The following is a 72,089-nucleotide window of genomic DNA, read 5'->3' on the forward strand; positions in this document are numbered from 1 at the left end:
CTGAATGGAAACACTAATCATGAAGTACTATGCTTTTTGAAGAATTGGTTGGTCTTTGGCTCATTGCTTGTGACATCTAAATAATATTTTCGAACTAAAATTATTTCGATAAATCATATTTTTAGTGTTTGTGAAAACTTTCAGTTGAGTTATGGCTACTTATAATACGATTTGCTTGAAAAGTCAGTCAGTTGGAAAGTTAAAATTTATAATGACAAATAGATGCTAGTATTATAGTCCTAGTTTGCTCGAGGACTAGCAAACCTTAAGTGTGGGGGAGTTGATAAGTCACTATTTTATATATAATTTTAGCCCATTATATTACTCTTTGGTATAACAACTGAGACTTATAATAGGTTTTCTTCTTATATTTTAACGTTTTAAGAGTTAAGTTACTTATGTAATAAAGTTGATTTAAAATATAAAAAATCAGCTCAATAAATTACTTGCTTGATTCTACTTCTACTTTTACATGCTAATTTGGTTACTTTAATATTTATAATAGTAGTATATTTTTACTATGGAAATATTTTGCTTTAGAACCCATCTAGTATTACTATGTATTTGTTTTGTAGGAAAATTAGAAGAAGTAAGAAAGAAGAAAAAAAGAAAAAGAAAAGAAAGGAGTAAAGGAATCTGATTGGGCCAAAAAGAAAAAAAACAAAATCATGGGCTAAAGAGGAGGCGGCATTGATGGGAACAAGGTAGCACTAAAAAGCCATACCTAAGGAATAGATTAAGAGGGGATTGGAGGCAGCACAAGAGGACGCAGATAACAGACGAGACGAAAACCAGGACGAAGGAACACCGGCGCGCGACGTCAGCATGGCTGCGGTGGCCATTGACGGAAGTCAAAAGTTCATACGAATCTGGAGTTTATCTCTTTCTTCTCTTAGTTTATGTTATTGAATTCTGTTAATTATTATGTTTAATTTCAAATTATTACTCTCAATTAGTTGGGTTGATTTAGTTGTTATGTCTAGTTAAATTTTCATGTTCTAGGACAAGATGTAGTCTTTTAATTTTATGTCAATGAATTGAATTATTATTGGGTTAGTTTAATTTAAATTGCAATTTGATAATCTTGAGTTCAATTGCTTACTTTTGATAAGGGCCCTATCAATTGTATGTTTAAGGTATTGGATTATTAGCGGAAGTGAAAGTTCAATATTAGTTCGTGGGATTATTAAACGCTAAGTAGCATAATTTTAGGAATAGTTATACACTTAGGGTGGTCTTTTATATGAATTCTTATTCTTAATGATTTTGTTCTAAATTTTATGACCACGGAAGTAGGCATAAGTTTAGTATTCAAATATACGTTTTCCGCCTTGGAAGAGGGGTTATATACATTAGGAATTCAACCATTGCGATCTAATTATTTTACCCTGCAATTAGTTTAATTTCATTGTAGAAGTTAATTGGCGAAATCTAAGTCCTAGAACCATTTCTTATACTCGATTTATACCTATTGTCTGCCGTCTTTAGAGTTAGAATTAGTATAGTTCTTATTTTATTAGTCTAGTTTATCACCGCCAATCACAATTTTCGGATCGTCTAGATAATATTAGTATCTCTTAATTTGGTAGTTGATTATACCTCCTTGTGGGAAACGATATCTTGCTTACCCTATATTTATTTTAATTGACTCGTACACTTGCGGTATTTTAAGGTACATTTAGGACCGACCAATATTCCAAGAGCTTGTTTGATTTATTTGCAATTTAGAAATTTTAGAGTGTCTACGTGCATTCTTGAGTTAATGTCAAAGTGTATGTGTGATTTATTTAGTTCAATGATCGATTAATATTCCAATACCAATATGTATCTCTCGATCCCTATTTTAGTATATGATGCAGGAGCATCTAGCTCCATTATTCCTATTACTAATCGTCTTGCAAATAATGATAATAATACTTTAGAAATTCAGTTTTTGAGTTTAATTATCTCTAAGTGTCCTAGTCCTAGAGTGTTAGTTAAACGTTGTTGGATGTTTAGTCGGTTTTTAGCACATCTTTTGTAACGTTTTTGTTAATCTTTTCTTCTGAAGGTTTGTAAGGTGCTTAGTCACCTATGTGCTTAAGCTAGTTGCTTATCATAGCATGATGCAGCTGCTTGCATTAACCTCTCAAGGAAGAAAAGTCCACAAAGCCTGCTATGCAGCGTGTAGAAAGAAGAGAAAAAAGCTTGGAGAAGAAATTAGTGTACAACAACCATTTCTCCACATTTTGGGACGTGTGACCAATGGATGGAAAGCTCTTCAAGTGTAGGAAACCCTCCAACTGGTTTCCTGGCCGTTGGATAAGCTAATCGTGAGATATGGGCAGAAAGATGGAGAAAGAACCTAAAATCGGGTTCAGCAGCTCTTCCAACTTTTAGCTTATTTTAATAGTATTTTAATACGAAATTTTGACATGTTGTACTATAAATAGTCAGCAGCTTGCTTGTAAAATTTAAGCTTTGATTAATGAAAATCCAGAGAGTTCTCTCTAATTGAAAACAAGTGTGTTTTCTGTCCAAAACCGGGTTGGTTTTGTTTATCTAAAATCTTTGTTGTTTGCTTGTCATTCATTGAGGTGAGAGCTAAGCACGTAAAGTAGGTTGTAGGACAAGTTGTTACACCTTGTCTTAGCCTTGTTTTGTGGTTGTTGGGTTGTGAATGTGGTGGTTGTTTGTCTTAGAACAAACCGGGTCAGTTTTTTTAGCTCTTTTAAAACCGAATTTTAACTTCTTTCAACTAATGCTCTCATGTGCTTTATCAATATGTATCAGTATATTTGATTATCTCTTTCGGAATTCAGTTTTTTAGTAGATATTTTACCTTCATCTTTATAGTAGTTTATTTAGTTAATTGATACTATATCAAAAACAGGGGTTTTTAACTAACACAAGAAATAATAAAATAAATCCAATTCTCCGTGGAATCGACCCTTACTTACCCGGGTACATTGCTAGGAGGTCATAATTAGATTATTTTTAGTAGACACGCGACATTCATACCACTCTCCAAGTTCATACATGCCACGCCCAACCTAGCTGTAAATAAGAAAATTTTTTCCCTAATTCAAGCCTAGGATCCAAGTAGAACTTAAGGAATTAAACACAAGTTTAAGGAAAGACGTGTACATTTTCCTTAAATACAACAAACCACACGATACACAAAGACACATCTTGCACGCATCACACACCTCATGTTTTCAGGATGCTTTCCTAAAATAAAACTCATGACAACTAAGACTCACATGAACCTAAATAACTAAGAATTTCGTACCTCATTGCAACTAACATAACTAAAAATAACTCAACTACTTTAACTAACATAACCATAAAGACATCTTTTTGGTTACATGAACCTTCACTTTAAGAGTAAAGCACTAGTGGATAAAAACGCAAGGGCTGCGGTGCAAGGGCTGCGTTTTTTGAAAAATGCAATCCTTAAGAAGGGTTGCGATTAGCCAAAAACCGAAGCCCTATAAGTAATAAAGGATCGCAGTTTTTTAAAAACGCAGCCCTTTAAGTAATAAAGGGTTGCGGTTTTTAAAAACGCAACTCTTTATGGGAACTTTAATTTAAAAGGAATTGCTAGGGCATTAAGGGTTTCTCACAAAAAACTCAATCTCACGTTCTCCCTCTTCTCTCTCACCGTCCTCCCTTTTCTCTCACCATCCCTTGTCCACTACTGCAACACCACACCGCGCCCGTCACCTCCTGACCGTTTCACCAGCAGCCCAGCCCTTCACTTAGCTTCGCCGACTTTTTTCTAACCCTAAGATTGATTCTCGTCGCTTGTCGTTACATAATTCGTCGCAACCCTAAGAGTCTTTGGGAATTGTTGTCTGGATTGTGTTTCTGGTGGTTTGCCGGCTGATTCTCTCTCTTCTACTTCATCCGCTTCACAGAAACGTCTTCGAAATCGTCCGCCCTTCTTCTTCAGGTACTCTCTAACTTCTTCTTCTCTTTTTCATATTTATATGAATTTTTCACCATACATCACAATCTTAAATTGAATTTCATTTCAACAGTCAATCATATTGATTTTTAGGTTGCTGTTCATTGCATTTTGCCTAAAGAGTGGAAGGGCGTGAGTTTTGGAGGGCTTCAGAAATCGGTTATGTTTGTTGATTTGGATTATCGCTTTGATGATTTACGTCTTCGTCGCCTTCTTCAACTTCGGATTTTTAGTGTTCATTATATGCTTTTCGACTTCGTTTTTATCCACTTTCATAGTCCGTACTAAATAAAGGGAATGGTTGTTCAAGAAGTTTTCTCTCTCCTGTTCTGCTGGTGGTGCGTCGGTCTTACGGCTATTGCCTCAGCCTCTGCTTGGTGATATGGCAATCTTAAGTTGAATTTCATTTCAACAGTCAATCTCTTCCTCTTTGTTTATGCCAAATTCTGATCAGGCAGAACTTAGCTGAGGATCTACAACTAATGCAAATGCAGCTAGAAATGATAAAAGAAACTAGCTACGGAATTTAAAGAAGATGCAAAGAGGAGACAAAGACACCAAGAAATGGTGACGCGGAAAACCCCAGGAAAAGGGTAAAAACCGCGGGTGGAATTGAGTCCACCAATCCACTATGTGAGAAGATCACAACTTACAGCTAGCAGCTAGCAGCTTATAGCTTATACTAGATACACTTGTGAATATTGTAATTGTAGAAGAGAGAGAGAATGAAAGTAAGAGCAATGTAAAGACTTGTGTGTTTACAGAATGTTTTCCCTTCTATTTATACTAATACATTTGTATAACGTTATTCCCTATTTGAACGTTGCATAACAAACTTTCCTATGAAGGTGCCACAACTCCTAGAATCAAGGGAGATCTTCTCTTCTGTTGGCTAACCACTTCTTCCTATTTCTTTGGCCCAACGTCATTACTTGACTTGGTCTTAGTTAGCATCCAATGTTCTTCCAACCGGATTATTTTGCATTCTTCATCTCTGCTTGCTGTAGCTGCTACCTGATGCTCTCTAGCTGTGACAAACGCATTACCTGCAAGTTTCAGCTTAGGAAAATTTTACGACATAACAATTGCCCCTAACTTGTGATGCCAACTTAGGCGCAGCCGAGTTAAAATCGCAAGTTACCAATCAAAACAAATTGTTAGCAAAAGGACTTAAGATTAAGATAAACTTATATTTCTTAAAAGATTTTTATCTTTTTGCCCGAGGAGTTAAAACGTTTGAAGATAAAAATTTCTACTTAAGAAATAAACTCCTTTAACCGCTAAAAAGATAATTTTATTGGGAAAAGATAAACTCATCAGGTAATTGATTACTTATCAACAGCTAAAAGATAAATTTTACGCAACATTTAATACTTATCCGTTAGCTTAGGCTACCGTTGAGCTACCAGTATTTAAGGATCTTCCAACCCTTCCTGAAACTTCACTTTACTCTTTTGCGAACTCCTCTTCTTCTCAAGTAAAACTTCTTTCTTTCGTTTGCTTCCTCAGGAATTTTTTAGATCTTTTCTTCTTCTCTAATGGGTAGAGCTATAGATGATGTTGCTTCGTCTGTCACTGAGCGAGATATAGAGGTGCTCAAAGTTCTGGGGGTTTCCTTGAAAACACTCAGATTATCCTTCCCACTCCCACATGCAGGCCCGAAACCTGCCCGGAAGATTACATTTGCTACTATGAGCATCCTTTCTATCTAGGGTATAATTACGAATTTTTCCCCCTCACTAGGTCCTTTATGGAGGTTTTGCACCTATCCCCTAGCCAGCCGATGCCAGCTTTTTGGAAAACCTGCTTGACTTTAGAGACCTTAACTAAAACATGGCACAACCTTCTCTTTAAACGAACTTTTGACTGCCTACAGTGTTAGAAAATCAGGCAAGGGTTTCATAACTTTTAGGGCTAAGGCTCCCTTCCCCCTTTGATAGAAGGTACAATCGCATCTGATTCCATATGGAAGACTAGGTATTTCTTCGTAGTGAAAGATTCGCTGGGCGAAGCTGGGAGCCCTCTAGTTGGGGGTTGGTCTACTAAAGGTACCTATCTGTTCAATTTGCGTTTTGCTCCTAAAAATGAATTAACTAGGTTCTTACCTTGTTTTCCTTGCAGGTCTTGCCCCATTGTCTCCCAGATACCCGAACAAGCTGAGAGACTACCAGAGCTGCTTAATTTCCCCGTTGAGGAACGCACCTTCACAGCTCCCACTGAGGTTCCGCCCCTAGACTCTAAAGCTTCTTCTCGCACCAACTCGATGTCAACAGGTAATTCTAGTTTGCAAAGATTCTATTTAACTTATAATTCTTAGACGTTAGGCCAACTAGGTTTTCCTTAGTCATACAGCTCCAGCAAGATCTAGCAACTTGTCCGACGAGGACGCTATGGACAGGCTAAAGAATAGGAAGAGATCAACCGCTTCTTCTGGGCAATCTCAGGTTGAGAGGGTTCCTCGCAAGCACCTACGCTCATCTACCATCCCAACTACAATTGATATCACGACTGATTCTCCTAGAGACGAAGTCCTTATGAGCTTCCCTGCAGACTTCCTAGCTGAAGAAGGCCTAGAAGGTGGGATCTGGCCTGCAGCTGACAAGCTCGTGTTTCCAGCTGCACAAAAGAGGTTAAAAGGACAAGACCCTGAGGTTGTCTTGAACCATGCTGTTCAGCTATCACTACAGGTTAGAACTTTACGATTTATTATATACAGCAATATTATTGTTGCTGTTATACTTACTTTTCCTTGTACGCCAGCTTTCCAGAGTTGCATAGCTGCCAGGGACAGCTTGCGGACTGTCGCCACTCTTCAAGATAAGGTGGCTCGCCTGCAAAAGGACAACTTGAGCCACCAAGCTAAGCTGGAGAGGGAGAAACGGTCCCGGTGGATGCTGAGAGCAGTTAGCTGCTGAGCAAAATTAATTGAAAAGAGAGGCTGGAGAAAGATGAGAAGATAGCTGAGCGGAAAAGAAAATGCACGCCTAGTGCAGCTGTCAGAGATGCTGAGGAGAGGGTTTAGAATTCAAGCTGAAGCAAAATTATTGAAACTGCGAAGCTAGCATACCTGATAAAGTTCAAGAAGCTGGATGACAAGGGTGTCAATTTTTACATTGACAGATTCCTCAAGCTGGACTCTATGGCTGCACTGGAGGCTCTAGCTACAGGTGAACAAAGCAAAGACTCAGACAATCTACAGCTGAATCTCCTCCTTCCTCAACCAGCCAGAGGGTGCTCTCCGAGTGAAGGACAAATTGTGGCGATGATGCCAGCGTAGCTTCTTAATTTCTCCATCACTTTATCGGATTTCTTTCTGGAACAATTTAGTTTTAATCAGCTTTGGTACTTTTACCATTGTCCATGGGGGCAATGTGTTTTTGTAAGAACATATTTTCTTTTAGCTATTTAATCGTTTGGACTTATGCTTTTGCCTTTTGATCTTAGCTTTGATACTTTGATAAATACTTAGTTACATGCATGCTTTTTGTTCTTAGATATTAGAACAACATATTTACCTGGGTGTAAGGTTGTTCAACTTAGGTTGGGCCCGTTTCCTTGGTGCTACGACCATTCAGCTAATTCTGGGTGCTCTAACCCTTAGCTGCTAAGCTGGTGCTACGACCTTGCAGCTGGATCTGAAATTCCAGCTACCCACCTGGGTGCTGCGACCCTTGCGTTTACCTGCGTATGAAGTGGACTTAGATGGCTTGCTGTACAGCATAATCAAAAGTACTTAAGTCTTTGCAAAATTAATTGTTGTTTACCTGGTGGACCAATGCTTTGTGCAAAACAATGGTTGCCTTTAAAGATTCTGGCGTCTTTGGCCCGGTAGTAACCTGGTAATGCCCCAGGTTAGAAATGATATAGCTTAAGGTGAGAAGCGTTCCAGCTTCTAGGTACTGCTTTTCCATCTTTAGTAGTTAGCGATAAGCTCCTTTTCCAACTACTTGATCGATTAGATAGGGGCCTTCCCAGCTGATCCTAACTTACCGCATTGACTCTTGGGTATTCTGGAAAACTTTCCTTAGAAACCCAATCTCCTACCTTGAATACTTTGCTTTGACATTCTTGTTGAAGCTACGAGCCACTATTTTGCTTGTCAGCCATTCGTATTAATGCATTTTCTTAACTCTCGATGGAATCTAGGTCTAGCTAAGCTCTTTGTCGTTGGCTTCAGGAGTCATCAATCCATATCTAGCTGTAGGGACAGCTACTTCCGCAGGTAACCGCCTCGCACCCATACACAAGTGAGAAAAGGAGTTCTTCCTGTGGCGCCTCTTGGTGTTGTTCTGTTTGCCCAAGCACCTTAGGTCATTCTTCTACCCATTTTCCTTCTTAGCTTTTAGGCGCCTTTTAATGCCATTGATAATTACTTTTTGCTGGACTCAGCTTGTCCGTTAGCTTGCGGTATCTAGGTGTGGAAGTTATCAAGCTGATGTTCCATTCGTGACAGAATTGCCTTGTCTTGTCACTTATGAATTGTGATCCGTTATCACAAAATTTCGCTAGGTACCCCGAATCTGCAGATAATGTTAGTATGCAAAAAGGATATTCTTCTTTATCTCTCACCTGCTGGAATGCCCCAGCTTCGATCCATTTGGAGAAGTAGTCGTGAGTGCTAGCATGAAAACTTTTTGCCCTGGAGCTACAGGTAATTTCCCCACAATGTCCATGCCCCACCTCATGAAAGGCCAGGGTGTTAAGGTGGGGTGCAATATCTCAGCTGGCTGATGTGTCATGCCTGCGTGTTTCTGGCAGCTTTCGCATTTTTGCACATACTTCTTAGCATCAGCACGCATGGTTGGCCAATAATACCCGTATGCTAGGATTTTGTTTGATAAGCTTCTTCCAGCTGCATGAGACCCGCATTCACCTTCATGGAACTCCTTGAGTGTGGGCTCCCATGGTCTTTCTCCAAGCATCTTTGTAATAGATCTAGCTGGCGCAAGCTCTTTTGAATAGAGTGCCGAAATAACATGATATCTTGTGGCTTTCATTCGCAGCTTCCTAGCTTCCAGCTTATCTTCTGGCAAGATGCCCCTCTCCAGAAAATCGATGATTGGCTGGGTCCAGCTATGCTTTCCTGCCTGGCTGATCTGCTTGCACCATGTTTACCTCTTTGCTAATAGCTGGCTCAGCTAGGTGGGTATAGGTATTGATTTGAAATCGCATTTTCTGAGTGCTGATCCGAGGTTAGCTAGGGCGTCGGCCTTGGTATTCTGGTCCCTTGGGATCTGTTTTATGCTGAACTCTTCGAATAACTTGGCTTTGTCTTTGGCTAGCTCAGGTAAGAGGCCATTTTAGAATCTTTAGCTGCGTATCTCCATTTACCTGGCTTACTATTAGCAACGAATCACTGAAGACACGCAAACTGTTAGCTTTTAAATCATGTGCTAGTATCATACCTGCATTAAGGCCTCATATTCAGCTTCATTGTTGGTAGCTTTAAAATCGCAGCAGATAGCGCGTACTATCATGTCCCCTTGTGGCGACTTTAGCACTATACCTAGACCAGCCCCTCTGAAGTTTGAAGATCCATCCACTACAGCTGCCAGAGCCTGATTTACCTACTTTGTTAATGTGGCGCACTTCTTCCTCAGCGGTAGCTGCTAGTCAGGGCTAAAGTCGCCACAAAGTCAGCTAGGGCTTGCGATTTTATAGCTGTCCTGGGTAGATACCTAATGTCATGTGCACTCAGGGATATGGCCCATTTGGCCATTCTCCCTGAATGCTCAGGTTTTCGTAATACTGCTTTGATGGGGTAATTAGTCATAACATGAATGGGGTGAGACTCAAAATAGTGCTCAACTTACGAGATGCCATATATAAAGCTAAACTATTTTTCAAGTGATGTGTACCTGGTTTCAGCATCTAGCAAGGATTTGCTAACGTAATAAACTGGGAGTTGTTGATTTTCAGCTTCCCTGGCTAGTACCGCACTTACCGCTTTGCTGCTAACAGCTAGATACAGCTGGAGAGTCTCTCCTGTAGATGGCTTTGATAATAGGGGAGGTTGAGCCAGTAGGCCTTCAGATCCTGCAATGCAGCTTCATGCTCATCTGTCCAGTTGAATCCTTTATTCTTTTTTAGCACGTTGTAAAACAGTGGCACTTGTCGGATGATCTGGATATGAATCTGTTCAGCGCAGTACTCCTGTCAGCTTCTGGACCTCTTTCAGGTTTCGTGGTGACTGAATATTGATTAGTGCTTGCACTTGGCTGGGATTGGCTTCTATTCCTCGCTGGGTGACTATGTAGCCCAAAAACTTGCCTGCTGGGACACCGAAGGAACACTTGCTAGGATTAAGCTTCATCCCATACTTCTTTAAGACTTCAAAGGTTTCCTGCAGGTGGTCCACATGATCCTCTGCTTTCTTTGTTTTGACCAGCATGTCATCTATATAGACTTCCATCGTGTCCCCCAGCTGCTTCTCGAACATCTTGTTGACTAGCCGCTGGTAGGTGGCACCCGCATTTTTTAGCCCAAAGGGCATTACCTTGTAGCAATAGATGCTCTTTCAGTCATGAAGGCGGTCTTTTCTTGGTCTGCAGGATCCATTAGTATCTGATTGTAACCTGAGTATGCATCTAGGAACGTTAGCCTTTCATGGCCAGCTGTAGCTCCACCAATGCATCAATATGTGGCAGCGGGAATGGATCTTTGGGGCGCCTTATTGAGATCTGTAAAATCGATGCACACCGCCATTTGCCATTTTTTTTCCAACAACCACCACGTTAGCTAGCCAGTCGGGATATTTGACTTCTCGGATTTTGCCAGCTTTTAGCTTGTCCACCTCTCGTTGACTATCATATTTCTTTCTGGAGCAAACTTCCTTCTTTTCTGCTTCACGGGCTTTGAGTTAGGATCGACGTTTAGCTTTGGGTATGATGTCAGGCTCAATGCCTACCATATCTTCATGGCTCCACGCAAAACAGCTTACATTTTTCTTTAAGAATTCAATAATCCGCTGCTTCTCCTCAGCTGGCAGGGATGCCCCAATCTGCACGGTCTGCTCTGGCTTTGCTGGGTCCAACGCCACTTCATCTACATCTTGATCTGTTGGCTTGGCTGGCGCTGGACCTTGCTGTAATTGCTAGATAGATTCCTTTTTTGCTTTTAGAGATATGCTATAGCATTCCCTAGCCAGCTTGCGATCGCCCCTGATTTCTTGTACTCCCCACTTGGTAGGGAACTTAATAGTCTGGTGATAGGTTGAAGGTACAGCTCGCATTTTGTGGATCCATGGTGTCCCCATTATATGTTGTATGCTGAGGGACAATCTACCACATTGAACCTGGTTTGGAGGTTGACTCCTTTTGCATAGGTGGGCAACGATTTCCCGAGCGTTGTAGCTGGCTCGCCATTGAACCCGAACAGAACGGTTGCTTTCCTGAGGATATCAGCTTCCTGCAGCCCCATGCTTTCTAGAGCACTTTTGAAAATGATATTAGCTGAGCTGCCATTGTCTATCAAGACTCGCTTCATGAGGCAATTGCTGACGGTGAGAGATGACGAGGCCGTCATGATTATCAGCTTCCTCATCTCCATCTTCTTCGTCGAAGCTGATGGTCATGCTTCTGAGCTTTTTTCTTCAGCACTCCTCAGCGGGCTAGGTGAGTTTTGGAACCTTCTCGAGCAAATCTCTTGGCTGCAGAGTATGTTAGTCCACATATTTCTGAACCTCCAGAGATAGAATTGATTACCTTATCGTGTAGGGGCTCAGGTGGCGGATGAGGCTGTTGCTGGCTGGGGCCAGCTTTATCTTCTGCTGCCCCTTCTTCCCCATCAAGTGCTCGAGATAGCCCTTCTTGAGCAGCCATGCCACTCCTTTTTGAGAGCATTGCATTCTTCTGTTCGATGGCCATGGTCGCCATGTAGCTACACCACTTGGTGGTGTCCTTCTCGCTGTCTGGTCTGTCGCTTTTGCGAGGCCATACTAGCGGTTGTTCCCAGCTTTTCTAGTGCGTTTACTACGCCTCCTGCATCCACGTTAAAACAGTAGGAAGCAATGGAAGGGTAATCGTATTAGTGATTTACCTGTGGCCTTGCTGGCTACGTTTTACTTTCGCGCTTCTGATATGGCTGATGGCGCCAATCATCTTCTTCTGGTTCTGGGATTTCCGATCGTAGCTAGGCTCGCTCACGTACCTGGACGCCTCGTCCTCCTCGACACGTATCTCAGCCATAGCTCTGGCCCTGACCTCTTCGAATGTGCCACATGGGTACCTGGTCAATTCATAATACAATCTAGATTTATAGGTTAGTCCTCTCCTGAATGCTTCGATAGCTGTGGGAACATCCAGGTTCTTGACAGAGATCATTTCCTTGTTGAATCGATCCAGGTACTGCCTCACAGCTTCATTGGCTTTCTGGGTGATGCGGTACAGTCGCCGGTTGCTTCTCTAGGACCTCTGCTCTTGCAAACTGCATATAAAACTTGTTAATTAAAGCAGCAAAATTTTGGATGCTACCTGGCTTAAGACTTATCAGCCATCGAAAGAGGCCCGATAGGGTGGCCCGAAGGACTTGCACATGGTGGCCTCAGCAGATGCTCAGGAATGGACAGAGTCCACATCTTCTGTTTATATTGAGCCACATGGTCATAGGGATCCGCAGCTCCATCATACAGCTTGTGAGGCTGGGTACATTGATCTTTTTGGGAATCCTGGCTCTTGCGATTTCTTCCACGAAGGGGGATTGGCGTAGCCATCAGGAGATTCTTCAGCCACAGGGGTGGTGCTCCAGGTACTTCGTCAGCATGCGAAGTATCTTCCTGTTCTGAGATTCTAGGAGCGCCATTTTCTAGCTGCGGATCAGCTTCATCTGCTTCATCGTCGGACCTAGCTGCTCCATCTTCACCTTCATGGCTCGGAATCCTCGAGATCAGACTTAGGAATTACGTTCCGGATACGTTGTTTGGTGTTTTGTTACTTTTGACAGAATCCAATTCTTTTGAGGCTGTCAATGGTCTGCTGGGCTCAGATTGAGTGCGGTGAAGGTCTTTGAGCCTTCAGCAAGCGCTTTCATTGCTTCAGCAGAATCGTCAGCCATTTCAAAGTTGGGTTGAAGTGTTTCTTTTTGGGATTTTAATGAGAGTTTAGCTGTAGAGCCCCACGGTGGGCGCCAAACTGTTTATGCCAAATTCTGATCAGGCAGAACTTAGCTGAGGATCTACAACTAATGCAAATGCAGCTAGAAATGATAAAAGAATGCTACGGAATTAAAGAAGATGCAAAGAGAGACAAAGACACCAAGAAATGGTGACGCGGAAAACCCCAGGAAAAGGGTAAAAACCGTGGGTGAATTGAGTCCACCAATCCACTATGTGAGAAGATCACAACTTACAGCTAACAGCTAGCAGCTTATAGCTTATACTAGATACACTTGTGAATATTGTAATTGTAGAAGAGAGAGAGAATGAAAGTAAGAGCAATGTAAAGACTTGTGTTTTACAGAATGTTTTCCCTTCTATTTATACTAATACATTTGTATAACGTTATTCCCTATTTGAACGTTGTATAACAAACTTCCTATGAAGTGCCACAACTCCTAGAATCAAGGGAGATCTTCTCTTCTGTTGGCTAACCATTCTTCCTATTTTTTGGCCCAACGTCATTACTTGACTTGGTCTTAGTTAGCATCCAATGTTTCCAACCGGATTATTTTGCATTCTTCATCTCTGCTTGCTGTAGCTGCTACCTGATGCTCTCTAGCTGTGACAAACGCATTACCTGCAAGTTTCAGCTTAGGAAAATTTTAGGACATAACACTCTTCATGATAATTTTTCTTAGTGCTTTAAATTCTTTTTTTTTTTTACTGTAAACTGTAATTTGATGTTCTTGTTGATTGTTAATAAATAATTTCGTTTTGTTTGTTTGTTGATTCGTTTTTTGATTTTTTCTATTGTAAATTTCTTGATATATTTAGGAGTAAAAAATTGCCAATTTTTTTTGGGTCAAAAGGGCTGCGGTTATGGTCAAAACCGCGGCCCTTTGTACAAAGAAGGGAAAGGCCGCTACGGAAAGGGTTGCTGGCCAAAATCGCAGCCCTTAGGCCTGTTTTAACCGTATCCCTTCCGTTTTTTCCATTAGTGAAGTAAAACTTATACAACAATTCTAAGAAAGCAATTTAAAAATAGTAGAGCTTGAAATGATGCTACTCTAATACCGTTTGAGTATCTAAAGAAAAAAATACGAATAATTTCAAATAAATACGAAGACTATATTTTATATTTTTGACGTAGAAAAAAAAAGTATAAAAAATACGTTTAAAAATTCGGATATAATTAAAAATACGTACAGCTTGTAGTAAACTCATATGTAGTCGGTCGTGCAGATGCCAATAATAAGTTGAGAACGCGTGTATATCCTCACTCTTGTCATTATTTGACTCCGTATGGGTATTTAAAGAAAAAAAATACAAATAATTTCAAATAAATACGAGACTATATTTTATATTTTTGACGTAAAAAAAGAAACAATAAAAAATACGTTTAAAAATTCTGATACAATTAAAAAATACGGACAGCTGTAAACTCATCTAGTCATCTGTAGTCGGTCCTGCAGATGCTAATGATAAGTTGAGAACTCGTGTACATCCCCCTCTTGTCATTATTTGACTCCGTGATTTCCTTACCTTCTAAGCAAACGAACTTCCAATTGTCCATTAATATACGTGTTTTCGTCTGATTATCTTTCAGCATATCTCAATTATCTTCGCGCCGTGGGTCAATGTCAGCTGTCTCACCCCTATTTCTATGCTAATGCATCAACAAAACATTCAGCAGTCATTGCTTCCAGGTAAAATTGCAATTTGCAAACCCCCTTCCTTTCTAGAATTTTGATTGAAAATCAGATTCGGTTCTTCTAATGATTACTCTTATTTGATTAGAGGGAGATAAAAATGAAGCAGAAGAAACAGAGAGCCGAAGATGGAGTTCTGATCAATATTTGGGAAGTACAAGTTCTGTAATTCCTACTGCATCGTTAGCTGGAGCTCAACTCAGCCTGGAGAAAATTCGAACCCGATCCCTGTATTCGGACCAACACTACCCGCCTTCTCTCCATGCGCCGTTAATCACTTCGCCGGAACCCCAATTTTACCCTGCTAGTATGACATCTTTGCTTTTATATTTGGTGTTTAAATTTTTATTTTTTTATTTAAAGACCTTGTTTAGTATAATAAATTTATAAATTTGTAGTCCCTTTATGTCAAAATATAATACATCTTCCGTTTCATTTCAATTGTTATACGTAACTTTTCACGTATTTTAATGTAAAACTTTGATGATATATATCTCTAATTTTAATAAAAAAAATACAGATTAATAAAATATATTCTAAAACAAATCTAACAAGATCTCATATGACTATGTTTTTATTCACGTATAAATTACAAATAAGGGTCAAAATGTAATTTGTAAATACCGTAAAATGTCAAAGTCTAACCATTAAAATGAAACGGAGGGAGTATTTGTTTGTGTATTTCTTCATGGATAGTGGAATCTTTTATCACTAGGTAAAATTATACGCTTTTTGCGCCAAAAAATGAACAGATTATGAGTTTTAAAACAAGAGGAAAGAAAAGATGTGTAATGGTTAATGAAAGTCAAAGATTCCAAATTTTATTAATAAGGCTACATTTTTTCATGGAAAAATGTTATCAAGAATGTGAGACTTATAAAATAGAAAACAAGCATTATATTTTGGAACATGGAAGATAGAAAATGACTAAATGAGCATTATCTTTTGAAATGAAGGGAGTAAATATTTTGAGCGTAACCAAAAGATAAAAAGCAAAAATAAAAAGAAAAGAACCATTATGTACAATTTGTTGTTGTCAACATTTTATGGTTGTAACTTGTATATATGACAATTTATATGAGCAGCAGGTGATAGCATAGTGGTATTGACATCACTTTCGATTTCATATATCTTGGGATCGAGTCTCACCTTTTGTGAGGATGAACTAGTTTTTTACCCGCTCGCGTCAGTAACAATAGATAAATATGTTATTTTTTTTATTTCATAATTTATTTTGCTATTTTTCGTAATGAAAAATTCACGTCGCGACGTGATAAATAAATTTTTTTTTGAAAGCTTTGAGTTTTAAAACAATACTTTTAAAGGAATTGTGGTAAGAGAATATGACATCAATATTCTCTTGTAAGTTACCTAATAAGAGAGTTAAAAATATACTCCCTCCGTTTTTTATAATTGCAACATTTTTTTAAATGATTGTTTCTTTTTTAATTGCTACATTTTACTTATTTGAGGTACTTGGCCTACCATAAAGTAATACTTTAATATTTGTTCTTCTCTTTTTCCATCCAATAGTACTATTTTTTTCACATTTTCTCATTATTTTACATTAAATGGATCAAAAAGTACACTCCAAAAAGCTTGAAAGTGACATTGCATAAATTATTATGCATATAACAATGTAGCAACAAAAAAAAAAAACGGAGGGAGTATGTACTTGTTAAGTCTTTTTAGTTAACTACAATTATTACAAGACTATTATATTTTATTTGAAACATTAAACAACAAAGTCATAGTGTATTGATTACTTTTCATTTCAAATATATATATATATATACATATATATATATATATATATATATATATATATATATATATAAGGGCAAGATCACATGAGAATGCTCCTTATATGAGAAATGAGAATGAATGTCAACCAGGGAAAAAAAACGCGGTCGCGGTCGCGTTCGCGGGAACGGTCGCGTTGTCGCGGGAACGGCTTGTAACGGCGAAATAGAACGTTTCGCGGCCGACGCGGCATGAATTTTTTTTAAAAATTCACATTAATATGTTTTAACCTTATTTGCATTTTTTTAGTTTATGAAGCATTATTAGAACATAATATAATCAAATCTAATAGAATATCATGTTTCCAACTATATAATTAAATCATAAAAAAAATTTGGCTAATGTTTGAAAGGAACGGATGTAACGGGGATAAAATCGTTCTAACGCGGCGAGTTCGCGTTACGGAACGGACAACGCGGCGAGAAGTACGTGAATTTTATTATGGCGTTCCGTAACGGGATTTCGCGGAACGGCAAATCCGAAATCCGTTACAGAACGGCCGTTCTGTAACGGAACGGGAGAGTTTTAATTCCATGATGTCAACCACACGATTGGATTAGAGTTACAACACTTGTTCATTAGAGTTATACCTTCCTAAAAAAATTTGAGCCCGAATTTTTTTTTTTTGAATTTTTTTTTCTAATATTCTTTTTTTGGAGTTACATCACTTTTTCATTAGAGTTACATCACTTATTCATAAGAGTTATAACGAGTAAAATTCATTCTCATTTCTTATGTAAGTATTCATTCTCATATGAACTCAATTCTGTATATATATATATAACAATCTATGTACATTGAGTCATAAAGATTGTATATAAAATCATCAATTATGTGAAAATTAAGTATCAACATCATCTCTTAGCTATATAACATGCTGAAATTTTGATTTTAATACTATACAACAATATTCGATATGAAGTAGTATACAACATACTTCCTCCTTTCTTATTAATAACAATGTTTAGACTCTTACACTATTCTGGTCCTTCACACTCTTCTTTGACCTTGCACCCAAAAAAAAACTCTCCTTTGACCACATATTGTGATTTATATGGCAGGAATATAATCATGCGGGAACTTCTTAGATAATGTTAATATTTTATAATTTCTTCTTGTAGATAATTATAGATATTAATGGTCAAAATTGAAAGTTGGGAACTTTATACTCCCTCCGTTTCCTAAAGATGTTCCCTCTTTCTGGTTAAGTGCGTTTCCAAAAGATCTTCCCTCTTTTACTTTATTCCTTATTTAGAATTTTTTTTCCCTTTTTTTACTTCCTTTCTCTCTCCTACTTTAACCCCTTTTGATTTGTTTATTTATCTTAACCCCTTTCTCTCTCCTACTTTACCCACCTCACACCCCACACAAATGGATCCTCCTTGGTATTAGTAGGAACAGTAACAAGAAAGATCTTTAAAAACGGAGGGAGTATGTTGCAATTTATATAGAACGTGAGAAGTATGAAACACGCATCACTTTTTCTAGTATCTTAGAAGTTAGAAATTAATATATATAATTCATAATATAAAATTATTATTGACCACCTTGTCTACATAAGTACTTTAATGAAAATAATTTTATACTGTATTATATAAGATTAGCATATAATGTAAGAGATTTATGGTCAAAGCTCATTTCCGGAGACAATAAAAAAGCAAAGTTGGAAGTTGGAACCACAATAGAACAATGAGGAAGTAACATATAGAAAGCAGAAATATTTTTTCATAATAAAAACTCCATTCATTAGTAGTTGTTACAATCACAGCCCGTTTGGTTAGTGGTACTAAATGATAGTAGTGGTAATGATTTCTAGTGTAAATTTGTAAAGGCATTCTCATGTCAACATCCATGGTAATGCTAAAATATCCCAAAACACCTATTTTCTTCCTAAAGTTTCATTGCCATCCATTACTACTTAAGACGGTGGTATTGAGTGTTAATGAAAATTTATGAAGAAAAACTCATGTTTTGACATCTAGTTTCATTACCATGGATATTAACTTGAAATATCTTCAAAAATTTACTCTAAAAAACATTATTATTACCACCATTTAATACCGTTAACTAAATGCTCTTCTAATCTTAGAGAGAGGTAAACCACTTGTTTTTTCTGGTAAAAGTTTATTTTGTGAGATTATCATGAAAAATAAGCTTATAAAGCTCAAAGTTGGCTCACTAGAGGAAAATGTCATTGGTAGGCTTTTTGGCTCAATCTGGTGGTATAACTTAAAAGCAGCTCTTTGTATCAACAGAGGGAAGTGAAACAAATGGGCCATTAGAGAGCACTAGTGGCTGCGTTATTGCTGGAATAAAAGCGACATGCCTAGGGGGTTCTAGTATAGTGGAAGCTAATTTCATACTTCCTCCGTTTTTTTATAGATGCTACATTTCCCTTAAATGGAAATGTCAAAATAGATGCTACATACCATAAATGGATTCCTTTTCACCATAAAAATCTTAAAATACTATTAAAAAGTGGTGGTCCCCCACCTTCTCTTTTAAAATACTCATACTTTTTCCTTAACAAATGTTTTTTTATTCAAAAAGTGGTGGTCCCCTACTTTCTCTCTCTACCTTTCTTAAAAACCCCCCACTTTCTCTATGTAGCAAGAATAAAAACACGGAGGAAGTAGATTGTAAAGACGTTGCTAAATACTGAGTTAGAATTTTCAGAAGTGCACTGATCTTTTTGTTCACCTAATCCTTCAGATTTAGTACTAGAGCTTCGATTCTCTTAATATGTCGACAACATGTTCAGGGGATTCTGGATTTACAGAAGATAGTTTATTCCCAGCTTTTCAACTTAGAAATTTCGGAATTGACTGATCTTGATGTTCAAAATATACCTGTTATGTTCGTATGGTACTGATCAAGAACACTTTTGATTAAGGGGATTCCTCATATATTTTATTCTTAGCTATTGATCAACAAATGCTGAGTACTAGAAGTAATGGATTGCTGGGCCCAGAGCTGATAGGAGAGGAATCCGTATCTTTTTTTTCCGAGAGAACCAAAGTTACGAAAGAAGAGGTCTAATTAACTATAGGACAAAAGAAGAGTGATCAAAAGAATGATTTTGGATATTCTGTTCATGGTTCCTATCTGAATTCAGTTGCTCAGTTGACACTGACGGCCTGGTTGTTAGATGGTTATAAATGGTGATAATGGAAATGAATTTGTGGGTAAATTTGTGAAGACTATCATTGTCCATTTCCATGATAATGCTAATTTATCCTAAAGTGTCCACTTTCCTTCTTGAATTTTCATTCCCATCCATTACCACCTTGTAGGTTGGTAATGAGTAGTAATAAAAATTGCTTCCCCTTGGAGACAGAAACACAAGTTTAGGAGTGAGATTGTTTGCCCATGGAGAAAAAATGCCTCCCCATGGAGATATTTTAAGGGTGCTTCCTTAGATAAAATTACACTTAAAATTCATTCCCATTACTGCAATTTATTAACAACTACCAAACGAGCCATCAATATTCGCATATGCTGGCTTTTAAAATGCAAGTTTGTTACCACATAATTGTTTACATTAGATTTGCAAATGAAGTAGTTTAAATGTATAATGATTGTACAATTGAGAGTGGATAGAACGACAACACATCCTTCATGGAGGGTGAGATGGGCAAATTTTAGGGGAAAGATGTATCAATTTGGATATGCAAAGTCCTCAGTGTGTTGCTCATGCATGACTTATGAAATTCATAAGATTATAAGGGAGTTGGTTATCTCAGGGCTTTCCCCTTGTGCTCAGGGCTACAGCCTACAAATAAAAAATTTATATCAGAATTTAGACAATTCACAGCATACATTTTTCTATAGAGTGTGTAATTTGGTATTTGCTTTTCTTTCTTTTCTTACGATCTTTTGATTCTCTAAATTATACATGCTTATAATTCTCTAAATTATACGTGCTTATAATTCTCTAATACAAATGTTAACCTCTTAGTCCTTGGGCAAGCTATTGAGCAAAAGAGTGGATACGGAAGAGATTTAAGTAGTGATGTCAGTGCGTTTCAAAGGTATGTATGAAGGTGCACTGTAATATTATGTACCTGCTGTTGATACTACAATCTGCAGCATTCATTTTTCTTGTCATTCCTGGAGTTTTTGCATATTTATTTTCATTTTCTTTTTAAGTTTTCTCTATCAATTCTAGGATAAATATGTTGATCATGGCATTTTCACTTTAATCAAGACTTTTTAATGGATTGATCTTAAAATTCGTATTTTCGCCAAAATGATAATCTCTAAAAAGAAAATCTGAAGCGAATCCCCCAATTTTTTTAAATCTCTATTATATAAGCCAAAGGGGAGCTATGATGTCCCCCAATAAAATGTCTTTTTTGTCCTTAGCTAAATATATGTAGTTAATTGTATATTCAGATTTTGTATCATTATGTCCTTTCCTAATCTAAAAATGGGTCAAAAATTACAATAATAAACTAAATAAGCATTAATAAAGTAACTGGACATAATGAGAAAAATGATCACTCAATAAAAAATATTACAAATTTAATTTGACTACAAAACTTTACAACTAAATGTTTATCTCAATATCTAAAAACTTTATAGATTACAGTAGTTTGTATAACAATAATTATAAATCACACTTCTATAATTATATTTTGATGAGATTTATTTAAAAAAGACCTGAATAATCGACGCACGCATCGCGTGCATAGAAGACTAGTTGTCCTTTATTGTAAGAGACCCTCATTTCTCTTTGGAGGTTCGATCTTTAAGATTCCTATCTAAAGCATGAATTTGTGTATGAAAAATCTGTAGTTGTAAAATTTTGGAAAAACCTTCTGTTTTATGCCTCCTCAGAAGCTAGAATGAATCTTATAATTGATAATTATTTCTTCCATATTGGCCTAACTTTTCTGTGAAAGATAGAGGTTTGACGAGTCCTGCAATCATGCTATTTTTATCTCCACTAATAGGATGATCAGCTGCAAAGCACCTAGAAGATATATTGTGATCTTTCCTCTACAAGTATCTTCTATTTTATGCCTTGAGGGTTAAAAGTCGTGTTTGTTTCTCATGTGTTTATCAAGCTCCTTTTAGTGATTTGGTATAGTTGAATGGCAAACGATAAGGGGAAAGGAGTTAGAAATGATAAGTGTTGTATTGAGGGAAAGGGAAAAAGGTGAGAGACAGAAAAAAGAACGGATGAGATAACTAGAATTAGAAACATGTGGGCGGCGTGACCGCTTTCTTTAGAGATTTCTTTCAAAGCCATTCAAATCATGGTTATAATACATTATGCTGTATTGCTTATTGTATACTTATTTATAAGACATGACATTTTGTGGAAATAGCAAATTAGAGATGTTTGGAATAATTATTAATGATAGGCTTATTAGTAAAAAACTAACCCCCTTTATGTAAAGAAATTATATGAACTCCTCTTTAAGTTGCAATTTCCATTCTAATGTACACCATTTTGCAGTTTTGTAATAGTGATGCAAAGAGTCATGTGGTAGTTGGTTGTAGGCGCAGTTGATCTAGTTGCGAAAACCAAACCATAATGATGATGATGGTGGTGGCAGTTGAGCATGGACATAAGAAGTAGGGCCGAAGGGGACATAAGAAGTAGGTCCTTTTGTTATCTTATCCTTTAAGAAAATATAAGAAATATGCAGTTTAGCAAGGCCAAATCATGTCTTGTAATTTCATTCCACTCCGTGTGTTTTTATAAAGTCCTACTTTATAACTAGGGCATTTTGGTTGCTCTTTAACTCTAGCGGCCTGGTATGGAAGCCTCATTACTAGCTTCTTTTCATCAGTAAAAAGTTTATCCTTAGACTCTTACTACCTCATTCTTGATCATATTTCTTATTGTATGGTTGTGCATTGATTTTTTGGAGATAGTCATATACAAGCTTATACTTCACCTGGTGGCTACCACTAATCTTGTAACAAACTTTTCAGTTAGTTACTATTGCTGAAGAGTTAGTTACTCTTCTCAACTTATTCTGTTAGTTATAACTATAAATAGACCTGAGGGTCTTCTTAGTCATTGTAATAGTTCATTCTAGTCATTACAACTGTTAATAAAATTCTCTCTAACTTTTTTTCTCTCTGAGATCATTCTCTGAAATATTGCTGAATATTGAAACACTCTCAATCTCATAACGGTATCAGAGCTAGAATTCATGAATTCTTAGCTCATTTTCTTGCTGGGAACGTCAGATGCGTTTATATCTGATCTGGAATTGAAGTAGTTGATTCTTTTCTCTGGAATCTATCAATCTGTTGATGAAATTAGCTTGTCAAACTTCGTCAAACATCAAGGTGCTATTTTTCCTTGAAATCTGATCTTAATTTCATCTAATTTCATAGTTGTTAGTTGAAATATTGATTATTTGTTCAATCTGAATTGCGATCCTCTGATTGATTGAGTTTCTGCAAAGTTTTCTCTGAATTTCTCTGTGTTTCTCTGTTTTTCCTAATTGTTTCAGCTATAATCTCTGAATTTCCGCACATTCTATCTGAAATTTATTAGATTATTGTTGAATCCTTCTGGAATTTGTTAAATCTTCCTTGAACCTCTTTGAAACTCTTTTAAATCTGAGATCATTGCTTCATTTTTTCTTGAATCATTGCTGTTAATATGGCTGAATCTCTGAATTTACCTACACCTAATTCTTTGGATTCTTTACCTCCTAATCAAGATCCTTCGAGCATCTTTTACATACATCCTTCAGATACAAATGTTACTCAAATAGTGTCAGTAAAGTTCAATGGAACTGGCTATAATTACTGGACACGTTCTATGTTGATAATGTTGTCAACTAAGAACAAACTTAAGTTTGTAGATGGAAGTATTGAAGTTCCTGATATTGGAACATCTGACTATCTGAGTATAAGTCTTGGGAGCGCTGCAATAACCTTGTCATTTCTTGGTTACACACTACTCTTGACAGTACAATCAAGAAAAGTGTGTTATTCTTCACTGATGCTTCTGAAATATGGAAAGACTTCGAAGATAGGTTTGGTCAATCTTCTATGACTCAAGTTTATTCTCTTGAACAAAGGTTAGCAGATCGATTTCAAGGATCTATGAATGTTTCAGAGTTTTATACTTTGATTAAGACAATATGGGATGAATTACATGATGCAAATCCTATGCCTTATTGCACTTGTAATAAGTGCACCTCTGGCTTAACTCAGAAAATACACACTAGAGAACAAGAACACAGACTCATCCAGTTCATGATGAAGCTTAATGATACTCTTTCCACTGTTAGAGGCAACATATTGATGACACAACCTCTTCCTAAATTGTCACAAGCGAATAGAAGTTTTACTCAGGAAGAGAGGCATAAAGAATTGACTCAAACTTCTGTGAGCACTTGAGTCTTTAGCTTTCATGGCTGATAAAAATAGATATAAACCTCCTTATTCAGCACAACAGAAACCTTCTTATGGTAGTACCTTCCACTCCACATAACATCTCAGTTGAGCAGTACAATCATCTTCTTTCCTTGCTCAACAATCAGCCACATTCTCCTCAGACTCCACTCACAAATGATGACAATGCTGTTCAATCTGATACTGATGGCAGGCAAGCAATGTTTCATATCTTGCATGCACACTAATTGGCTGTTGGATAGCGGAGTATCTGACCACATATGTAATAACATATCATGGTTTCACTCTTATACTCCTGGACTCCTCAAGGTAGGCAAGTATCTATACAGCATGTTGGTTCAATTGTTCTAAATCAGGATATCACTTTACACAATGTATTACATGTGCCTGACTTTCAGTTCAATCTAATTTCAGTGCATAATTGTGTAGAGAATTGAATTGTCCCATATTCTTCACTCCTGACAAATGTTTCATTCAGGACCCTTCTGAGAAAGGAACTTAGTGAGGGTGATATGAAGATACTATATAAAAAAAGGGTATCATTCATCAAACAAGGTGCTTAAACACTCCACAATAAAATGGAGTGGTAGAATGCAAGCACAGGCATTTACTAGAGACAGTTAAAGTTTTGTTTCTACATTCACATGTTCCTGATAAGTTTTGGGGTGATAGTGTAGTGTGTGCAGCATACTTAATCAATAGAATGCCCCTTTTCAGTCCCAATAATATTACACCATATGCCAACTCTTCCAACACCCTCCTTTATTAACACATCTCAAAACTTCTAGATGTGTTTGCTACATTTCCACCACAAAAGTTCATAGAACAAAGTTTGATCCAAGAGCTATACCTAGAGTTTTTATTGGATATTCTGTTACACATAAGGGTTATAAGGTATACAACTTAGTCACTCAGAAAGTTGTTGTTTCAACAGATGTGTCTTTCCATGAAAGACATTTTCTTTTCCATCTTGCTAACCAAACAAATCCTGATCCTATATTCTAGATTGTTTTGATAAACCCTTTCCTACTGATATCATTCCTAACACTAATCAACCTGAATTCAACACTGAACAATCTCCATACTCAACTGATTCACCTTCTCCATCACAGATTTGATAATTTCATTCATATTTTGTTTAATGACAATCACCTATTAGCTCTTCTTCTTCCAGTCCCATTTCACAAATAACCTGGTAGACTTAACCCCTTCTATTACTGATTTCTTACCTACTTCTCCAAATTCTTCTTCTTCACTACCATTACAACCAGTAAGAAATTCTTCTAGACCACATAAACCACCTGCTTATCTGAGTCAATACTACTGTAATACCATTTCTTCTTCATCACCAGCACACTGGTGCAATCTTGTTTCATTTGATATCCACCATCACATCAAGCCTTCCTTTCAGCCCCTTCTTTTGATCTCACTGAACCTCTATCTTATGAAGCAGCAGCTGCAATACCTGAGTGTTCAGAGGTTATGAACAAAGAAATACAGACTCTAGTTGACAATCACACTTGGGATTTGGTGGATCTTCCACCTTGGGAGAAACCCATTGGAAATAAATGGGTTTATAAAGTAAAACTTAAACCAGATGGCTCCCTTGATAGATGCAAAACCAGATTAGTTGCTAAAGGCTTTAATCAAAAGTATGGTATAGATTATGAATGACACTTTTTCTCCTGTGGTGAAGATGCCTACAATTAGGTGTTTGCTCGGTCTTACTTCATTCAGAAAGTGGCCTGTTTTTCAGTTATATGTCAACGATGTTTTTTTGCATGGTGACTTGAAAGAAGATGTTTACATGAATGTTCCTCTTGGGTTTCTTAATCCCAAATAGCAATTTTGTAAGCTAAATAAATCACTCTATAGGCTTAAGCAAGCCGGAAGGTGGTGGTTTGCAAAGCTAGTTGAAGAACTCACTGGACAAGGGTTCCTACAGTGCAAGAATGACTAGTCTTTTTCGAAAAAGTGAAGTTTATGATATCACTATAGCAGCAGTTTATGTTGATGACATCCTATTGACATGCACTGATTTTGATGCTATCACTTCACTCAAGCAACATTTGCATAAAACATTTATCATCAAAGATCTTGGTATCCGTCATTATTTCTTGGGCATTGAAGTAGGATATCTATCTGAAGGTATACCGAGTCAAAAGAAGTTCACTACGGAACTTTTGACTGATTGTGGCTTAGATTTATCTAAAAAGGCGTCCACGCCTCTTCCTACAAATCTGAAACTACATGCAGATGAAGGCACACTGCTTCCCAATCCTGAATATTATAAGTCTCTAGTTGGTAAGCTCAACTTTCTTACCCACACTAGACCTGATCTTTCTTTTGTTGTTCAAAGCCTTAGCCAATTTATGCACAATCCTAGAGCTTCTCATCTCCATGGCCTACATCATACTCTCAGATATGTACAGCAACTATTGTCCAGGTATTCTCTTAAAAGGAAGTAATCAGTTGGTATTACAAGCTCTGTCCAGATTCTAGGAAGTCAGTCACTGGTTAAATCTTGCTCCTTGCTAATTCACCAGTTTCTTGGAAATCTAAAAAGCAAAGTACACTTAGCAAATCCTCATATGAAGCTGGGTATAGGGCCATGGCTTCAGCTGCATCTGAAGTTGCTTGGACTGTGAGGTTATTAGAGGAAATTGGTGGTTCACAATCTTCAACCTGTCACTCTTTATTGTGATATAAGAGTGCTTTGCACATAGCCAAGAATCTGGTCTTCCATGAGAGTACCAAACACATTAAAATCAATTGTCATTTCACCAGGAGAAGATTCTTGAAGGCTTACTACAATTGTCTTTTCTACCTACTCAATCTGAACTAGCTGATGTTTTTACCAACTGTATGCCTTCGCTTCAGTTTTACAAGTTATCCATGTTGGGATTGTATTATCCTGCTCATCCACCTCCCAACTTGAGAAGGGGGGGGGGGGGTTTATTGGAGATAGTCATATACAAGCTTATACTTCACCTGGTGGCTAAAACTAATCTTGTAACAAACTTTTCAGTTAGTTACTATTGCTGAAGAGTTAGTTACTCTTCTTAACTTATTCTGTTAGTTATAACTATAAATAGACCTGAGGGTCTTCTTAGTCATTGTAATTGTTCATTCTATTCATTAGAACTAGTAATAAAATTCTCTCTAACTTTCTTTCTCATCTGATATCATTCTCTGAAATATTGCTGAATATTGTAACTCTCTCAATCTCATCGTGATTAAACCATGCTTATCCTGCAACCATAATCGTAGAGCGTTGAGCTTACTTTATTAGCCAGTATTCTAATCCATTGAGGATAGCTGGTCTAATTGCTATCCTGGTTAGAAATTGTCACTTGATTTCTGGTATTCTCGTATTTTAAGAACTCCGAAGGAGCTCCTCTCATTATGTAATCCAAGGAGCAATTTTCCACCAATCCCATAAGTTGTAGTTATCATAAATAATTGATCCCAAAGCATTTAAAATGCCTAACTATATTGTGACAAATCTAAAATTAATCATAGACAATTAGACATGAATCTGATGAAGGGTACTTCACTTTAATTTTCTGTCTACATATTCCTAACAGTAAAGATTTTCCTTTTATATTCAATCCTTTAAGGTTTTCCTCAGAAAAATGGAATAGATAATGAAGCTAGTATATTGGTGCTGAAACATTTTTCACCTCAGCTAAGCTTTTGTACTACCGAAGTTAGCATGTTTGCGTTTTCAATTTAGGGTTTAAGCGTGCAGTTGCTCGATTGGGTAAGATTTGTAACTGCATCAAATAGCTATTCATATATTGAATTTCCAAGTGTTTAAGTTGATAGGAACATTGGTTACTCTGCTCGTCAGGCATTAAATTATGTACTGGAGATGAAAATCTGTTCAATAGCTTTGTATTTTGACTTTTGTTTAGTTGTCTTTGCAAGTAAGTACGTATTGCAGACTCTTATATTTTCAACTTAACTGCACAGACAAGTATTGGATGAAGTAGAGATAAGAGAGTTGCTTATTGATCATGTTGGTCATCATTGTTGCTGGGGAAGTCGTCCTGCCCGAACATGGAAGATAGAGATGTTGGAGGACTGTAATGTATACGTAGGGACTTTGGATACTTTTACAGAAGAGAGGGAAGTCATTAAGGAACATATCCCCTACCATGGCGGCAATGTCGACAGGAAGGGTAGTGTCCCTGAGCTTGGGGTCTGGGAATTGGATCTGAGGTCTCAGTTCCCTGTTCTGTTCACACCCGAAAAGGAAACAAGAATCAAAGTTCCACATTCAGAAGCCATTGAGAAGTGCCCAGGTATATATATGCACTATTTTAGAGATCTTGATTGGAATACAAATGACACAGCATTAATTTTGTTACAGGTTGTGATGGTCGAGGGGATACTCCATGTCCGACATGCAATGCAGATCAAGAACCTGGTTATTACAAAGAAAATCAGATGACTCCATGCACTTCCTGTTATGGAAGGGGTTTAATTGCTCATACAGATGGTTCTGACACAATGTAAGCTTTCAATCAATTGTTTTTCATAGAAGACAATTTCGATAACAAGGTAGCTGTCAGTATTTCCTTTCATTTACGTACTGGTTTCATTCACACATTGCATGTCTTTGTACAGTTGCATGCAGTGCAATGGTAAGGGGAAGATTCCTTGTGCTACTTGCAGCTCTTGTGGATTGATAAAATGCATTGCATGCCAAGGTAGCGGCTCTCTTCTTTCTCGAAGTATTGCAATCATCAAATGGTAAGTGTGGCATTTTGCTTAGTTGTAGGTTGGGGCTGTTAGGATCCATCTTTTATCAATCTTTGTTTGTTATTTGTTATCAATTTTTATTACCAATTTTATGGAGAATTTGTTTGAGTTGTTGTGGTGACATCTACATATCGTCTTGTAAGATTGGAGTACCCTAAGAATCGTAATGTTCACGTATTCAGTGATTCTGATTTCCTATGTATTTACCAAAGGTATTTGTCCTCTGAATTATAGATTACTGTCGGGTTCTTGCCTCTCTAATTTTCCTTTTCTGGCTTTTACTGTTCCTTTTTTTTTTAATTGTCTGAAATAGATCTCTTTCTGTTCCTCTTCATTATGGGAGCATCAAGCTCGAACCTATCCTGAAATAGAGCCACATAGGCTGCAGTTGGTTTTGGACATGTATTTCATATCTAACTTTCAGATCTAACAATAATGAAGTTTGATGCGGTAGCAAATGGAGTCGGTATATGTGTATATCAGAATGTATGGAAGTTTTATTGTGGGCTGGTATGGTTGTGCTTGTGTAACCTTTAGCCAATCTCAATTCAGGTTGTACATCTTTTTTTGCTTCTATGGATGCTAGTTCTTTTTTACTTCCAATGCCTATGATCTATACTTAACACAGCTAGTCTATGTGTCCTCTTCATGGCCCTCTGTAATTGGTTTGTTTTCATCGATCCTCTGCAATTGGTCTACCTATAAATTTTGACAGAACCAAACCACACATAAACTATTGCTTATCAAGCTAAGTGGCAAGGTATCTGCACCTTGCTTATTTTGGATTTTCAGTTCATGGAAAGTAACTATAAACATGTTAATGGACCCTGAGAAAAAAAAACCAATAATTTTGGGCTTGTTCATCTTTTGACGAATTAGATCCTTTTAAGTAAATTCATAACAAGCTTTTCGTCTCATCTTTGGGAAAAAACGGTATATGAACATGAATGTAGTAAAATAATGAACTGAATGACATGACCTTTTTTACAGGAAGACATTTTCAACTAGAAAAGTCAGTGCAACCAGAGCAGCCTTTGTTCCCGATGATGTCTTCCACAGAGCTCAAGGAGTGCAGCTATGCAATATGCAAGCTTATCAGTGTACTCCGGCCTTCTTTACCGATTCCTACTTTCTAAACAAATTCTCTTCTGAAGTTATTGCTGATAGAGCTCCTGTTCAGCCAACTGCAAGGGTCATCTGTGAGCGGCATACTATATCTGTTGTACCAGTGACACGGATCACCATGTCTCATTCTAGTCGCTCCTTCCATTTCTATATAATAGGTTTTAGCAGAGAGGTTTATATGAAGGATCCCTATCCTGCTCAATTTTGCTGGGGCCTATGCTCATGCTTGGAGTGGCTCAACTTATAGTTGGATTTATCACACTTGTGTGAATTTGAACTTAAATCTTATTACCTTTTGTCCGAAAGGTTGTTAGTGCGACTAGGAGGATGTTTCTGTGTCTCATTAATTCGTGCAAGTCATTATGATTTCCCTGCTGTACGTTCTATCTCGCACTAATTCTTTATTAGAGATGTGGTATTTTGTACCTGTAATAAAGTGAAATTTAGTTTTTGGACCCGTGCATATTGCACGGGAAGGTTTTTGTTTAATAAGAATGGTGGTATACAAACTTTATTGAATAATATGAATAGTTAATAGTTATCTATCAAACTCATTTTTTTCTATCCCAACCAAAAAACTCACACTTTTACACAAAAAAAGAAACAACTTGAAACTCATCAAAGCCTAGTTCATCCCGTTCTTTTCTTTAGCTCGGCACCCCTTTACTCTCTCTCTTTTGTAGGTGTGGTTATGAATATATGATCCAGTTAGCTATTCGGTCGATTCGATCAGGTTGATACACGATTAGACGATGCTCCATTGCTTTGAAAGTGCCTCACTTGGAGTTGGAAAGTATATATAGCTCGTTCTTAGGGGTTGTTACTACAAATGTGATGGTTTGCATGGTGACAACCTTGGACAACAAGCAGTCAAGCATAGTAAGTTGAGCGTGTGATTCATGCCTTACTTGAGTTCTAATAGTACTCTTCATACCCAGTTGTTTTAGGTTTTGGCTCACAAGTTTTTATATTCAACTTGAAGAAGGTTTTTCTTGTTTTAATCGGAAATCTGAAAATTTTCTGCGGGTATGGATTGAAAATTTTCATTTTCGGATATCCAAAAATATCAGAAACATGTGAATAATTATAGAAACATGCGAATATCATATCTCAATATATCCACTTTAGTAATCGAGTATAAAAAAATTTCAGGTTTCATGATTGGATATATGAAAATATCTATAATCGAACTGATTTTTTTTAGCTTTTCATAGAAAAGTTTAAATTTCATAGTTATCAGATATCAAGTACGATCCGAGATTTACGATTGGATTGGATCGGATCGGATAATTCGAAATGAATACCCCCTAGTCTTTTACCCCCCTAGTTTCTCTATACTCCGCAACTTTATCCAGCGATGACCACCTCACCTGACTCCTGACTGCAGCAGCACCAAAGTGAGCAGAGGATAGTAAGAGTTGTGAGAAAACAACTGCCAAGAGGATAGAGGAAAAAAAACCAAGAGCATAGAGATAAGAACTACAACAACATTGATGTGAGAGGAGGAGCACCATTCGCCGCCTCGGACGTCTTTAATTCAAACTGGTTCTTGGTGTGTCTTAAATTTGGAAATTTGTTCTTGATTCAGAATATGGAAATCTGGAAATTACTTTGATTCAAGTTTATTCGAAACTGTTCGAAATCTGATTGGAAATTTAGATATGTTCAAAATCTGAAAATTTGTTCATATCCATTTAGAATTTGATCGAGTGGATGGATATGGTTCTTTGATCCAAATGAGTTTGATTTCGTACAAGTAACTATTACACCATAAGTTATAGTGAAATAGTTGCACTCACGACTTTGTGATTATATTAATGTAAGTAAATCTGTTTTACATTTTCTAAAATATCTTCCTACAATAATATAAGTGGATCAATATTTTTTAATTGCAATACTTCGTATAGTACACAAAGATTTTAAAGCTTTCGGTTATAAAGTTTAAAAAAAGAGGTTAATTTGATATTACAAATTCCATCAGTATATAAGAAATAACTAGTTATAAGGCCCGGGCTATGCCCCGGGTAAGAAGAATTTCATTTATTAATATTGTATTTTGATATGATATCACTATATAAATACAACTTGGTCTAGTGGTTGAAACTTTAGTACATGAACTTGAGGTCACGGGATCAAAACCTATACTATGCAATTTCTAATTTTTTTCATTGTACATGGATTATATGAACTAAAACTCGCTAGGGAGAGCGCCACGTGGCACCGTTCCTAATTTACGCACGCCTTTTAATATATTAGTATAGATGTGTTTGGAGTAATCTTGTTTGATTAATCTAAATGTGTATTTAAAAAAAACTCAACTAGTGAATAATCTAATGTGCTGTTATGGAAAAGAAATATGTCACATGTTTAAGTTAAATAAAATATAATGTGAGTCGTGTAACAATAGACTTGCTATATGTGTATTAATATTTAGGAAAAATTGACGATAAAGGTCTCAACTTTGGGTGATAATTTTTAAAAGGTTTGAACTATAGATTAACCTGTGTATGTCCCAACTCTAGGGGTATTAACTTTTAGCGGGCTTTAGTGACTTGAAACTGACTTAATAGGTCATAACTTGTAAAACTTGGGTCACTCCAGAAGGGTTAATTGAGGGAGAGAAGTAGGAACTAGGTGAGATTTTAAAAAAAATCGTCAGTTTTAAGTCACCGAGGCCCGCTAGAAGTTAAGACCCCCTAAAGTTGGGACCTACGCAGGTTAATCAATAGTTCAAATCTTTTAAAAATTATAGCCCAAAGTTCAGATCTCTATTGTCAATTTTTCCTAATATTTACATATATTGCATATTATTTCTTTTTGGTAAACAGAATAAGATTGATTCATAGGTTACCAAAAATTGAAAAATTCATATTGGTCTTCCCACATATCCAGAGCATACTTCTTTGTTAATTTTGTGACCTCCTTCTCAAATAAAAAGATAGATGTATTACCCGTCTTGCGAATAGTGGCGTATTCAAGAATTACGGGATGGGGGTATGGATGAGAAAAAGTCAAATAAGACAAAATACAATACTTGAGTTGAATTACGGCTAAAAATTCAAATCAAATCAATATACAATGCCAATATCATCTAATGGTTCAAATTAAAACTAATTAGAAAAGTTGAAGACTTTTGTGATTTTCCTTCACCTCTCTTCCAAAAAGATTCTAAATTTTTGTTTTTCGTCTTTCAAATCTAGTATAAAGTAAACATATGATTAGGTATTAATCTCAAAGTCCTTTGTTTCAAATTATATTTCACAACATCTAATTCCAAATTTAACTAATTTCACAACACCGATCTCCGACAAAGTGGCGACTCCCGTTCTGGCCTCCGGTCTCCTTCTGAGTGGCAACTTTTTGGGGAATAAAGAAAAAAAGAGAGAAGAAAAAGTATGAGGGAGAGGGAGTAAAAAAAATAACTTTATACTAATTGAGAGGTGAGAGAAGATCTTGAACTCAACAGGGTTTCTTGATTATTAGAGTTCCCGCTCTGATACCAATTGTTGTATAATATGAGCACTATAAGAGGGGGTGAATTATAGTGAGAGAATAAGCTATACTTTTTGCGGAATTAAAAGTAAACTTGGGAACAAACAATGGGAACACGAGAGATTTAGCGAGGAAAAACTTCCTAGGCCTAGTAGGAAGAAACAACCTCGACCACAAGGGATTTTAAACAACTTTTCACTATAATAGGCCAAAACAACTCTTATTACAACCTATTACTTTTCTCTCGATTCTCAACTTAAGTCACTCAACTCAAGTTCCCAACGACAGTTCCCACAACTGACGTTTTCTCTCAAACTTCACTCGAAGTTCCTTTCTATTTCTCTTTCTCTTTCTCTTCTTTCACTCAAAGCTTTCTCACACTTACAAGAGTTCACTCAAACCCTTTTTCTCAAAAATACACTTTGTAAAATAATGGAAGAGTAATAAACTCGATTAATGTAAGTATGAATTCTCTTAAGAAAAAGGCACTGACACTTTAGATAACTTAAGACAAATTAACTAAGTCAGACACAATTTGCTCAAATGAATTAGGCGCCTATTTATAGACAATTAAGACATGACATGTTCTCCACTAATTACACCATTATCACATGATCTTCATGATGTTTAATTTAATTAAATTAATTATTCCATGTCATGTAAAGCATCCACTAATCCACTACTTCACTTCATAGAAGCAATAACACATTACGTGGTTTTTACAAAACTTGGACATTAATTAAACTCATTTAATTAAATAAATACTTGGAGGATAATTAACTAAGCCACTAAATCCACTAACTACATAAAACGTGTAGAAGTAGGTTTAGGCGTGCAATCTAGTTTTTAGGAAATAAATAAATTAAATCTTTTAGCTAGTTTTTAGGAAAAATATCTTTTTCAAAATATATTTTACAAAACCGGAAATAACAGTTTTATATTTAAAAAATCCGAAACATTTAAAAACCGGAAATATATTAATTTTTGAAAACTAAATCTTTTAAATAAAATATAAAAGATAAAAGATAAACTATAAAAAGATAATATTTGAAAATCAGTTAATTTAAAATAAGAAAATCTTTTTAAAATCTATTCCTAACAAACTTAAACTAAATTCCTAAAATAGTGGATCTTAGTCAAAATATCCCTAAATACTCTAACAACTATATTGGGCACAAATTTCACTTAGGCGCACAATAATAGAGTCTCTTAGGAGTTCCTAAATTAGTTTTAAGTCCTGTTCCCTAATCTTGAAGTCTTGTTCCTTAACCTTGTTCCTATAGTGCCAGGTCTGTTCCTTTCATGGAAACAGAACCAAGTTCTTTTGAGAATTCACCACGAACTTAATTAAGCTTTTACTCAACCTTAACAAGAAGATTAATAAATACCCTTATGTATTCTAATCTTCATTCCATGCTTGATTCTTCATCTCTCGAACATCTTTACTTCGATCTTGATTAATTCTCCGCTTTAATCTTCAATCAAGTATTCTCTTAGCTCGAGCATGAATTACCTTGCAACAACATAAATAAAATATACTATGTCTTTTGTGGTTAGGTCATCTTCAAAACTCAAGGGTCAACAAGATTCTTTACAATACTTAACACTCTCCCTCAGCTTAAGAATAGCCTCATGAATCTCTTTCAAGCCATCATGTACCACTAGATTCAAGATGTGAGCACAACATCTAACGTGGAAAAATTCCCCTCCATAAAACAAGTCAAGTTCACCCTTTAGATTTTCAGCAAAAACATCATTAGAAGAAGCATTATCTAAGGTAATAGAGAAAATTTTCTTTTGGATCCCCCAATCCTTCAACATACTACAAACTTGATCACACAAGTGAACCCCGGTATGAGGAGGCGACATGAAAGAAAAGTTCAAAATTCTCTTTTGAAGACACCATTGATTGTCTACAAAGTGGGCAGTTAAGGAGATATAACCATCAGTTGTTATAGAAGTCTAACAATCTGATGTTAGTGCAATCTTACCAGAAACCAACCTCAATTTATCCTTTAATTTATCTTTCTCCCTTTAAAACATTTTCATAACGTCAGTCTTAATTGTGAATCGTGAAACACATTTAGCATTAGGATGCAAGTAATTGAAACACCTCCTAATCGCTTTATTCAACAAATTGGAAAGGTAGGTCGTGCCTAACAATTGCAAGAGCTAACAACTCACGAAAAACACCAGCATTAAACTTAGGTAATACATTCTCTAAACCAGAAGATGTTTTCTCAAGAATCATTTAACCAACATCCCTAAACCTCATCATCCTACAAGTTTTCAAATGACGCTTTAAATTACCAGTCCCCATCTTACTATCAGCATTGAAAGATTGACCACATTTTTTACATTTGCATCTTAAGTTACCATTTTCATCAGCTTCATCAAGAAAGTCATAATGCACCCACACACCATAAGTTAATCTACGTTGGCGTTTAAAGTTCTTACCAACCAAAACAGGTTTATGGACGACATTTCTCTTTGTCTCCTGCTTCCCAGATTTCTTACTGTTTTGAACCTCTTCCTGAACTTCCTCTTCTCCAGAATCAACATCAATTGGTTCAGGAGACGTTTCATACTCCATAACTAAAAGTAAAAACAAAAAACAAAAAACAAAAACCGAAATAAATAGTCGAAATCTTCAGTAATATTAAGTTTTAACAGTATCAAAAAAAATATTTTAAGTTTTAAAATTATTTAACTTACATAAGTATAAAATTACTCAAAAGATTCGACAAAAAGAATATAAGAAAGTAAAGAAACAGCAAAATAAATTCAAAAAATATATAATTCGACATTAAAAATACCAAAAACAGCAAAAGAAAGATAAAGAAGAAGAAATACCTAATAACCTTGGAAGCTTTAATTGAAATTGGAGAAAAAAAAGGAAAAAAAACCATTAAAATAACATAATAACCAGGACAAAGAAGAAGAATGATAATAAAACTATGAGAGACAAAGAAGAAGATGAAAATCAAAATAAAGACAAAGAAGGTTACTACTTACTAGAGAAGTGAACAAATTAATGAAGAAATGAAGAATGGAGAAATGATAAATGCAGAAATAAGAAAGAAGAAATAACTGACCTACTGTGGTCTGTGAAGCGGCGGATGAATGATGAGTTAGGTTAGGGCAAATGCGAAATTAAATATCATCTTCTTTTAGGTTACTTAGGTTGGTTGGACGTTTGGGCTTGGCCCAATTCAAAAGAAAAACTGAACAAGTAAATAGAGCTGAATCTGAAATATCACCTTTATTTTATTAAACGAGTTTAGGTGGGTTATTTTCAGGTTTAAAAATTTGACCTGAACCTAACCCATTTAATTAAACGGTTTAATAAGGTCAACCTGTTTAACTAAATGGGTTAAAAATCTTAACCCAAACCCACTTATTTCAGGTCGGGTTCGGGTTCAGTAAATGGGTTGGGTCAGTTTTGCTCAGCCCTAGCTGCTGTTGGGTTTGATAAGGAGGAGGACATGTTGGAGGATGTAGTGGACGAAGGGTTTTGGCAAGGGACTCCATTCTTTGAAGCTGAAAATGCTCCCAAGAGTTTGATTTTACGTAAAGCTTTGATGGCTGCACCACACCAAATCCACGAGCATGAACAAAGGGAGAATTTGTTTCAAACTCAATGCCTTGTTAATGGTAAATTGTTTTCAGTTATTGTTTATAGTGGTTCATGTGCTAATGTGTATGCATTATCAATGGTGGAAGAGGTGCAATTAGCTACACAAGACCATCCTAGGACTTATAAATTGAGTTGGTTAGATGAGAAGAGTGGTGTGTAGGTGAAGAAACAAGTTCTCATTTCTTTTCGCATTGGTGGCCACGTGGATCAACTATGGTGTGACATGGTGCATATGATTACTTGTTGATTGTTGTTGGGATATCCATGGCAGTCAGATAGAAGTGTCATTCATCATGGGGGGAGACGACATATATTCGGTTCTGAAGGATGGGGAAAGGTTTGCCTTGAAATCTTTGCCTCCTACATGTGTGTAGGTGCCTACAAGTGACCCTAGGGTTGGTGCATCGAGTGAAAGTTCGAGTACAACTGTTGTAGCTACGCCTCATGTGTGTTTAAGTTCGTGTAGGGACGAGGTCTTGGACGTGGCTAGCAATAAGAAGGAGAGGTGTGCAAAGTTGTTGCATTTGCGCCGAGACTCGACATTGGATGAGGTATGGTGGCTGTCCTTGGATGCGCAAAAGTTACACAATAACCATAAGCATGGTGAGCCTATGGATGAAGGGCCATTCAAGGTAGTGAAGAAGATAGGCTATGATACGTTCAAGGTGTTGTTAGGGCATGGTATTTGCGCAACATTGCAATCAAGCGACTTGGTTCCATGCTTGGACGCAACTTGAGGTAAGTTGGATTCTAAGGGGGAGAGGATGATGCTTGTGAGGAGCATCTAAATTCACAATCCTAGTTCTATTAGGATTCGTTATGTAGTGTGCTAGTTCTGTTAGGAGACTATGTATTTTACTTTCTTTGTAATTCTTTATTTAGGTATTTGAACGATAAAGGAATCCTATTATGGTTAGGAGTCTAATTTCCTTTATCATAGAGTCTTTCTAGGAGTCTTAAGTTAGATAGGATTTGTTAATACTTATCCTAGGCGTGGATTCTTATCTTTGGCGTGTAATATGCTTAAGTTACCTGTAGCTAGGAGTCTTGTTATTTGTCTTCTTAGTTGTTATTTATCTTATTAGTTGTTAGTGTATGTTAGGACTTTAGAGTGTGCTAGGACTTGTGATGCTAGGCGTGTATTTATATTGCACGAGCAACATTAATAAAATTCAGTTGGTTTTTTTTGCTTAAATAACGTCAAGTGATATGCATTGATTTTGGTTGTCACACGAAGAACGCATAAATCGTGGTTTTTGTGCATCTCCTAATCGAGGTTAGGTAGAGATCCTCTAGTTCTCGAGGGAACATATAGAGTCTATCTTTATAAAGGTCCAATCTTTATAACATATTGGTTACCAAGTTCGAATCTTTATAGCATTTTGCTACAAATTTCTAATCTTTCAGTGTTCTTTATATCATATCAAGAAGGGAGAATACTTTCACAATTTACTAGTGGTAAATTGTGGTTTATGGCTATCTTGGAGAGCAAGGTTTCCTTGCTTCTTCTACTATAAATAATACAAGTCTAGCCTCATTAAGAGATAGACAATTAGAGTGAATTTACAAAAAAATTGTGTTAAGTTTATGATTGTTTCGTGAATCTTAATTTTGACCACTAATCAGATTTTCAGGAGTGTTGGTCTTATTATTGTTTAAACAACTTAATTCCAAGAGTGATTTCAGTGTGTTTAAGATTCTTTGTGAGTGTTTCAGGAGTGATCATTCATTAAGAAATATCCTTGTTACTATTTTTCGGATTCTTGTTGTTCTTATTCAAAGTTGGCGTTTCTCTTGAGTATTTAACTATCCTAGTTAAGCATTCATATCAAGAATGATACAGATGCAGCAAGGCAACTCAAGTTCATTATATTTGTTGATCTATTTAATTATTGATATTGGCAATTTTTCAATTTAAAGCTCTAAGTAGTGTTTTAGTGTTGGATTTGGTGATCGTTCAATTGATATGGCTAATTTCGTGGATTGGATTGAAGAAGATTAACATTTTAATTAAGTGTCATCATTAGTTAAAATATTAGTTATGTTGTAGGGACAACCATGTTTGCCATTGGTTTGAACCTTTTTAATGAAATGGTTGATATAATGCGTGAAGTACTTTGTTTATTTCATCCATTTAAGAGTCCATTTCTAATCTGGTTTAGTAAGCTTGTTCGTTAGTCCTTTAATGTCGAATTAGTAGAGTCCATGTTAATTATGAGTCTTTTAATTCGTGTGTTTTGAATTATGTCCTTAGTTGTTTTGAGTTGTATTTTTCATTCCCTAAAGTAGTACTCTAAGAGTCATTGATTCTAAGTAATTATAAGAGTCCTAGTGTGTTTAAGAGTTATGTTATTATTTTGAATGATTTTGTTGTTTGTTTGTTTTAGTTGCTTGAGTTATTAAAGAGGATCTTATAATAAAAAGTTAGTGATGTAGTTTAAAACCGTAGGATGTATCTAAGTACATGTGTTACACGTTCAAAGGAATATACATCAAGCAATGAGATGGTTGTAAGAGAATAGAAAGTTGTTCCTATTTTGTGGCATTTACAACAACATGTTGGTTGTCATGGTTGTATTTTAAGAAAAATGCCTTTAACTTGTGGGAAGAGTGGCGTGCAAGGTGTATCCTTGAGTGTCATGTGATTCAGTTGAAATTAAGTAAAGTATTGCATAGCTTTCCATAAGTTATTGTTTCCTTAAATTTAGCTAGATTCTAGGCTACAATTAAGGGAGAATACTTTCCTAATTTACTAGTGGTAAATCGTAGCTTATGGCTGTCTTGGAGAGCAAGGTTTTCTTGCTTCTTTTATTATAAATAATACAAGTCTAGCCTCATTAAGAGATAGACAAATAGAGTGAATTGACATAAAAGTATGTTAAGTTTATGATTGTTTCATGAATCTTAATTTCGATCATTAATCAGATTTTCAAGAGTATTGATCTTATTAGTGTTTAAACAACTTAATATCAGAAGTGGTTTGAGTGTCTGTTAAGATTCTTTGTGAGTGTTTCAGAAGTGATCATTCGTTAAGAAATTTCCTCGTTACTTGTTTCTATTTTTCGAGTTCTTATTGTTTTTGTTCAATGTTGGCGTTTCTCTTGAGAGTTGAATAATCAAGTATGAATGTAAATCTTGAAGCAAGAACTTCAAGAACTCTGAAATCAAGTACAAAAGTCGAACAAGGATATGAATTTATTTAAGATCACTCCTGAAACTTGAATAAAGACTCTAAACACTCTTAAAAACACTTCTGAATTTAAGATGTTAAACACTAAGTATTCAACACTCCTGAAGAATAATTAATGGTATCAATTGTTAAACAATCAAGAAGATGTATATAACTCAAAATTAAACTATATCTGTTATTATTAATGAAATAAATGCCCCTTATATAAGGTACAACCTATACTAATCCAACTAGGACTAGATAAAAGATCTATACTAATTCTACTAGGAAAACATAAACTTATCCTAATCTAATCAGTAAAACCACACGACTAAAGATAACATGTACAAACCACATGTTTATCCTATTATAAAATCTATCTACTACTAGAATTCTAACTTAACTATAATTCTAATCCAATTAGGAATCCTAATCCAATTAGGATTTGGATTTCTAACTTAACTAGAATTCATAAACTAATATATCCCTAACAAAACTAAGAGTTCTAATCCTACTAGGATTAGGATTTCAGAGTCCTATTCCTACTAGAATTAGGAAACAAACAAACTCTTAACAAACTAAAATTTAAAACTCCTAAATTACATAGAATTCTAACAGATTTAGAATACTACATAATTAACACTTCTAATACGCATCAAGAGTTTAACTGTTCTAGTTAAGCATTCATATAAAGAATGATATACATTCAGCAAGGCAACTCAAGTTCATTATATTTCTTGACCAATATAATTATTGAATTTGGACCATTTTGCAATTCAAAGCTTTAAGTGGTGTTTTAGTGTTGTATTTGGTGATCGTTCAATTAATATGGATAATTTCGTGGATTGGATTGAAGAAGATTATCATTTTAATTAAGTGTCATCATTAGTTAAAACCTTAGTTAGTTAGCTGAGTTGTTTTTAATTTACTAAAGTCCGAAAATTATAACTGATTTTGATTTATTAGGATTCTAAGTTGGCATAGTTGTATTTTAGGATAGTTACCTTAAACTTATAGGAAGAGTGGCGTGCAAGGTGCATCCTTGAGTGTCGTGTGATTGCGTTCTAATTAAGTAAAGTATTGCATAGCTTTCCATAAGTTATTGTTTCCTTAAATTTAGCTAGATTCTAGACTACAATTAAGGGAGAATACTTTCCTAATTTACTAGTGGTAAATCGTAGCTTATGGTTGTCTTGGATGGGAGAGTAAGGTTTTCTTGCGTCTTCTACTATAAATAATACAAGTCTAGCCTCATTAAGAGATAGACAATTAGAGTGAATTGACATAAAATTATGTTAAGTTTATGATTGTTTCATGAATCTTAATTTCGACCATTAATCAAATTTTCAAGAGTGTTAATCTTATTAGTGTTTTAACAACTTAATTCTAGGAGTGGTTTGAGTGTGTTTAAGATTCTTTGTGAGTGTTTTAGGAGTGATCATTCATTAAGAAATATCCTTGTTACTATTTTTTGAATTCTTATTGTTCTTGTTCAAAGTTGGCATTTCTCTTGAGTGTTTAAATATCCTAGTTGAGCATTCAAATCAAGAATGATACAGATGCAGCTAGGCAACTCAAGTTCATTATATTTTATTGATTTTATTAATTGAATTTTGACCATTTTGCAATTCAAAGCTGTAAGTAGTGTTTTAGTGTTAGATTTTGTGATCCTTCAATTAATATAGATGATTTCGTGGATTGGATTGAAGAAGATTAGCATTGTAATTAAGTGTCATCATTAGTTAAAATTTTAGTTAGTTAGCTAAGTTGTTTTTAGTTTTACTAAAGTCTGAAAATTATAACTGATTTCGGTTTATTAGGAGTCTAAGCTGTCATCGTTGTATTTAAGGAAAGTTACCTTAAACTTGTGGGAAAAGTGGCGTGTTGATGCTGGAGCATCTACTGTGAACCAAGGTCTTCTAGTTCAACAAGAAAATCAAGGGCAAATGGTGAAAGAAGTTCAGTTCATAAGCTTAACAAGCACGGTTTTTCCTAAAACACTTCTTAAGCATCTTGATTAGGTTAATATTTTCTTAATCTCCCTTAAACGAGGTTAACTAATGCAAATGATACTCTTAATTATCATTAAGTATTATTATTCAAGTTTAGTTGGTGATTAATGATGCAAGCCCAAGGTCCAGAAGAAAAGCTCATGCATTAGTGTTGATACTTATATTTCCAACAACCATAATTCGATCAATTTGGCTCATTTTGCGGACTTTAATAGGTTAATCAATAAGTTCACATTCTGAACTTACGGAAAAAGTGATCAAACACTTAATTTGGACACGTTTTAGGCGAAATTCAAGTGTTGCATTACATGGGATGTTGATTAAAGGCCCAAGGAGCTGCTTCTTGAAGTTGGACGGGTTGTGCTTCTTTTGTGGGTGTTTTACTTTCCTAACTTGGATGGCGGATTGAAAGTGACGTGCAACATTGAAGGGCCCAAATTCTGTCTGGGTTTCAAGTATGGTGGTAAAGAAAGCCCAAGTGATGAATGGGTTTTTATTTGCTTTTGTTTTTGGGTTTTAATAAACCATGAGATCACTCATAAAGTAATCCATGATTAGGCATGTGTGTTTGCTACTGATTAGGCTTGTGTTAGGCATGTAATTAGGAGTTATTTAGGCTCCTTAGTTGCTGATTGTAACCCTTGTAACAACCCCTTAAATGAGCTTCTCAAGAGGCTTGAATCAAGGAGTTTTGTAACTCCTAAAACCTCTCTAAAGGTGGATGGTTTTCAAGGGTTTTTAGGTTTTATTTTTCTGCTCCTATGTGTTATATAAGGAGTGCATATGATAGGAGAAGTTCAGATTTTGAGTGATATAAAAAAACCTTTGTGTTTATAGTTTTGTGCTTTGAGTTTGTCTCAAGTTTGAAACTAACCCTTATTTCTTTGGATATGTATTTAAGTGATAAGATTAGGGGAGATTGAGTGAGTCTTGTCTCCGGCCTAAGATCCCAAATGATTGAGTTTATCTTGTGATTTGGTCACTATCCTAAATTCGTGAGTTACAAAGTGTTATTGTGAGTGTTCTTGTTCTTAAGTTGAAAAGCATCATCCAATTCTTTGAAAGGTGTTTTTAGATTCACATCAATTAATTAGCTTAATTAGGGTAATTAGTTAAGCTAATCTTGATTAAGGCAAAGCTGTTTTTGTTCCTCAATCATCCGATTTTTGTAAGGCCTTAAAGGAAGCTTAATTCTGAAAATTCAAGGCCACCTCATGCTTAAATGTGATCTCATGGATGACTAGCAAGACCATATGATCTTCATACGAGCTTTCAAGCTGTAGGAAATGAGAAAGGAGAGCTTAAGAGCAAAGGATGCTAAACTGCTGCCCCTAGGCATCCCAACAGCCCCCTTTTCTTCAGTTTTTTGGGCAATGCTTTTCCCTTCTGTAAATGTCTTGAAATTGTGAAGATATTTTGTTTAAGATAAGTACTTTTTATTTCCTATAGGCTAATTTTCTGTTTTTCAACGTCCTATTGGTACAGTAACTTAGCTGATGATTAGAAGGTGTGCTGAAACAATTTTATTTTCTGTTTCTCTTATTTTATTGCTTTAGTTAGGATAGCAAATGACGTCCTTTTGGGCATATTTTTGGAATGTTGTAGCTTAATATGTCTAGTTTGTAATGCTTTTGGAATCAGATCATTCCAGTGAATATTGAAACTTTTATGCTAAGTTTACTAAGCTGTGTGCCTAGTGTACTTTTGGGTCAGTTTTAACCAACTCTTAAGTCTTTGTAATTTTGATAATCTAAACATTGAATTAGTGATTGAAAATCAAAGTAGACTTAAACTGGAAGCTCATTGTTATAGTTTAGTCTTGATTGGTGGTACAATGGATTGTGGAAGTGGTAGTTGTTCGTTCATTTGAACCGGTTTGATACAATTGTTCTATCCTTTGTTCTTTGCAATTTCGAATGCTCTTGATGTCTAAAACTTTATGTATCATTTGGTATCAGAGCTTAAGGTTGTTTAAGAGCATTTGAATCATACTATAAACATCCTAAATACATTCCTTAAACCCAAACCTAACCCCCCCAAAACCGAATCTATTCTAAGTCTAAACACACTTCTTTCTAGCCATAATCCATTGTGGTTGTGTTAACCATGAGTGGAGGTGAAGAAAATCAGTTTAGGAGAGGCATGAACATGAATGAAGTAAGGTTGGTTGGAGTAGAGAATCAAATGGCCACCTTATCTGAGCAAATGTCTAACATGATGGTTGTTCTGAGAGATGTGGGATTAAGAGGGCAAGTAAGAAGGGGAAATAAGGAGGATGAAGATGTGGCTTATGATACTAGTGAAGAAGTTATATTTGAAGCTTCCATGACAAGGAGAAGGCCACGAAAAACTGATTATTTTCGAGATATTAAGTTAGATATTCCTGAGTTTGATGAAAACCTTAATCCATATGTTTACTTGGAGTGGGTAGCAAGGTGTGATCGAATTTTTGAACTCAAGGAGTATGATGATGCTAAGGCTTTCAAGGTTGCATTTTCTAAGTTAAAGGGGTATGCATCCCTTTGGTGGGAGAATGTTGTTATAGCAAGAGCAAGGAAGCATAAGCCAAAGATCAAGAGTTGGATGAAACTCGAGAAGAAGATGACTTATACTCTTGATTTATATAACCAGTTATCTGATTTATCTAAGGATCATAAAGGTGTCGAAAATTACATTCACGAATTTGAGAAAATAATGATGAAATTAGATGTTCAAGAAAGAGAGGAGCAAACTATGGCTCATTTCTTAGGTGGTTTGGAGAAAGACATTCAAAGGAAGTTGGAGCTACAACCTTATTCTACTTTGGATGAACTATTCAAGCTAGCTTTGAAAGTGGAAAAACATCAAAAGGAGAAGAAGACAAAGGCGTTTGTTAAGGGAGTTTCTTACATCAAGGGAAGTTCGAATGTGAAGCTATCTTATGCATCTCCTTACACTCCAAAAAGGGATACTTCTAAGGCCATTGATGAAGGGAAGAAAGTGGTTGAAGAGTCCTCTAAGAAATCTGATGTGAAGTTTTTTAAGTGTCATGGTTATGGTCATTGTCAAGCTCAATGCCCAAACAAAAGGGTAATGACTCTAATTGACATTAAAATCATTGATGAAGCCCTTGGTTTTCAATAACAACTTGAAGATGAATCCGAGAAGGAGGCCAAAATTACAGAAGAAGTTGAGGTGGGAGTAGTGATTCAAGGTGATCACTTAAGCCTTGTTCTAAGAAGAGTTCTTCATGCTAAGGAGGTTGAATTGTTTCCATCTTAAAGGGATCAAATTTTCCAAGCAAAGTACTTGGTTGGAGGGAACATATGCTCGATGATTATTGATGGTGGGAGCCGCACTAATGTGGCATCTTCAACCATGGTGGACAAGCTCAATCATCCTACCTTCAAACATCCTAAACCTTATAAGCTTCATTAGCTTAATGATGGCAATTGTGTGGAGGTTTATTTGTGCATAATGGTAGGACAAGCTTAACAAAACAAGCTTTAATTAGCTTTTCTTTTGGTGATTCGTATAAGGATGAAGTTCTTTGTGATGTTTTGCCTATGGATGCATGTCATACATTGTTAGGAAGACCATGGCAATCTGATAAAGAAATTGTGCATATGGTAGGGCTAATACTTACACTTTCATGTATAATCGAAAGAAAATTGTACTTAGTCCTAGTAAACCATGTTCAAATGCACCTAAACCAAAAACAACACAACCTAAAACATAAAACAAAAAAACGTTACTCCTTTCAAAATCTCAATTAGATAAAGCTGTGGAAAACGGAAAGGTTATGTATTTGTTGTTGTTGTTAGATGAATATGATGTTAATCCTATTGAAATGCACGAAATGGTTAAGCCATTAGTGAGGGAGTTTGGTGATATTTTTCCTGAAGACCTTCCATCTAGTTCACCCCCTAGACCTTCCATCTACTTTACCCCCTAGTAGAGGTATTGAACATCAAATGGACTTAATTCCTGGAGCACCATTACCTAACAAGCCAGCTTATAGATGTAATCCTGAAGAAGCTAAAGAGTTGCAACGCCAAGTTAGTGAATTTTTAGCTAAAGGGTTCGTACAAGAGAGTCTTAGTCCATGTGCTATGCCTGTTATTTTAGTTCCAAAGAAGGATGGTTCTATGCGTATGTGTCTAGATTGCAAGGCCATCAACAATATTACAATTAAGTATAGGTATCCTATACCTAGACTTGATGATTTACTGGATGAATTGCATGGTTCCACTATATTTTCGAAGATAGACTTAAGAAGTGGGTACCATCAGATTCGAATTAAGGAAGATGATGAATGGAAAACAACTTTTAAAACTAAGAGTGGTTTGTAAGAATGGCTTGTGATGCCATTTGGATTGACAAATGCTCCTAGTACTTTCATGAGACTTATGCATGAGGTACTCAGGCCCTTCATTGATATCTTTGTTGTTTTTTATTTTGATGATATTCTTGTGTATTGTCAAAGTGAACATGAACATCTAGTGCATCTCAAGAAGGTTTTCCTTAAGCTAAGGGAAAAGAAGCTGTATACAAAGATGGAGAAGTGTGAATTCTTCACTTCTAGTGTGATATTTCTTGGATTCATAGTATCTTCAAATGGCGTTTCTATGGATGAATCCAAGGTGGAAGCAATCAAGTCTTGGCCAGTTCCTAAAACTATTACAGAGGTTCGAAGTTTCCATGGTTTAGCTTCTTTTTACAGGAGATTTATCAAGAACTTTAGTACCATCTTGGCGCCATTGACTGAATGCATCAAAAACGGGTCTTTTATTTGGACTCCAGCAGCACAAGAAGTATCTGAGCAATTGAAGAGTATGCTTAGTAAGGCTCCTGTTCTCACCTTAACTGATTTCAAGAAGGTGTTCGAGGTTAAATGTGATGTTAGTGTCGTGGTCTTTGGAGCTGTTTTATAACAAGGTGGGCGTCCCATAGCCTATTTCAGTGAGAAACTTAATTAGTCCATACTCAACTACAACACTTATGATAAGGAGTTCTATGCTATTGTTCGTGCCTTGACTCATTAGACTCATTATCTCAGACCAGCTCAGTTTGTGCTTCACTCAGATCATCAAGCCTTAAAGTACATCAGTGGCCAACACAAGCTCAGTCCTAGACATGCAAAATAGGTGGAATTCCTTCAGTCCTTTGATTTTGTTTCAAAATATAAAACTGGAGTTTCTAACATTGTTGCAGATGCTCTATTAAGGAGGCATTCTATGCTTTCTTTAACGGAGGCTCGTATTCTTGGATTTAGTCATCTTAAAGAGTTATATTATGAAGATCCAGACTTCTCTTTGGAAGCATGTAAAGATGGATCTCATGGAGCTTATACAGTTCAAGATGGCTCTCTTTTTCGAAACAACAAGCTATGCATCCCTCGGTGTTAATTAAAGGATTTGCTTATCAAGGAGGTTCATGGAGGAGGACTAGCAGGATACTTTGGCATTAACAAAACCGTTGATGTATTGCAAGAACATTTCTATTAGCCGAAACTTGCAGGAGATGTTCTATTTGTCAGAAGGCTAAAAGCTCCTTTCATCAAGGAGTTTACACACCTCTTCCTGTTCCAGTTCAACCATGGGAAGATGTGAGCATGGATTTCATAGTGGCTCTACCTAGAACTCAACTTCAGAAAGATGCAGTTATGGTGGTGGTAGACAGGTTTTCAAAGATGGTTGACTTTACTACTTGCAACAAAACAGATGATGCAATTCATGTAGGTGAATTGTTCTTCAAGATATCATTAGACTTCATGGAGTACCAAAGTCTATTGTATCTGATAAAGATGTCAAGTTTCTTAGCTATTTATGGAAGACATTGTGGAAGCTATTAGGTACTAAGTTACTGTTTAGTACTACTGCTCCTCCTCAGACTAATGGCCAAACTGAGGTGACCAACTGGACATTAACTACACTGCTAAGGACACTAGTGAACAAGTCTCAAAGATATTGGGATCTAAAGCTAACTCATGCTGAGTTTGCTTACAATAGATCTCCAACTTATGCTACAAAACACTCACCATTCGAGGTAAACCATGGGATTAATCCTTTAAGTCCTATTGATGTGCATAGTAGCAAAGAAGCTGCAGAAAAGGCTAAGGAGATGAAAAAACTTCATCAACATATTCGAACAAGAATTGAGAAGGTGAATGAAGCATACAAAGTTCGAGCAAACAAGCACTAAAAAGAAGTTTTGTACAAGCCTGGTGATTTAGTATGGCTACATTTGAGGAAGGAACGTTTTCCAACCAGAAGAAAGAACAAGCTAATGCGTACAAGTGACAGTCCTTTCAAAGTATTAGAGAAGATCAACAACAATGCCTACAAGATAGAATTGCCAGATGAAATGGGAAACATATCTAAAACATTCAATGTTGGTGATCTAGCTCCCTATATTGCAGATGAATCTGAAATACAAGAAGACCTTTTCGAACCTGGAGAGAATGATGCAGGAGCATCTATTGTGAACCAAGGTCTTCTAGTTCAACAAGAAAATCAAGGGCAGATGGTGAAAGAAGTTCAATTCATAAGCTTAACAAGCACGGTTTTTCCAAAAACACTTCTTAAGCACCTTGATTAGGCTCATCTTTTCTTAAACTATCTTAAACAAGGTTAATTAATGCTAATGATACTCCTAATAATCATTAAGTATTGTTAATTAAGTTTAGTTTGTGATTAATTAACTTAATTAGGGTAATCAGTTAAGCTAATCTTGATTAAGGCAAAGCTGTTTTTGTTCCTTAATCATCCGCTTTGTGTAAGGCCTTAAAGGAAGCTTAATTCTAAAAATTCAAGGCCACCACATGCTTAAATGTGACCTCATGGTTGACTAGCAAGGCCATATGATATTCACATGGGCTTTGAAGTTGTAGCAAATGAGAAAGGAGAGCTTAAGAGCAAAGGATGCTGAACTGCAGCCCCTAGCATCCCAACAACCCCCTTTTCTTCAGTTTTTTGGGCAATGCTTTTTCCTTCTGCAAATGTCTTGAAATTATGAAGATATTTTGTTTAACATATGAACTTTTATTTACTATAGGCTAATTTTCTGTTATTCAACATCCTATAGGTACGGTAACTTAGCTAATGATTAGAAGGTGTGCTGAAATAGTTTTCTTTTCTATATCTCTTATTTTATTGCTTTAGTTGGGACAAAAATTGACGTTCTTTTGGGCTGATTTTTGGACATGTTGTAGCTTAATATGTCTTGTTTGTAATGATTTTGGAATCAGATCATTCCAGTTAATATTGAAACTTTTATGCTAAGTTTACTAAGTTGTGTGCCTAGTGTACTCCCTGGTCAGTTTTGACCAACTCTTAAAATTTTGTACTTTTGATCATCTAAACGTTGAATTAGTGATCGAAACTCAAAGTAGACTTAAACTAGAAGCTCATTATTATAGTTTAGTCTTGATTGGTGGTACATTGGATTGTGGAAGTGGTGGTTATTCGTTCATTCGGACCGGCTTGATACAATTGTTCTATCCTTTGTTCTTTGTAATTTCGAATGCTCTTGATGTCTAAATCTTTATGTATCACGTGCAAGGTGTATCCTTGAGTATCGTGTGATTGAGTTGTCATTAAGTATAGTATTGCATAGCTTTCCATAAGTTATTATTTCCTTAAATTTTAGCTAGATTCTAGACTACAATTAAGGGAGAATACTTTCCTAATTTACTAGTGGTAAATCGTAGATTATGTCTATCTTGGAGAGGACGGTTTTCTTGCTTCTTCTACTATAAATAATACAAGTCTAGCCTCATTAAGAGATAGACAATTAATGTGAATTTACATAAAATTGTGTAAGTTTATGATTGTTTCATGAATCTTAATTTCGACCACTAATCATATTTTCAGGAGTGTTGGTCTTATTAGTGTTTAAACAACTTAATTCCAAGAGTTGGTGAGTGTGTTTAAGATTCTTTGTGAGAGTACGAAATATCCTTGTTGCTATGTTTCGGATTCTTATTGTTCTTATTCAAAGTTGGCGTTTCTCTTGAGTGTTGAACTATCCTAGTTAAGCATTCATATCAAGAATGATACAGATGCAGCAAGGCAACTCAAGTTCATTATATTTGTTGATATCTTTAATTATTGAATTGGAAAATTTTGCAATTCAAAGTTTTAAGTAGTGTTTTAGTGTTGGATTTGGTGATCGTTTGATTAACATGTATACTTTCGTGCACTAGTGGAAAAAGGACGATTTGCGTCGCCCCATTTGCGTCGCATGAAAGGCAAAACGACGCATAAACATAATTTGTGTCACATGCTATGAAGATTACGACGCAAAACATTATTGCATAAGAACCAGATACGAGCTATATGCGTCGTACCCTATTGATGTGCGACGCATATAACTCATGTGCGTCGGACACTGAGGCTTATCCGACGCACATCGTTGCATCCAGGTGACAAAATTTGAAACCCTATGTGCGTCGCATTTTACTAATGTGCGTTGCAAAAGGCTAATTTGCGTCGGACCCCTTGGCCCATCCGACGAAGATCAGCCCAAAAGCCTAACTTACTTTTTTTAAATGCTAGCGCCTTTTACATTCCTCTCTTGTCTCTCTCTCTCACCCTAAAACTCTCAAACCCTAAAAATACACGAGTAGCGTCTCAAACCCTCTCGTGTCTCTCTCTCTCTCTCACCCTCTCTCTCTCTCCTTCTCCCACTCTGAACAACAAACAATGAACAATGCTTATTGGCGAACAAACACTCTTTCTCCGGCGACTTCATCTTGTACTCTTTCTCCAGCGAACAACGAGTACAATCGCGAACAACGAGTTTGATATGAACGAACACTCTTTCTCCGGCGACTTCATCTCGTATATTCCACCGCCATGGATGAAACTCTTTCTCTCTTCTCGAAAACTATTACTAGCAGATCCAAATTCTTTGAGCTTGATACGAACAAACACTCTTTCTCTCTCACTTTGACAGGTTCGATTTTTTTTTTTTCAATTTTTCAATCTGATTTTATAATTTCCTAGTCTACAATTTTCTCTTTTCAGATCTACAATTTCGTTTTTTCATTTTTTTTTCATTTTTTAGATCTAATTTTCTGTTTTATTTTTGGCATTTATCATAGTCTATTTCGTTTTTAATTTTTAGATCTAATTTTATGTTTTAATTATCAGATCAGAATATTCATTTTTTCATTTTCAGATCTGAAAAATAAAAACGTTCTAGATTCAGTTCATGCATCTAAAAATTATGGCCTTCTGTTTTTGTTACTTTTTATATCTGATTTTTTAATTCTCATTCTTATTTTCATTTGCAGATTTGTGTCTGGTTCTTCTCGAAGTCTTCTTCGTCGGAAAATGTCGCCAGCTGCTCAATTTTGTCCTCTATTATTTTCATTTTAGTTTTACATTTTTTTTTTACATTTGCAATGTAATTTTTTTTATATCTAGTTTACATTTTTTTTATCTCATTGTAAATTTGGTAATACATATTTGACATTATTAATATGAAATACGTCTCTTCACATTACTAATGTTTGACATTGCCTTTTCATATTGCCTCCAAATTCTTTACATTATTAATTTTTGTTTAGTATAAGCATTAGTATATGAAAAAAAAACAACAAAAATATAAAGCTGAAAAAGCCAAAATATTAAAGCTTAAAATTCATCTGCGTCCCATGTTGTGTTGTGTGAGACGCAGATGAATGCTGATGGTTGGCACGGTGTGTTGTGGCATGGTTGGCATGGTTTCCTTGTTGGTACTTGGGATTTGCGTCGCACCATGTGTACTATGCAACACAAATAGATCTCTACGGTCATTTGCATCGCACCATATGTTATGTGCGACGCAATTGGTTAAAAGATCTGCGTCGTTTTCTAATATGACGCATATCACTTTTTGGTTATTTATGTGGAGACATGTGTTGTTGGACCTATGTCCGACGCAAATAGGGGTTCCAGGTCCGACACAAATCGACCTTTCTCTATGATGTAAATCTAAAAACACCTTCCAAAGGATTGGATGATGAATCTAAACTTTAGGAACATTGAACACTCACAATTCAACACAATGTCACTCGAAACAAGGGATAGTACAAAAACACAAGAACACACTCAATGTTTTGGGGTTCTAGGCCGGAGATAAGACTCACTCAATCTCTCCTAGGCTTATCACTCAAGACTCACTCAAAGTAATAAGGGTTAGTTTCAAACTTGAGACAAACTCCAAGCTAAAAATTGAAAACACAAAGGTTTTTACTTCAAACTCAAAAACTGATTTTTATTATCATTTGCTCTCCTTATATAGAGATAAGGAGCAGCAAGGAGGAGCTAAAAACACCCTAAAAACCGTCCTAAGAGGAATTGTTTTGAGGAGTTAATACAAAACTCCTTGATTCAAGCCCTAATTAAGCCTCATTTAAGGGGCTGTTACAAGAAGGCAATCAGCAACTATGGAGCTGTAAACAACCCCTAATTACACGCCTAATCAGCCACTAAACACACACCTACTTACCTTAGTGTCATAAGTAATCACTAGGCTTTATTTTAAGCTTGAAATAAAATAACAAAAATCAATAGGAACCCAAACAGAACTTGGGCTTCCTTTACATCCTTGCTTGCAACCCAAACAGAACTTGGGCTCTTCAATTGTTGTATTCCATGTATTTAGTTTAAGGAGGCTTTATGAGTTCCATGATCGAAGACCCATTGATGTTAAAGAACGGACTTTGATCATTCTCCTCGTCTAAAAAAAGTTTGACACCAAATTTTCTTCTTGGGTGTAAAGAGACAACTTACCCCTTTTGAAGGTAGCACTCAAGCCTCCCAAATCTATTTTATAGCTCTCATGATCAAGTCTCTCTAATATCTCAAAGGGTCTCTTATCAAGTGGAAAAGACTTAAGTTTAGGGCACCTCCCATTCAATTGTAACCAAACCCATTCCCTGGGTTTAAAAACTTTTCTTTGTTCTTTGTTTGCATCTTTCTTTTTGGGTTTCCAACCTCTCAAAACTTTGTCACTTACGCTTGAATACAAAAGGCTATTCTTGACTCGTGGTTCTTGTAACATGGTTGTCTTTTTTTCCACAACTCATAGGAAGATGAGTTATCAAAAGAAATACCTCTTCCATCAACCCCCAAGCAAACCCCTTCCCCTTTATCCACTATATCATAGAAATCATTACAAATTACAACATGATTGCTCACTTTCTTTTCTTTTTGAGCTATTTGCGGGAGTAGGGGAGACAACTTGACTCTCTTGCCATCATTCAAGGTCAATAGATACTATTTGAAGTTCCCTTGTGCTCGGAATCATTATCGTATTGTCATGGCCTGCCAAGTAGTAAGTGACACGCATCCATATGAAGAACGTCACACCACCTCTATTCTTGAAAGATGCCAATGGAGTAGGCTACCAATGCTTGCTGCTTCACTCGAGTATGAGAATCTTCATTCAACAAGTAAGCTTATAGGGCTTCTCGTGTGGTCTTGTAGGAAGTTTCACATTTTGGACTACCACGGGTGAGACAACATCAACTTGAGCCCCACTATATATGATCACATTACAAGTTTTATCCCCAATCTTGCAATGAGTTCGAAACAAGTTCTCTCTTTGCGATTCACAATTTGCTTCACCATAGAACATTCTCCTAATTACCCCGCCAATCATGTTTTCTTCTTTTTTCGGAATTATTTCTTCTATGTCACTCTCTTCTCTTTCTACTTCGGGAACAAACTCAAACAATTTTTCTTCTTCTTCCATGTATCTCAATTGACTTGTGGTCAAAACACTCTTGCTAGGACACTCAGATGCAATATGCCCTCTACCTTGACATCTAAAACACCTTCTTCTTTGATCATACTCTTCTTGTTTCACCCCCACTTTTTCTTTTCCCTTATCTTGTTTTGTGGCACTAGACGAAAATGAAGGAATTTTTTGTTGAACAGGATTTTTCTCAAAAGAAAAGTCGGATACCCCTTAAAACCCATTGAAGTCTTACGTTTGTCTTCTTTTAGTTATGACTCATACTTGATGGCTAGCGTACATACATCACTAAATGTTGCGTAATGAGTAACACCCACCTTCCTACTTATCCCCTTGGAAAGACCTTTAATGAAACGAGCAATTTTAAAGGTTTTCTTCTCTTGTAAGTCACAAATTAAGCACAACTTCTCAAACTCTCTCAAATACTCCTCTACACTCATGTCTTCTTGTGAGAGGTGGGTCAGTTTTAAGGATTGTTCTTGCTTATACTCTTTACTTACCCATTTAACCCTCAATTTATTTTTTCAACCGACTCCATGAATCAATCTTATCTTTTCCTTCTCTTCTTCTATTTGTTTTGAGGTTTTCATACCACAATGCAACAAGTTTGGTGAGTTTAAGGACAGCAAGTTTAAATCTCTAACTATCATCATAACCCTTATGATCAAAGATGGTTTCAATTTGCCTTACCCAACCAAGAAAGACCTCACTATCATGTCCCCCATCAAATTAAGGCATCTCAATTTTCAAACCCCTATCATCATCAAAGTTTCTAGGTGTATTAATCTCACCATCCTCATTTTCAAGAAAATTCAGTTTTCTACTTGCTTGCATCAACATTTCGGACATAGCATCTAACCTAGTCTTTTGTTGAGCCTTATCTTCATCATTTGCTTCTAATTTTCTCTCTAAGTTTTCTAACTTCTCAGTAATTACTTGTAACATCCTATCAAGATTACCATCAGCCATGATTTCACTATTTTTGCTAGACTATTACAAATACAAGTTGTAAACTACCATAAACTTGAACAACAAAACGAAACTGTAAATGGCCTTGAGACTCTCAAAGGCTTAGAGATTAATAAAATTCAGGAAATTTCAAGCAGAATAAAAAAAAGAAACTCTTGAAAAGCTTTCTGTATGAAGGAGGAATTGTCGTTTATGAAGTTCTGTGTGCCAGATTTGCTCAGTTTTGGCGAAGTTGTGAAAAACATGCCCAGTTTAATATCGAATAAATTCACAAAAATCGAAAAACTTCTGTGAGAATTCTAGACAAAAATTTATGTAGAATGAAAAAAAGAATCAACCAATTTGTACTTCTGAAGGTTGAGAAATCGTCCTTCAAAGTCAAAAAGTGGGTTGAATTCCGGCAGTTTCGTTTCTTCTCCAAAACTCGATTTTTCCGACGAATTTCTTCACCAATGCTCTGATACCAGATGACGTAAATCTAAAAACACCTTCAAAAGGATTGGATGATGAATCTAAACTTTAGGAACATAGAACATTCACAATTCAACACAAAGTCACTCGAAACAAGGGATATGATATGAAAGAGAAGTCGTTATATAGAGTTCTAGTTCTGTTAGGATTCTATGTAAATTAGGAGTTTTATTTTAATTAAGTATTTAAGTGATAAAGGAATCCTATTATACTTAGGAGTCTAATTCCTTATCATTGAGTTTTATTAATCATCTAGGCGTGTAAAATATTCTAGTCTACTTAGCATATTCTAGTTTTAATTAGCATATTCTAGTTTAGTGTTTGAAAATAGTAGAAACTCTTGTATCATATATATAGGGGTCGTGATTTTCAATAATACAAAAGATTAAGAGATTTATGAGATTAGAGTGTTAATTTTCTTTGTGAAAATTTTCGGACTTCTTTGTGATTTCCAAACCTTGAATCAATTACTTTGTGTTTGAGATTTAAGATTGATTACTTAATTAATTTGTGTTTGAGAGTGAATCAAGACCCAATTCGTGAGTTACTTTGTGTTTGATCGAATTGTTCTATCCTTAATACTTAAAGAAAACCCTAAAGATCCAGTCTTTCTTTCAAGATTCTTAGATTTCCATAAAACTCGACTAAAGTACATACACATTCATATCAAAGTGGTATCAGAGCTGGTCGAAAAGAAATTCAAAAAACTTGCAGGTTGTTCGTCCATATTCAAACAGTTTCCAGGTGCATTTTGTTTATTTTCGTTCTCCTAGTTGGAAACAAATTTTTGGGTTATTCTTAAGCCTTAACTGGACTACTACATGTCTAGTTTACTTTCCTAAAATTTCGTGGGAATTGAAGATTGTTTCATATAGTTTCGAGATGGTTTTTGTTCATTGGTCTGTTTTCGATTGAATCTGCCACGGTTGTGATATATTGCTCGTTGTGGTTGATATACTTGGAATGTTTGCGTGAAATTTTGGTCGAGTGCTGAAAACATATAGGAATAGATCGTGACAAAATTTCATTGAATTTGGAGTTATATTTCATGAAGTTTCGATCTTTAAATTGCATGGGTATGATGGACAGTTTTTAATGGACTATTTTGACACAAAATTATGGATGATTGGTATAGAACTATTAAAGCCATTAATAAACTTAGTCTTGAAGAGTCTATTTATATTTTAGTAGATCTCTTGAGTTATTCTAAGCTAACAAAGACGAAAATAGGCATTTATGAAAATGAATTGGCTATTCGAAGCATGTCCAAAAAACCGAAACAAGAAAAAAGGAACTTGAGAGGCAACAAAAGGAAAAAGAAAACTTGGCTACACTCATGGAGACACTTCAAGATTTGAATGATTTGGTTCAACTTCAAGAGAAACAACATGAAGAAACTACAAAGATACATCAATGTCCCAATGAAGAATACGTATCTAAGGAAGAATATGCCTTGTTCTTTGCACAATTGCTTGAAGAAGAGAAGGTATCTTTGGAGGATTCGGTTCCTATAGTTCCTTCTTCGGCTCAACTTACCTTACAGCTTGAATCTTTGAATTGTCCCACTCCCCAAGATCCATCCTTTGACATTCAAGAAGATTTACCAATTGCACCTTTGGTTTTTACCACCACTAAAGGTCTGATCGTCGCTGCCCCATGTACACCTATTGATACCCCAGGTACGCCCAAGGCGCCAAAGACGTGTTGGGTACCACCATATGCCGCTATTCAAACGGATTTTTGTTGTCCTACGGTAAATATTGGTAATCCAAGTCACACAATCTCGTGTACTCTCCTATTGTTTGCCAGTCGTGATCTTGCTTTAATGGATCATGGATTTCGCGCATGGATGATTGCTTGGCTATGACAAAACTTGAGGACAAGTTTTTTCAAGAAGGGGAGTTTGATATGAAAGAGAAGTCGTTATATAGAGTTCTAGTTCTGTTAGGATTCTATGTAAATTAGGAGTTTTATTTTAATTAAGTATTTAAGTGATAAAGGAATCCTATTATACTTAGGAGTCTAATTCCTTATCAATGAGTTTTATTAATTATCTAGGCGTGTAGAATATTCTTGTCTACTTAGCATATTCTAGTTTTAATTAGCATATTCTAGTTTAGTGTTTAAAAATAGTAGAAACTCTTGTATCATATATATAGGGGTCGTGATTTTCAATAATACAAAAGATTAAGAGATTTATGAGATTAGAGTGTTAATTTTCTTTGTGAAAATTTTCGGACTTCTTTGTGATTTCCAAACCTTGAATCAATTACTTTGTGTTTGAGATTTAAGATTGATTACTTAATTACTTTGTGTTTGAGAGTGAATCAAGACCCAATTCATGAGTTACTTTGTGTTTGATCGAATTGTTCTATCCTTAATACTTAAAGAAAACCCTAAAGATCCAGTCTTTCTTTCAAGATTCTTAGATTTCCATAAAACTCAACCAAAGTACATACACATTCATATCAAAGTGGTATCAGAGCTAGTCGAAAAGAAATTCAAAAAACTTGCAGGTTGTTCGTCCATATTCAAACAGTTTCCAGGTGCATTTTGTTTATTTTCGTTCTCCTAATTGGAAACAAATTTTTGGGTTATTCTTAAGCCTTAACTGGACCACTATATGTCTAGTTTACTGTCCTACAATTTCGTGGGAATTGAAGATTGTTTCGTATAGTTTCGAGACGGTTTTTGTTCATTGGTCTGTTTTCGATTGAATCTGGCACGGTTGTGATAAATTGGTCGTTGTGGTTGATATACTTTGAATTTTTGCGTGAAATTTTGGTCGAGTGCTAAAAACATATAGGAATAGGTCGTGACAAAATTTCATTGAATTTGGAGTTATATTTCATGAATTTTCGATCTTTAAATTGCATGGGTATGATGAACAGTTTTTGATGGACTATTTTGACACAAAATTATGGATGATTGGTATAGAACTATTAAAGCCATTAATAAACTTAGTCTTGAAGGTCTATTTATATTTTAGTAGATCTCTTGAGTTATTCTAAGCTAACAAAGACGAAAATAGGCATTTATGAAAATGAATTGGCTATTCGAAGCATGTCCAAAGAACCGAAACAAGAAAAAAGGAACTTGAGAGGCAACAAAAGGAAAAAGAAAACTTGGCTACACTCATGGAGACACTTCAAGATTTGAATGATTTGGTTCAACTTCAAGAGAAACAACATGAAGAAACTACAAAGATACATCAATGCCCCAATGAAGAATACAGATCTAAGGAAGAATATGCCTTGTTCTTTGCACAATTGCTTGAAGAAGAGAAGGTATCTTTGGAGGATTCGGTTCCTATAGTTCCTTCTTCGGCTCAACTTACCTTACAGCTTGAATCTTTGAATTGTCCCACTCCCAAGATCCATCCTTTGACATTCAAGAAGATTTACCAATTGCACCTTTGGTTTTTACCACCACTAAAGGTCTGATCGTCGCTGCCCCATGTACACCTATTGATACCCCAGGTACGCCCAAGGCACCAAAGACGTTCTGGGTACCACCATATGTCGCTATTCAAACGGATTTTTGTTGTCCTACGGTAAATATTGGTAATCCAAGTCACACAATCTCGTGTACTCTCCTATTGTTTGCCAGTCGTGATCTTGCTTTAATGGATCATGGATTTCGCGCATGGATGATTGCTTGGCTATGACAAAACTTGAGGACAAGTTTTTTCAAGAAGGGGAGTTTGATATGAAAGAGAAGTCGTTATATAGAGTTCTAGTTCTGTTAGGATTCTATGTAAATTAGGAGTTTTATTTTAATTAAGTATTTAAGTGATAAAGGAATCCTATTATACTTAGGAGTCTAATTCCTCATCATTGAGTTTTATTAATTATCTAGGCGTGTAGAATATTCTAGTCTACTTAGCATATTCTAGTTTTAATTAGCATATTCTAGTTTAGTGTTTGAAAATAGTAGAAACTCTTGTATCATATATATATAGGGGTCGTGATTTTCAATAATACAAAAGATTAAGAGATTTATGAGATTAGAGTGTTAATTTTCTTTGTGAAAATTTTTGGACTTCTTTGTGATTTCCAAACCTTGAATCAATTACTTTGTGTTTGAGATTTAAGATTGATTACTTAATTACTTTGTGTTTGAGAGTGAATCAAGACCCAATTCATGAGTTACTTTGTGTTTGATCGAATTGTTGTATCCATATTACTTAAAGAAAACCCTAAAGATCCAGTCTTTCTTTCAAGATTCTTCGATTTCCATAAAACTCGACTAAAGTACGTACACATTCATATCAGGAAAGTACCAAAACACAAGAACACACTCAATGTTTTGGGGTTCTAGGCCGGAGATAAGAGTCACTCAATCTCTCCTAGGCTTATCACTAAAGACTCACTCAAAGTAATAAGGGTTAGTTTCAAACTTGAGACAAACTCAAAGCTAAAAACTGAAAACACAAAGGTTTTTACTTAAAACTCAAAAACTTATTTCTATTATCATTTGCTTTCCTTATATAGAGAAAAGGAGCAGCAAGGAGGAGTTAAAAACACCCTAAAAACCGTCCTAAGAGGAATGGTAAGCCCTAAGTAAGCCTCATTTAAGGGGCTGTTACAAGAAGGCAATCAGCAACGATGGAGCTATAAACAACCCCTAATTACACGCCTAATCAGCCACTAAACACACACCTACTCACCTTAGTGTCATAAATAATCACTAGGCTTTATTTTAAGCTTGAAATAAAATTAAAAAAAATAAAAAGGAATCCAGACGGAACTTGGGCTTCCTTTACATCCTTGCTTGCAACCCAAATAGAACTTGGGTCTTCAATTGTTGTATTCCATGTATTTAGTTTAAGGAGGCTTTATGGGTTCCATGATCAAAGACCCATTGATGTTAAAGAACGGACTTTGATCAATCTACTAGTCGTGGATTGGATTAAAGAAGATTAACATTTCAATTAAGTGTCATTGTTAGTTAAAATATTACTTATGTTGTAGGTGCAACTATGGTTGCCATTGGGGTAGAAGCTTCTTAATGAAATGGTTGATATAATGAGTGAAGTACTTTATCTATTTCATCCATTTAAGAGTCCATTTCTAATCAAGTTCAGTAAGCTTGTTGCTTAGTCCTTTAATGTCGAATCAATAGAGTCCATGTTAATTAGGAGTCTTTTAATTCGTGTGTTTTGAACTATGTCCTTAGTTGGTTTGAGTTGTATTTTTCATTCCCTAAAGTAGTACTACTAAGAGTCATTAATTCTAACTAAAAATAAGAGTAATTGATTCTAAGTAAGTATAAGAGTCCTAGTGTGTTTAGGAGTTATGTTATTATTTTCGAATGATTTTGTAGTTTGTTTGTTTTAGTTGTTTGAGTTATTAAAGAGTCATATAATAAAGTGTTAGTGATGTATTTTAAAACAGTAGGATGTATCTAAGTAATGTTGTAACACGTTCAAAGGCATATACATCAAGCAAGGAGATGGTTGCAAGAGAATAGAAATTTGTTCCTATTTTTGTGGCATTTACAACAACATGTTGGTTGTCATGGTTGTATTTCAGGAAAGTTACCTTAAACTTGTGGGATCAGTAGCGTGCATAGCGTAAACTTGAGTGTCGTGTAATTCAATTATAATTAAGTAAAGTATTGGATAGCTTTCCATAAGTTATTGTTTCCTTAAATTTAGCTAGATTCTAGGCTACAATTAAGGGAGAATACTTTCCTAATTTAAAAGTGGTAAATTGTGCTGTCTTGGAGAGCAAGGTTTTCTTGCTTCTTCTACTGTAAACAATACAAGTCTAGCCTCATTAAGAGATAGACAATTAGAGTGAATTTACATAAAATTGTGTTAAGTTTACGATTGTTCCATGAATCTTATTTCAACCATTAATCAGATTTTGAGGAGTGTTAATCGTACTAGTATTTAAACAACTTAATTAAAGGAGTGGTTTGAGTGTGTTTGAGATTCTTTGTGAGTGTATCAATACTGATCATTCATTAAGAAATATCCTTATTACTATTTCGAATTCTTAGTGTTCTTGTTCAAAGTTGGCGTTTCTCTTGAATGCTTAAATATCCTAGTTGAGCATTTAAATCAAGAATGACACAGATGCAGTAAGGCAACTCAAGTTCATTACATTTTTTGATCAATTAAATTATTGAATTTGGACCATTTTACAATTCCAAGCTGTAAGTAGTGTTTTAGTGTTGTATTTGGTGATCCATCAATCAATATGGATGATTTCATGGATTGGATTGAAGAAGATTAGCATTGTAATTAAGTGTCATCGTTAGTTAAAGAATTAGTTAGTTAGCTGAGTTGTTTTAAGTTTTATTAAAGACGGAAAAGTATAACCGATTTTTGTTTATTAGGAGTTTAAGTGGTCATGGTTGTATTTTAGGAAAGTTACCGTAAACTTGTGGGATTAGTGACATGCAAGGCGTATCCTTGAGTGTCGTGTGATTCAGTTGTAATTAAGTAAAGTATTGCATAGCTTTCCATAAGTTATTGTTTCCTTAAATTTGGCTAGATTCTAGGCTACAATTAAGGTAGAATACTTTCCTAATTTACTAGTGGTAAATCGTAGCTTATGGCTATCTTGGAGAGCAATGTTTTTCTTCTTCTACTACTGTAAAAAATACAAGTCTAGCCTCATTAAGAGATAGACAATTAGAGTGAATTTACACAAAATTGTTTTAAGTTTACGATTGTTTCATGAATCTTAATTTCGACCAATAATTAGATTTTTAAGAGTGTTAATCTTATTAGTATTCAAACAACTTGATTACAGGAGTGGTTTGAGTGTGTTTGAGATTCTATGTGAGTGTTTCAGGAGTGACCATTCATTAACAAATATCCTTGTTACTTGTTACAATTTTTGGGATTCTTATTAGTCTTATTTAAAGTTGGCGTTTTTCTTGAATGTTTAAATATCCTAGTTGAGCTTTCAAATAAAAAATGATACAGATGTATCAAGGCAACTCAAGTTCATTATATTTTTTTTTATCTATTTAGTTATTGAATTTGGACCATTTTGCAATTCTAAGATGTAAGTAGTGTTTTAATGTTGGATTTAATTTGGTGATCTTTCAATTAATATGGATGATTTCGTGGATTGGATTGAAGAAGATTAGAGTTGTAATTAAGTGTCATCGTTAGTTAAAAGATTAGTTAGTTAGCTGAGTTGTTTTTAGTTTTACTAAAGTTCGAATATTATAACTGATTTTGGTTTATTAGGAGTCTAAGTGTTCATGGTTGTATTATATAAAAGTTACCTTAAACTTGTGGAATGAGTGGCGTGCAAGGCGTATTCTTGAGTGTCGTGTGATTTTGTTGTAATTAAGTAAAGTATTGCATAGCTTTCCATAAGTTATTGTTTCCTTTAATTTAGCTAGATTCTATGATACAATTAAGGGAAAATACTTTCCTAATTTACTAGTGGTAAATCGTGGCTTATGGCTGTCTTGGAGAGCTAGGTTTTCTTGCTTCCTCTACTATAAATAATACAAGTCTAGCCTCATCAAGAGATAGACGATTAGAGTGAATTTACATAAAATTGTGTTAAGTTTATGATTGTTTCATGAATTTTAATTCGACCATTAATCAGATTTTTAGGAGTGTTAATCTTATTAGTATTTAAACAACTTAATTCCAGTAGTGGTTGAGTGTGTTTAAGATTCTTTGTGAGTCTTTCAGAAGTGATCATTCATTAAGAAATATCCTTTTGTTACTGTTTTTCGAATTCTTATTGTTCTTGTTCAAAGTTGGCGCTTCTCTTGAATGTTTAATTATCCTAGTTGAGCATTCAAATCAAGAATGACACAGATTCAGCAAGGTAACTCAAGTTCAATATATTTTTTGATCTATTTATTTATTGAATTTGGACCATTTTACAATTCAAAGTTGTAAGTAGTGTTTTAGTGTTGGATTTGGTGATCCTTTAATTAATATGGATGATTTCATGGATTGGATTGCATAAGATTAGCATTGTAATTGATGTGGAACTTGATGTTCCAGATGGATATGAAGGTTTCTTGGTTAAATGAAATGTTTATGGAATGTGTTTGAAGGTGTAGATGGATAGAATCTTGAAGGCAACGAATTCAAGTTTGGAACAAAGGCAACGACTTTGATCCACTAGTCAAGCTAGTCTCTAAACTTTCTCTTAAGTATTCTTGGTAATACTCTCAAGGATTATTATTTGATAGTTCAACAACATACAATACAATACTCATTATGATCTCCAATACAATACATGCGCTTATATAGGACAAGCCATGTACTAACAACCGACTTTAACAACCGCCTGAACTACTTAACAACTGAATAAAACATAAAAGAACCTTCTAGAGTAATTACATAATATACTACTACTCTATACCCACCCAAGTAATACAAGCACTACTTAGTCCATGTCCAAGTGACAAGCCAAATTCCAATACGCTGCAATCTGCCATATCGCATTCTTCTTTAGCTGTCCGAACAGTGGTTAGCACTGTGTTTGACACAGTAGATAGCACTATGTTTGGCACTGTCTTGTTACTAAACGCCTTACCACTTCTAGTAACACTTGACGCCTCATGATCCGTATCAGTAATTAAGTGTCTTCGTTAATTAAAATATTAGTTAGTTAGCTGAGTTTTTTTAGTTTTAATAAAGTTCGAAAATTATAACTGATTTTGCTTTATTAGGAGTCTAAGTTGTTGTGGTTGTATTTTAGGAAAGTCACCTTAAACTTGTGGGATGATTGGCGTGCAAGGCGTATCCTTGAGTGTTGTGTGATTCAATTTTAATTAAGTAAAGTATTGCATGGCTTTCTATAAGTTATTGTTGATATAATAGGCTCTTAAATCGCAGTTTAAGAGGTTCTCTTGTGAGTCTCGACTCAAAGATCACACAAAGTCGCGGTTTGTGTATTTGAACTCTCAGTTCTATGCAAGCACAATAATGTAAACAATCTGAATCTTGTCTCGATCAGTATCATGCTTGGCGTTACAATGTTCTAATCTTCCAAAACTCCAACATGACTGTAGACTCACTTTGTTATTTTGCCTAAAAAAACATGAAGGACCTTTGAATAGTGAATATCAGGAGTGATCAGATGGGTCAATGCAAAAGGAACTTCAACTAAAGGTATATATTTTGTTGCATCAATGTGAAGGACTGAATCGTCCTCATTTGAAAGTTCAAAGATCAAATCTTTATCTTTAGAAAAAGAAAAAGTTTCAATCTTTTCGTCATCTTGAACAATAAAAATCAAATCTGAAAATTCGTCCTCTACAGTGCAAGGAACATCTTCCAAATAGCTATTAAGCTTTTCATCCAAAGAATATTGATTTAAGTCATATATCAAATCCCTCTTTGGTTGTAGCCGTATGGACAATTCTCCAAGAATTTCATCGGTTCTTGACTCATCATAAAAATGGAAACGACAATTCATAGTTGGTTTATGATAATGCATAAACTGCCCAGAAATTTTGAATAAAATTTTGAGATCTTAAACCTAAGTAAAACACCTCGAACTAGGCTGAAATTTTGACACGATGTAGCCCTGTATTTTAGCTTTCCACAGAACCAACAAAATCACGATTTGGACACTCGACGTGCCGTCGCAATGCACCCTGCTCTGATACTACTTGATGTGATTTTTTTGGCGGTTACGAACATGGACGAACAACAATAACAATAAAAGGGATAGCCTCTTAAATCGCAGTTTAAGAGGTTCTCTTGTGAGTCTCGGCTCCAAGATCACACAAAGTCGCGGTTTGTGTATTTGAACTCTCAGTTCTATGCAAGCACAACAAGCTTAACACTTTAATTTATAAACTCAACATCTTCTTTCTTATTAATGAAGCTCGTGTACTATATATACACGCCTAACATAAACCCTAGCATACTTTAAATCCCATCACCTCTAATAAGATAAACACAAACTAAGAAGATAAACAATAAAACTCTAGCACACGCCTAAAAGGCTAAGATAAAGCCACACGCCTAAGATAAAGCTTATCCATGCATATAAGATAAGAATTACCATATCCTAACTCACTTAGACTCCTAGCAAGACTCAATGACAAAGGAATTAGACTCCTAAACATAATGGGATTCCTTTATCACTCATACACCTAAAATAAAATAAAGACTTATAAAGCATTTAAAATACATAGTCTCCTAAGAGAACTAGGAAACTACATAAGAATCCTAATAGAACTATATGTGATATGGTCAGTTTCTATGAGTCATAGTTCTGTTAGGATTCTTATGTAGTTTCCTAGTTTTCTTAGGAGACTATGTATTTTAATTGCTTTATAAGTCTTCATTTTATTTTAGGTGTATGAGTGATAAAAGAATCCTATTATGTTTAGGAGTCTAATTTCTTTGTCATTGAGTCTTGTTAGGAGTCTAAGTGAGTTAGGATATGGTAATTCTTATCCTATAGGCATCGATAAGCTTTATCTTAGGCGTGTGCTAGAGTTTTATTGCTTATCTTCTTAGTTTGTGTTTATCTTATTAGTTGGATTAGGATTCTAATTGGAGTAGAGTTATAATAGTATTAGAAGTCTAGTTAGTAGTAACCAAGTTGAGCTTGTTCTACTTGGATTAGGAGTGTGTTTATTTCTTATCTTGTTTACTTCTTTCTTATGTTGTTATTAGTTTCCTAACATCAGTAGGACTAGGGTTACTCGTTTTCTTTGTGTTTTAGACGCCTATATAAGGCTAGTTCTTTCATTAATAAAATCAGATTTTGAGTTTATTAATTAAAGTGTTAAGCGTGTTGTGCTTGCACAGAACTGAGAGTTCAAATACACAAACCGCGACTTGTGTGATCTTGGAGCCGAGACTCACAAGAGAACCTCTTAAACTACGATTTAAGAGCCTATCCCTTTTATTATTATTGTTGTTCGTCCAAATGTTCATAAAAATACAAAAAGAGTTCGAACCGCCAACAAAAATCACATCAAGAGTTTGAACGAAATCTACTTAGCTTCGAATAACCTTCACTCAGTTAATCTCCACTAAGGGTTCTAATTCACTTTTAGGGATTCACTCACCTTAAAATTGAATTAGGAAGGGTTTTAGATGATTTGATTTAGCTTCACTCACTAAACAACTCACCTAAGCTTAATCTAAACTTCACTCGTTTAAATCAAGGATCTTGTAGTTTAAGTTCACTCCCTAAAAACAAAAATAAATCTGGAAAATCCGTCCAAATTCAATAGCAAACTCACGTTTAACTTTAAAAAAAAAAAACTCTCTTTTCATTATGATGGTTGAATGGCCTTATAGAACACAAAGAGTCCAAAACTTATTAGACTAGGAAAGCATAAAATATAAACAAAAAATATCACCAACAACTCTATCTTAACACACTTTAAATCCTATCACACACCAACAACTAATAAGATAAACACAACCTAAAAGGATAAACCATAAAACTTAATCACACGCCTAAAATTAAGCCTAGCCACGCCTAGGATAAGATTTACCATATCCTAGCTCACTTAGACTCCTACCTAGACTCAATGACAAAGGAATTAGACTCCTAAATATAATAGGATTCCTTCATCACTTATATACCTAAAATAAAGACTTATAAAGCAAATAAAATACAAGGTCTCCTAACAGGACTAGGACACCTCATAAGAATTCTAACAGAACTAGGATTTGTAGGAAATGACCATTTCTCATATGGATCGCACTCATAGCTTGAATCTTAGCAGGGTCTTCCTGAGACACATAGTGACCCAAAAATGCTACTTTCTCCAAACAGAACTCACACTTAGAGAACTTGGCATATAATTGATTCTTCCTAAGTGTCTCCAAAATAATCCTCAAGTGCTCATTATGCTCTACTTCGTTCCTCGAATATATCAGTATATCATCAATGAAAACCAACACGAACTTATCTAGAAACTCATGGAAAATCCTATTCATCAAATCCATAAATATGGCTGGAGCATTGGTTAACCCAAATGGCATTACAGTGAGCTCATAGTGACCATAACGCGTCCTAACGGCAGTCTTAGATACATCCTTATTAGCTGCCCTCAACTGGTGATACACCAAACTTAAATCAATCTTCGAGAACACACTCGCCCCATTTAACTAATCGAATAGGTCATCTGTCCTAGGCAAAGGATACTTGTTCTTGATAGTTAATTTTTTTTTTTATTGTGCAGTTCCCTATAATCAATACACAGCCTCATACTCCTATCCTTCTTTTTCACAAACAATACAGGAGCATCCCAAGGTGACACATTAGGTCTAATATAACCCTTATCAGCAACTCCTACAATTGCATCTTCAACTCACTCATCTCAAGTGGTGCCATTCTATAGGGTGCCTTAGATATAAGTGAAGTTTCGGGAACTGAGTCTATGGTGAACTCAACAGCTCTCGCAGGTGGCGTAATCAAAATCTCGCTCAGAAATACATCCATAAACTCATTCACAATTCGGACATCCTCATATTCACCCCAACTTCCTTACTCACATCATGCACGCTACAGAATAACAATTCACACCCCTTCTTCATCAACTTCCTCACTTGCATCATAGAGATAACCCCAAACTTCTTAGGTGTAGTAGACCTATTTTAAGAGCGTTTATTTAAAAGATGATTATATTTATTAAGTTAATTATGTTCCGAAAACTTTTATTTTATTTGAGTTGGAGTATGAATAATTATTTTGTCGTGTTATAATATTTTTGTTGTATTAATTTTATGTGGTTATTATTATTATTATTAGTATTACTATTACTATTATTATTAATATTATTATTATTATTAATATTAATATTAATATTATTATTATTATTATTATTATTATTATTATTATTAATATTAATATTATTATTATTATTATTATTATTATTATTATTATTATTATTATTATTATTATTATTATTATTATTATTATTATTATTATTATTATTATTATTATTATTATTATTATTATTATTATTATTATTATTATTATTATTATTATTATTATTATTATTATTATTTTGTGGTTCTAAGTGTAATTTGTTGCGGAGTATTTACCCAAAAGAAAAATCCCAAACCAAATCATTCTTGTCGATTATATTTGGAAAATAAGAACCAAAACCCATCTTATCTTTTTGGTTTCGGTTGGAGAAGACCCAAAAATCCCAACTCCCTCCCTTACCTCGTCATTTTCTCCCAAAGCCCAAAACCGTCAAACCCTTATTCCCCTGCATCTATCTTCCCCTATTTTCTCGATTGGCCGAAGAAGATCGTGCCGCCACTACGTGGTCGATTTATCATTGCAGTCTCTTGCCGGAGACCCGCTGTAGTTCGCAGTCCACCGTTGCAGTTGTGTTGTTGTCGTTCTGCTTCGCTGCTGCCTCGCGTCACACCGCTAGCTGGTGCCACCTCCCTGCGTTGTTGTCGTTGATAAGCCATATTTATATATAGTTTTTAGGCGCATTTAGGTTGCATTTTAGAGCATTTAGTTTCATATTTAGCTTCATTATTGCATTATATTCTTAAGTTATGCTTTTCTACTCCTATTTGGTATGTTTTCTTGTTTTTGATGAATTTCAGGAATTGAGGACGTATTTGGAGTATGATTAGGTAAACCTGTGGGTTAGGAGCACTTGGAAAGAAGTAACAATAACTAAGGATCGTATGGATATGTCAAGTACGAGTTTGAGCGAAAACGAAGCGAAAAATCATTAAAAGAAATGTGAAAAAGAGTCACGTCCACTCTTCTGATCATAACTTTTGATGTGCTTATTAAAATCGCGTAATTCCAGAATATTTGAAAACTAGACTTGAAGATGTTTCCAACGATAGGTGGCATGCCCTAGGAGACTTCTAGTCAAGGATTTTTGCCTTACGTAAGATTGCACTGTTTCTGCTGTAATCTGCCACGCGTATGCGCGGATCACTAATCCGCCTATTAATGATTTATTAAGACTTTCCTTATCTTTTAAATTACTTTCCTAGTCATATAAGGTGAATATTATTTAGATAGGTTTTCATTCTTTTTCGTTCTCCTCCTGCCCTCTCACGTTATTTTGGGGTATTATAGGTTTTAATGTTTCTCTTCCTTTTTCTCTCTAGTTTTTTAGAGAACCCTAGTTGTGTTGTTTTTCTTCATTAATTCATGAGTTTCATTGGTTTCTTTCCTTGATTATGCTTTTCTTTGCAGATTTAGATTTCATTATTTATTTCATGATAGAGTAGTTTTAATTTCTAGGGTTTTGGAAATCCATGTTTATATGCTATGATTTGATTGATATTTATTCATGGTTTGATTAGTTATTGATTTCTCTAATTGATTAGTGTTTTTATTGTTAATCTTGCAATCTGATCAATTATCTGATTAAATATTGTTAATATCGAGTCATAGATCAAGAGATAGTACTCTTTAGAGGCTTACCTACAATTAGCAAATCTGATTATGTTGAGCGACCGTACTAGCATATGTTGATTTGAGAGCGTTAATGCCCGACTATAGGATTAACCTGTGCTCTAGATATATGATTAATTGAACTGCGATGATATTTTGATTGATTATATGTATAAACATGGTGAACCATTACCCTAGATCTTTTTATTTTGATTTTCCTAGTTTGATTAGTTTAGACTTTAATTCAGATATTTGTAATCTTATTTAGTTTCTCTATACCTTAGAAACTAGATTAAAACGACCATGTCTATGTGGATTCCACCCTACTTACCCTACTACATTGTTAGAAGGTTTTGCACGAATTATTTTTGACAGGTGTACGACAACCTATAAAATTTTGGCGTCGTTGCTGGGGAGACGGTATAGTTTTATTTAGTTTTTATTGTTGGTGACTAAATTGTATTTATTTTTTATTTTTTTTTTCTTTTTTTGAATATTTATATATTTTTTATAACTTTTTTGTAGCATGGAGTCAGGCTATTTTGATGATGGGGATAATTCTTTTGCTAAGCAACATAATAATAATTCTTGCGATTCTCATGTTTACAGTTTTGATGCATCATATCAAAATCCTCCCAATTTTTGCAAAAGTTCTGTTGAATTATCTCATATGTTTTGTGAACCTCGTGTATCTGTTAGTAATTCTAGAGCAATTTTTTCTTTTACTGAGTATGAGAATGAAGTGTTTTTTAAGTATTATCATAGGCTTGGTGATTTTATTGGTCCTAATCATGGAATCGAACTGTGGGATATGTGCCTAGTGATTTATGAGGGGTTAAATGAAGAAACTAGGATGGTGGTAGAATCTATGTGTAATGGAGGATTTCTATTCCAACCACCTGATTATTGTTAGGATTTAATTGTGTGGTTGGCTAGCGATACTTACGAGTGAGAGATGTCTTCATATACTTTTTCCCCCAAACTTACATGACGCCACCCCCTTATTGTTCTAATTGTCAGTCTACTTCTCAGGATTTTTCTTCGTGTGATGTGATATTAGTAAATGGTTTGGACCCCTCTTCCCAATTTGAATGTCAATCTGCTCAAAATTCTATCCCGAAACCTTTTATTTATGATGATAAAGAGGGGTGGAGATTTAATGAGAGCTATTTTGGATGATGATAAGATTGAGAGAAGCGCTAATGTGATGGATGTTTTGCAAGAGGAAGAAATCATGGTTGAAATTTCCTCTTCGGAGGAAAGTCAAGTTGAGAGTGAGGTGATTTATGAGCCTTTATCGGCACTACATACTGTTTTTGACTTTTATGATAATGTAAATATTGATAGAGTAGTTCTTCTTGTAAATATAATTTTTCCTCTGATTTTTCTTTTTGTAGTTTTAGTAATTCTTTGGTACTAACTTTTTTCTTTTTTTTTTTTCTATTCTTATATAATATGCTCTGAGATGTCTCCAGCAGCATATGATAAGCTTTTTAGAGCATTGAACTATTATGAATGGTCTACTACTCTTAAACGGTCATGCAAGACATTAAATTTGCGCTTCTCGGGAAGCAACCCGATCATTAATTTATTTTCTCTCTTCTTTTCTTTACTTTTTATTATGATTTTTGTCTTTGTTTCTTGTTTTTTGAGTGAGTTTACTCACTTTGGTGTATTTTTTGTGTGTTTGTTGTAGGTGGACCACAATTAAGAAAAATCAGAAAAACAAAAAAAAGTTATCGAAGTCTTGACGAGAGAGGAGAGAAAAATCAAAAAACAAAAATCTGCCCAGCCCCCTGGTTGGTCAGCGTTCACTGGCCCATCCATGACCCGACACTCCTTCATCGTCATGAAGTTCTTGTTCCTCATCAGGCACCCTCTTCACCATCCCTACTCTCCTCCCCTGCCGAACATCCCCGCACCATCATCACAACTTCCATAATCGACGACCACCAAGAATCGGCGCACTGCCACCGGACTTATCGTCGGCATCCACACCGCACACCATCCCACTTCTCTCTTTCGAACCCTTTCAATCTTCCCTGTTTCAATCTTCGTCCCCAATCCCCTACTCTCTTCACCGTTTCTCTCACAAACCACCACTGCCTGACCGCCGGTGTTTCTCCCATCCTTCGCAGCATCGTCACCACACAAATCACGACAAACCACCACTCGCACCGGATTTCTTTGTCGACCCCCATACATGGACCACTTCCCATTCTTTTTTCCTCAACTGCGCTCCACCGTTCTAAGCCACATCATCACCTGCGCCTCGATCGTCACCTCCTTCGACCACCTACAATAGCCGCCAATCCGACCAACTTCCATCCTCCTGCCTTCGCAACAACTCAACCAGCCTTCCCCTGTTTCTTATCTCTTGTTTCTTTCGGCCTTTTTCTTTTTATTTTTATTCGCTAATTTTTTC

The 72,089-nt window shown here is 35.5% G+C and overlaps 1 protein-coding gene across 1 annotated transcript; it reads left to right on the forward strand.

Annotated features, from left to right (window-relative positions):
* The first annotated feature begins 14,549 nt into the window (after nucleotides 1-14,549).
* LOC104908325 (uncharacterized) lies at nucleotides 14,550-30,377 on the forward strand. The gene is made up of 7 exons (XM_010697418.4): nucleotides 14,550-14,749; nucleotides 14,841-15,059; nucleotides 20,514-20,586; nucleotides 27,920-28,251; nucleotides 28,320-28,461; nucleotides 28,577-28,702; nucleotides 29,702-30,377. Exons 1-7 carry the CDS (start codon nucleotides 14,707-14,709, stop codon nucleotides 30,081-30,083), a joined length of 1,317 nt encoding a protein of 438 aa, XP_010695720.1. The 5' UTR covers nucleotides 14,550-14,706; the 3' UTR covers nucleotides 30,084-30,377.
* The last annotated feature ends 41,712 nt before the right edge of the window (nucleotides 30,378-72,089 follow it).

The sequence above is a fragment of the Beta vulgaris genome, chromosome 5 (assembly GCF_026745355.1).
Source record: "Beta vulgaris subsp. vulgaris cultivar EL10 chromosome 5, EL10.2, whole genome shotgun sequence".
Classification (NCBI taxonomy): Eukaryota; Viridiplantae; Streptophyta; class Magnoliopsida; order Caryophyllales; family Amaranthaceae; genus Beta; species Beta vulgaris.

Bases quoted from the DNA above. Each gene is read 5' to 3' on its own strand.
- LOC104908325 (XM_010697418.4), top strand. From the start codon at position 14,707: ATGCTAATGCATCAACAAAACATTCAGCAGTCATTGCTTCCAG. The intron at 28,462-28,576 runs GTAAGCTTTCAA...GTCTTTGTACAG, and splicing joins ACAGATGGTTCTGACACAAT to TTGCATGCAGTGCAATGGTA. The intron at 28,703-29,701 runs GTAAGTGTGGCA...CCTTTTTTACAG, and splicing joins AGTATTGCAATCATCAAATG to GAAGACATTTTCAACTAGAA.